We start from the raw sequence: 71,500 nt of genomic DNA, 5'->3' as shown, positions 1-71,500 counted from the left end.
GTGGATATGTGTTCGTTTCTCTTGGGTAAATAACAAGGAGTGAAGCTACCTGGTTATTAGGTAAGTTTGTGTTCAGTTTTAGTAGCTACTGTTCAACACTTTTCAAAGTAATTATACTAATTTAGACTCTTAAATTAGTCAGAATATGAGAGTTTCAGTTATTCCATATCCTCACCAACACTTTGTATTGTTAGTCTTTTAAACTTTAGCCATTCTGGTGGGTGTGAGATTATATCACATTGCAGCTTTAATTTGCATTTCTGGATGAATAATGATGTTAAGCACATTTTTATGCACTTATTGGATATTTGGATCTCCTCTTTTTCTGGGGTTCCTAGTCAAGTTTTGTCCCATTTTTTTAAAACATGGGTTGTTCATCTATCATTGATATATATGAGTCTTTTATTTCATATATCTTCTCCAAGTACATGGATTGTATTTTTGTTCTCTTAATGATTATTTTGATAAACAAAATACTTAATTTTAATGTAGTACAATTTGTCAATTTTCTGTGTAAGGTATATGACAATTGCAAGAATTATTAAAATATTTTTATAAAATGCTTTCTTCTAAAAAAAGATTCATTAGACCCAAAGGGATTTATTATTATTACACAAAACAAGAAATCTGTGGTCCTAGGGTTAGCTCATTAGCAAACTCCTTTGATCCTTCAGTTATATTGTGAGATGTTCCCTCACGGCCACAAGATGGCTGCAACAGCTCCAAGCATCACATCCTCACATGACAATATCCAAAAGCAGGAAGAATGGGGGTCGGGGAGGTAAATCTATAGAGAAGGAAGAAACACTTTCCCAGAAACTCTCAGCTGACTCTTTCTTTTGTCTTGTTGGCCACCAGGTCACATGACCACACTTCATTAAAAGACAGGCTTGGAAAGTATCTGCCATTTTTAGCCTCTAACAAAAGAAGTGGACTCTGCCAGCATGGGAGAAGGAAAATAGGAGAGGGGTAATGTCTGAATACATACAATATCTGCCACAGAGACTCAGTGACAAACAGGACCCAGATCCTTAACTCAAAGTAGGGTGACCACGTGCCCTGGTTTGCCCAGGAAGTGATATTTTATAACTAAAACCGAGAAAGTCCTTGGCAAACCAGAACAAATAAGTCACCCTACACCCAGGAGCTTTCACCTGGTCTGAAGTCAGGGGTAGATTAGACCTTGTTTCAAAACTGGATGGAGAGTCATTCAGATAAGGTTCTGGGAAGGGAGTGTCAATTTGCCTGCTTTCAATTTCCACCAACCTTACTCCAGACCCTGCTATTCCACTATTAGCTATACTCTAGCCTGGTGCTATGACTATAAACAATTATGAGTGCCTACTATGCGCTGGACTCTGTGCGAAGTGCTGGGAATTCTGAAATGAATCAGGTGCAGTTTTTACCCAGAGAAATTCCCAGATCAAGAGGGGAGACTGTCAGGTAAATAGTCATAATTCAGGGTAGTGATGGAGGAGGCATGATGGGAGGGGTAGTGAAGTCTGGCAGGCCTTTCTAGGGGAGATACTGACCCTCAGAGAGGTACAGGAGCCTGCCAGGTGGGGAAGGAGTGGGTAAGTCAGGAATGAGCACTGTCCTGTTTGCCACTTCTTTTAAAGATGCTGGTTAGCTCATTCTTTTTTACTTTTCCTTTAATAAAAGTGTATTTCCCTCTTAATGAGAATGTTTCCCCTGTGTGTGCAGGGTTCCCTGCAAAACCTTTTCATACCCACTCTTATTTGATCTTCACATTGGCATTAAGAGGGTACAGAGGTGATTATCCTCACTTTATTGAAAGGGAAACTCAGGCCCAGAGAGAAAAAAATCACCTGTCCAAGGTCACAGAGCTATGAAGTGCCAGAGTGGACATGTCAACACAGCTCCACTTCCTCCAGGTACCTGTCTGCAGCCAGGACCAAGGCTGCCCTAGTGCTTGGGGAGGGCAGATCTCCTCATGGCAGGTCCCCCCCAGAGCTCTGCAGTGTCCTCGGCAGGAGCATCCCTAGAGGTGACGGGAGATGATGTCCAGATGTGGTCCCAACACCTTCCCTTTAAACACAAGCCAGCCACAAGAAAGGCCTCCCCTGTCCCCATTTTTGGAGCCTGGGTTAGCCTCCTTAGAAACAAAGCACCCCCCTGTCGTCTCAGAGATATGGTGGTTTTTGAGGTTCAGGAGAGAGAGCATTCCAGTCCTGTGGGGTCTGGCAAAGTCACTGATGTGACCAGTCACTTTGCCAGACAGCATCAAAAGAAACACCCCCCTGCCCCAACCCAGGGAAGGATGCAGTGGCTCCAGGCTGTTCACAGTTTCCTGGGAGTGGTTACCTGCACCAGTAGGGTCTGCGAAGTGAGAACAGAGGACAGCCCTTCTCCTTCCAAATCCAAACCCGGAAAGCCTTTTGCAATCACCATGCAAATGAGGTGCCACAGCCCTCAGACCTCACAAGGAACCAGCATGGATTCCCTCATTCATTCATTCTGTCATCTATCCTATAGCTCTTTTTTGATCATCTTACCTCAATAAAGAGCCTCTCAATGTAAATGTAGCCCAATGTACCAATCTCTTCTTTTAAGATAGGGTACTACTCTTGGAGCCAGGGAATGTGCTGGACCAGAATGCCTCACAGGGCTAACGGTTAAAGGGGAGGGAACTTGGTCCCATCACTAACAAGCAATTTGAGGATAATACTAAAGAGATCAGTTTAGAGATAGACAAAAACAGGTGATCCTGATTTATTTGGAAAGGGGGAATGTGTGAGAGGGTGGCTCACTTTGGGCCCCTGGCATTCTTTTCTTAAATAAAAGTATATCAAATATTTTAAAATGTACCCACTCTAAATATATTTTCAGTTCACTTCAGTTCAGTTGTTCAGTCGTGTCCGACTCTTTGCGACCCCATGAACCGCAGTACGCCAGACCTCTCTGTCCATCACCAACTCCCAGAGTCTACCCAAACCCATGTCCATGTCGTCCCCTTCTCCTCCCACCCTCAATCCTTCCCAGCATCAGGGTCTTTTCCAATGAGTCAGTTCTTCTCATCAGGTGGCCAAACTATTGGAGTTTCAGCTTTAGCATCAGTCCTTCCAATGAACACCCAGGACTGATCTCCTTTAGGATGGACTGGTTGGATCTCCTCACAGTTCAAAGGACTCTCAAGAGTCTTCTCCAACACCACAGTTCAAAAACATCAATTCTTTTGCATTCAGCTTTCTTTATAGTCCTTAGCCATAACATAATTTGAAAGAGTTTAAAATTTTTACCTTATAAGAATTGGCTATGAATAATTTATTTCATTAGCGACTGTTAAGACATTATGGCAACTGGCATATACAGCTGGGAATACTTGCAAAGTGAAAAGAGTAGAATGTAGAAACGGTTTTCAACTCCACCCTGAGATGCTTAGTGAGCTGGAGTTTTGACTAGGATTTCATCTGAGCAGAGATCTATGGCTAAAACACTTCAAAAGTTTTCCTCCCCTGGGGCCACTCCATGTACCAGTATGGAAAGGTCGGGAGGGGGGAGGTGGTGTGGGACAGTCTGGAGCAATAAGGGTAGCACTGGATGCCTGAGGCCAGCATGATGCTGGGCGGGTGGTCCTCCTTCTGGAACACTGTTCAACATCCAGACGATGCATTGAATAGAAGGACTGCCCCCAGGTGGGGGATGGAGTATGGTTCAGTTCAGTTCAGTTCAGTTCAGTCGCTCAGTCGTGTCCGACTCTCTGCGACCCCATGAATCACAGCAGGCCATGCCTCCCTGTCCATCACCAACTCCCGGAGTTCACTCAAACTCATGTCCATCGAGTTGGTGATGCCATCCATCCATCTCATTCTTTGTCGTCCCCGTCTCCTCCCACCCCCAATCCCTCCCAGCATCAGAGTCTTTTCCAGTGAGTCAGCTCGTCGTATGAGGTGGCCAAAGTATTGGAGTTTCAGCTTCAGCATCAGTCCTTCCAATGAACACCCAGGATTGATCTCCTTTAGAATGGACTGGTTGGATCTCCTTGCAGTCCAAGGGACTCCCAAGAGTCCTCTCCAGCACCACAGTTCAAAAGCATCAATTCTTCGGCGATCAGCCTTCTGGGGGTAATAATTGTAGGACTTGGGCTGGCTTTCAGGTCTGTCTGGCTGTAATCTCAGCCTGGCCCACTTCCGACTGGCAGCCTATGACAGCAGAAGTCCCCTGGGAACGGGAGGAGGCATGTCTCTGCCCCTTACTGCACCCAAGAATGCCTCTGATTGTTATCCGGGAGGGCAAGGCAAACCAGGCTCATCCCTGGGCCTGAGACCCAGATGAATTCTGAGAAAGCAATCCTACTTGGAGGTACCAGAGAAACGAAAATTTTTTAAAAAAAGAAAAATTATTACCATCATGGTGGATCAAAAGCTATAGGGTTAAGCTCAACCATTTGGGTTGTTTTTTAAATAAAGTAAAATTTAAATTAAAATCTAAATTTAAGAAAATCATTATCAAAATTTAATAAAAAGGCAACCCAATGGTTCCTAAACACAGGAGCAAATGCTTCCCATAATTCCCGATGAAGAAATTTACCCTTGAAATGTGTGTTTGACAAGGACAGCTGTTTAATAAAGATATTAAAGTATATCCCTAAAAGCTAATCACAAAAGAAAAAGTAGTATCTTTAGAGTGGAGAAACAATACCACCTTAACCAAGTCATCAAAGTTAACACAAGCGAAGGGACAAATTGATACCATGTGCCTCCTGATGCAACACAGGAGAAAGGACATAGCATCACTCCTAAATCATTCCACTGAAGAGGCATGACCTGAGTCTAATCAAGAGAAATAGAACAAAAACCCAAGTGAGTGATGTAACACCCATAAAGCAGCATACTTACATTCTTCAAAAATGTCAAAGTCATAAAAGACAAAGAAAGGCCAGAAACTATTCCAGATTAAAGAAGACTAAACAGACACAACAACTACTACAATAGGTGATCCTGGACTGCATCTTGCAACAAAAAAAAATCTATAAAGGACACTATTGGGACAGTTGACAAAATTAGAATACAGATGACAAATTACATGAAAAGTATTGGGCAACTCGCTGGTGGGGAACAGGCTGCTGCACTGATTGGAGGGTCAGGCCATTTGGCAACATTTAACAGGTTACAAGAGGTACCTATTACCTCTGCTGCACTGACTCTACTTCCAAGAGTTTATTCTGCACATGCTCAGAATGTGCAGATGACGTCTGCATAAGGACAGGCGTTACAGCCTGGAGGTTATAGCAAAAGGCAGGAAACAACTTAAGTATCTTAAATATCAACAGTTCAGTTCAGTTCAGTTTAGTTGCTCAGTCGTGTCCGACTCTTTGCGACCCCATGAATCACAGCATCAATTAAATAAGCGAATGGCACATCTGAACCATGGAAGTCATGCAGCTGTGAAAAAGAGAGGCAGCTCTCCAAGTGTTGATAAAAAAATACTGGCCAGGGTGTCTCGCAGCAGGTGAAGTGGGGAACACTGTAAAGCATGGTGCCCTTACCCCGCAGGACTGCACTGCCCTCTCTCCTAGACCTCCAAACCCACTCTGAGAGGGCAGGGGGATGCTCTGATTTTAAGGAGGCTAACCCAGGCTCCAGAAATGGGGACAGGAGAGGCCTTCCTTGTGGCTGGCTGGTGTTTAAAGACTTGGCACCATGTCTGATATCATCTCCCATTGTCACCTCCTTTTCCATTTGGTTACACAAACCATTTCTGAGTGAAAACACAAGAAAGAAGCTAAAAAGAGTTGCTGCTTCCTGGAAGGGTAACTGAGGGGCTAGGGGACAAGTGTACACGTTCCCCAGTAAACCCTTTTGTACTGTCTGTGTTTGTATGTTAATAGCATACGTCTATTAGACATTCAGAAGAGAAGAAGAAAGAGGAGAAAGAAGAAGATAAGGAGGAGAAGAAAGAGGAGGAGGAAGAAGTAGAAGAAGGGCAGGAGGAGAGGGCAAAGGAGAGAAAGAAAAAACGAGAAGAAAAGAAGAGAAAGCGAAGGAAGTAAGAAAAGAGGGGAGGGAGGGGAATAGTTAATAAAAATTCTTAAAGAAAAATTTTTTTTTCAAATATCATCTGCTTATGCCTGCTTTCCCGTTCAATGTTGGAAACGGGTATAAGGAATCACAGATGACAGATGAAACTGTTCAGTGTTTCCCAGTGACCAAAGATGGCGGCTTTGGCTCCTTCACCCGCAAAGAGGTCAAGAAGGTCCCAAAGGAACACACAGCCTCAGAACCCCCTCCATCCACCCGAGCCACCACCACCCTGCCTGGCCTGCAGGCTTTTCTTTTGCATTTTGCACCAGGGTCCCTGAACTCCCATTCTCCCCCATACCATGCCCACCCAGTCTCCCCGGGTGCTGATAACTGTGCAGCCTTGTGCCTCTTGGTTAGCAAGTCTTCATCTTTTTCTTGGCTGCCCGTTTCGCTGCCAAACTATAAAATATTGGTTCAGAATCTAAAGCCAGAAAACCTGGGTTCAGCCCATGCCACACCAAAGTCCATCTCCTCTCTGGGTTGTGCCGGCCTGCGGGAACCTTGCTCAAGCTCAGCGAGGTGGGGCCACCACAGGGAAGCTGTATTATCATGAAAAATGAGCACCATCTGCCAAACCTCTGTGTGTGTGTTAGTCGTTCAGTCAGGCCTGACTCTGCGACCCCATAGACTATAGTCTGCAAGTCTCCTCTGTTCATGGAATTCTCCAGGCAAGAATACTGGAGTGGGAGACCATTCCCTTTTCCAGGGGAATCTTTGCTACCCTGGGATTGAACCCTGGTCTCCTGTATTGCAGGCAGATTCTTTACGTCTGAGCTACCAGGGAAGTCAAACTTCTAACTCTCAGGAAACCCTCAGCCACAGCCAAAAAAAAAGCCTGCAAAACAGATTCCCTGATCCCAGCCACCAGTTCTGGGAGGAGGGGTCCAAAACAGCAGCCTATGACCTCATTCTCTCCTCTTACCTTGGGGAACTCCCTGTTGTATATGCTGAAGGCAAATTGTTGGTGCTCACACACTGTCTGTGTTGATGTATTTTAATTAATAAAATTATAATTATCCAACTCACATATGTAGAATACAGGTGACACATTCTCTTTGAAAACAGTTGACATGTACACAAATATATCAATCAAAAAGTAAAAATAGTGAAACACACAAATAGAATGTTGGGTGCCCAAACACAGAGTTGTATCCATCTTAGGACCACATTTATAGAAAGTTCAAAAGTTGACAAATGAATCTAAGGTGACAAAGTGATAGGAGGATACAGATAACAACCCTTGGGAGGATGGGGAGCAGAGAGGGGCCCTGGGTGCTGGTAATATTCTCTTTCTTTAGCTGAATGCTGGTTAGAAGGATGTAAAGAGTTTGTGAAATGTTATCAACTTTTACCCCTATGTGTGCTCATTTTAAAAGCATTTTATACTTACATAGAATTGTAAGTAAAAATAATCCTTGGCACAACTCTCCCCCACCCCCACCCCGCCCCACCATTTTTTTCTCTTCTCCAGTCACTACCATTATGAACAGTTTGGTCTTTCTTTCCAAGATATTTGTCTGTTTGTATCGATAGATTGACCAAACTGTTCACACTGGTAGATATACAGAATAGACATATAGATACATAGGTAGATGAGAAATAGAGTTTTTGTTTTTCCCAGAATAGACATATAGATACATAGGTAGATGAGAAATAGAGTTTTTGTTTTTCCCATAGATATTACCTACTGTTGCTCTGTGACTGGCTATTTCCTTTGAGTAATGTGTCCTAGAGATCAGATCACATAAGTATCATAAATCTGTTCTTGCTTCTTTAAAGAAGTACATATGGTATTCCATGGGCTTCCCTGGTGGCTCAGCTGGTAAAGAATCCTCCTGCAATGTGGGAGACCTGGGTTTGATCCCTGGGTTGGGAAGCTCCCCTGGAGAAGGGAAAGGCTACCCATTCCAGTATTCTGACCTGGAGAATTCCATGGACCATAGTGAGGATATACCATAACTTAATCAGTGTCTTCTTATTGTGCATTTAGGTTATTTCCAACTTTCGCCATTTAACAATGCCATTTAACAGAACATTCTTCGATCCATTCCTTTGAGAATTTGTGTGTTTCTATGGAGAATCCCAGGGACAGGGGAGCCTGGTGGGCTGCCGTCTATGGGGTCGCACAGAGTCGGACACGACTGAAGTGACTTAGCAGCAGCAGCAACAGCACTGAGAAGATGGCCAAAGCAGGAATTTCTGAATCAGTGAATGAGGCTTTAAAATCGAATGGATGCTGTCAGATCACCTTCCAAAATATGTGACACTAATTTACATGCTGTCCGTTCATTCATGTCACTTGCTCATGCTCTTGCTAAATATTTATTGAACAACTATGACTCTGTTCTGGGATATTGTTCTAGGTGCTGGGGATTTAACAGTGAAAAGGCAATAGTCATTCTCATGGAACTCACAATCTGGTTGGGGAAACTATCCCAAACAGATAAACACATAAATATGTAATATGTCAAATGATGTTGTTGTTGTTCAGTCACTCGGTCGTGTCCAACTCTGTGCAACCCCATGGATTGCAGCACACCACGCTTCCTTGTCCTTCACCGTCTCCTGGAGCTTGCTCAAATTCATATCCATTGAGTCGGTGATGCCATCCAACCATCTTGTTTTCTAAAAGAAAACAGAGGTGTTTCAGGTGCTCGATTGCCTCATACCTTCGACATCATTGGTATTGCCCGTTCTTTTGATGGTTTTTGCTGATTTGATAGGTATTTTATCTGTTGTGAATTCTGCTATGAATTGGTTCTTTAATCCCCTTTGCCCATTTTATGATGATGTGTTTTCTTCTTAAAGACTTGAATGAGGTCTTGATTTATTATGGATCTTAATCCTCTGATTTATATATGTTGCAACTATTAATATTCTCTCCAGCCTGTTACATGTCTTTTCTCTCTGATCATGGTGTTTCACAAAGTCTTTATAATGGGGAAAAACAGGAAATTTAGTCTAAATTTTTATTCCAAGAAAAGTTGGTCTTCTGCTCAGGAACTGGCTTGGGGGGTTTCCCCCCCTATGAAACCATGTAACCATGTTTCTCTTTCTTAGCTTTGACTGTAAGAAAGCTCAGAACAAACTGTGCTAGTCACTTCTGACATCTGCTCAAAACCTCACAGCACTCATTCAGGAACTTGGTCTCATCCTTGAGCTCACATTCTTTTTCCTTCTCTCAATTTCATTACCCGTTTTTCTCACGTTCTGGTTTTATAAAATCTATAGTTCAGTTCAGCCACTCAGTCGTGTCCGACTCTTTGTGACACCACGGACTCCAGCACGCCAGGCTTCCCTGTCCATCACCAATTCCCAGAACTTGCTCAAATTCACGTCCATCGATTCGGTGATGCCATCCAACCATCTCATCCTCTGTCATTCCCTGCTCCTCCCACCTTCAATCTTTCCCATCATCAGGGTCTTTTCCAATGAGTCAGTTCTTCGCATTAGGTGGCCAAAGTATTGGAGATTCAGCTTCAGCATCAGTCCTCCCAATGATTATTCAGGACTGATTTCCTTTAGGATGGACTGGTTGGATCTCCTTGCAGTCCAAGGAACTCTCAAGAGTCTTCTCCAACACCACAGTTCAAAAGCATCAGTTCTTCGGTGCTCAGCTTTCTTTATAGTCCAACTCTCACATCCATACGTGACTACTGGAAAAACCATAGCTTTGACTAGACGGACCTTTGTCGGCAAAGTAATGTCTCTGAATTTTAATATGTTCTCTATGTTGGTCATAGCTTTTCTTCGAAGGAGGAAGTGTCTTTTAATTTCATGGCTCCAGTCACTATCTGAAGAGATTTTGGAGTCCCCCAAAATAAAGTCTGTCACTGTTTCCATTGTTTCCCCATCTATTTGCCATGACGTGATGGGACCAGAGGCGATGATCTCAGTTTTCTGGATGTTGAGTTTTAAGCCAATTTTTTCACTCTCCTCTTTCACTTTCATCAAGAGGCTCTTTAGTTCTTCACTTTCTGCCATAAGGGTGGTGTCATCTGCATATCTGAGGTATTGATATTTCTCCCATCAATCTTGATTCCAGCTTATACTTCATCCAGCCCAGCGTTCCTCATGATGTACTCTGCATATAAGTTAAATAAGCAGGGTGACAATATACAGCCTTGACGTACTCCTTTCCCAATTTGGAACCAGTTTGTTGTTCCATGTCTGGTTCTAACTGTTGCATCTTGACCTGCATACAGATTTCTTAGGAGGCAGGTCAGGTGGTCTGGTATTTCCATCTCTTTAAGAATTTTCCACAGTTTGTTGTGATCCACACAAAGGCTTTGGCGTACTTGGTAAAGCAGAAGTAAATGTTTTTCTGGAACTCTTTTGCTTTTTCTATGATCCAATGGGTGTTGGCAATTTGATCTCTTGTTCCTCTGTCTTTTCTAAATCCAGTTTGAACATCTCCAAGTTCACAGTTCACATACTGTTGAAGCCTGGATTGGAGGATTTTGAGTATTACTTTGCTAGTGTGTGAGATGAGTACAATTGTGTGGTGGTTGAACATTCTTTGGCATTACCTTTCTTTGGGACTGGAATAAAAACTGACCTTTTCCAGTCCTGTGGCCACTGCTGAGTTTTCCAAATTTGCTGGCATATTGAGTGAAGCACTTTCACAGCATCATCTTTTAGGATTTGAAATAGTTCAATTGGAATTCCATCACCTCCACTAGCTTTGTTCTTAGTGATGCTTCCTAAGGCCTAGTTGCCTTTGCATTCCAGGATGTCTGGCTCTAGGTGAGTGATCACATCATCGTGGTTATCTGGGTCATGAAGATCTTTTTTGTATAGTTCTTCTGTGTATTCTTGCCACCTCTTCTTAATATCTTCTGTTTTTGTTAGGTCCATCCATTTCTGTACTTTATTGTGCCCATCTTTGCATGAAATGTTCCCTTGGTATCTTTGATTTTCTTGAAGAGATCTCTAGTCTTTCCCATTCAGTTGTTTTCCTCTATTTCTTTGCACTGATCACTGAGGAAGACTTTCTTATCTCTCCTTGCTAATTTTTGGAACTTTGCATTGAGATGGGTATATCTTTCCTTTTCTCCTCTGCCTTAAGCTTCTCTTCTTTTCTCAGCTATTTGTAAGGCCTCCTCAGACAACCATTTGCCTTTTTGCATTTCTTTTTTGCGGGGATGGTCTTGATCATCACTGCCTCCTGTACAATGTCATGAACCTCCATCCATAGTTCTTCAGGCAGTCTATCAGATCTAATCGCTTGAATCTATTTGTCACTTATATAATCATAAGGGATTTGATTTAGCTCATACCTGAATGGTCTAGTGGTTTTCCCTACTTTCTTCAATTTAGGTCTGAAAATGGCAATAAGGAGTTCATGATCTGAGCCACAGCTCCTGGTCTGTTTTTTTGCTGACTGTATAGAGCTTCTCCATCTTTGGCTGCAAAGAATATAATCAATCTGATTTCAGTATTGACCATCTGCTGATGTCCATTTGTAGCATCTTCTTCTGTGTTATTGGAAAGGGTGTTTGCTATGACCAGTGAGTTCTCTTGGTAAAACTCTGTTAGCCTTTGCCCTGCTTCATTCTGTACTCCAAGGCCCAATTTTCCTGTTACTCCAGGTATCTCTTGACTTCCTACTTTTGGATTCCAGTCCCCTATATTGAAAAGGACATCTTTTTTGGGTGTTAGTTCTAGAAGGTATTGTATGTCTTTATAGAACCATTTAACTTCAGCTTTTTCAGCATTACTGGATGGGGCATAGAGTTGGATTACTGTGATATTGAATGGTTTGCCTTGGAAATGAACAGAAATCATTCTGTCATTTTTGAAATTGCACCCAAGTACTGCATTTCAGACTCTTTTGTTGACTATGAGGGCTATTCCATTTCTTTTTTTTTTTTTTAATTTTTATTGGAGGCTAATTATTTTACAATATTATATTGGTTGGTTTTGCCATACATTGACATGAATCCGCCCCGGGTGTACACGAGTTCCCCCTCCCGAACCCCCCTCCCACCTTCCTCCTCCCCTTATCCTCCCTCTGGGTCATCCCCGCACACCAGCCCCGAGCATCCTGTAACATGCATCGACCCTGAACTGGTGATTCGTTTCACATATGATAATATACATGTTTCAATGCCATTCTCCCAAACCATCCCACCCTCACCCTCTCCCACAGAGTCCCAAAGACTGTTTAATACACCTGTGTCTCTTTTGTTGACTTGTATACAGGGTTATCATTTGCATCTTTCTAAATTCCATATATATGCATTAGTATATTGTATTGGTGTTTTTCTTTCTGGCTTACTTCACTCTGTATAATAGGCTCTAGTTTCATCCACCTTATTAGAACTGGTTCAAATGCATTCTTTTTAATGGCTGAGTAATACTCCATTGTGTATATGTACCAAGGCTTTCTTATCCATTCGCCTGCAAATGGACATCTAGGTTGCTTCCATGTCCTGGCTATTATAAACAGTGCTGCAATGAACATTGGAGTACATGTGTCTCTTTCAATTCTGGTTTCCTTGGTGTGTATGCCCAGGAGTGCGATTGCTGGATCATATGGCAGTTCTATTCCCAGTTTTTTGAGGAATCTCCACACTGTTCTCCATAGTGGCTGTACTAGTTTGCATTCCCACCAACAGTGTAAGAGGGTTCCCTTCTCTCCACACCCTCTCCAGCATTTATTGCATGTAGACTTTTGGATAGCAGCCATTCTAACTGGTATGAAATGGTATCTCATTGTGGTTTTGATTTGCATTTCTCTGATTATGAGGGATGTTGAGCATTTTTTCATGTGTTTGTTAGCCATCTGTATGTCTTCTTTGGAGAAATGTCTGTTTAGTTCTTTGGCCCATTTTTTGATTGGGTCATTTATTTTTCTGGAATTGAGCTGCAGGAGCTGCTTGTATATTTTGGAGATTAATCCTTTATCAGTTGCTTCATTTGCTATTATTTTCTCCCATTCTGAAGGCTGTCTTTTCACCTTGCTTATAGTTTCCTTTGCTGTGCAGAAGCTTCTGATTTTAATTAGGTCCCATTTGTTTATTTTTGCTTTTATTTCCAATATTCTGGGATGTGGGTCTTGGAGGATCCTGCTGTGATTTATGTCAGAGAGTGTTTTGCCTAAGTTCTCTAGGAGTTTTATAGTTTCTGGTCTTACATTTAGCTCTCTAATCCATTTTGAGTTTATTTTGGTGTATGGTGTTAGGAAGTGTTCTAGTTTCATTCTTTTACAAGTGGCTGACCAGTTTTCCCAGCACCACTTGTTAAAGAGACTGTCTTTTCTCCATTTTATATTCTTGCCTCCTTTGTCAAAGATAAGGTGTCCATAGGTGCGTGGATTTATCTCTGGGCTTTCTATTTTGTTCCATTGATCTATATTTCTGTCTTTATGCCAGTACCATACTGTCTTGATGACTGTGGCTTTGTAGTAGAGCCTGAAGTCCGGCAGGTTTGATTCCCCCAGTTCCATTCTTCTTCCTCAAGATTGCTTTGGCTATTCGAGGTATTTTGTATTTCCATACATTCCATTTCTTTTAAGGGACTCTTGCCCACAGTAGTAGATCTAATGATCATCTGAGTTAAATCCACCCATTCCAGTCCATTTTAGTTCACTACTTTCTCAAATGTCGATGTTCACCCTTGTCATCTCCTGTTTGACCACTTCCAATTTACCTTGATTCATGCACCTAACATTCCAGGTTCCTATGCAATGCTGTTCTTTACAGCACCGGACTTTACTTCCATCACCAGTCACATCCACAACTGGGTATCGTTCTTGCTTTTGCTCCATCTCTTAATATCTGTAAGCTGCCTTAAAATATAATCACAACAAGATGAGGCATAAATAAATGATGTTATTTCCTGCTCATTTCACCACCGATGATGAAACTGAGGCCCAGAGAGGGGCAGCGACTTGAGCAAGGGCTGCAGTGAGTCAGCAGAACATCTTAGGCCTTCACTCAGCCTCTCCAGGTCTGCTGCATTCCATCCCCGCTCTGGCTGTTGCGAAAGAGGAGGTCTGTCTTGATTTGCCAACTGTATCAATCAGAAGTATTTCAGTTCGCTATTTCAGAAATCTTATTCAACAAAGGGAATGTATTGATCCACAAAAAGGTCACGTCCAATGGGCTGCAGGTATGGTGAGATGCAGACACATGGACAATATTGGCAGCCCTCCCCCTACACGTTGCTTTGCTTCTCTCTGTGTCTCTATTGGGTAGCATCATTTTTGTCTGCTTCAGACAAGCTTTGCTCCATGTGGTATAAATATGACACAACAGCCCCAAGACTACGTTGCAACAGCCTGAAGGGGAGATCCTCTCTGTAGCCCCAACAGAAAGAAAAGATTCTAACTGGCTCCAGTTTTATTCTAACTAGAAAGTTCTCCTCTTGCAGCCAGAGTGACAAGCATCTTGACTGACACCTCCATCCAGACTCCCAGAATTGGAAAAGAGTTCCCCGGGGACAGAGGAAAGGGGGTAAGAAAGCGCAATGGGCAAACCCTGCACTGATCAATGCCTGTTGTCCCAGAGAAGCAGAGATCTCTCCAACAGGGGAGGAGAGACGCTCACCCCAAAAACGAATCAGCCAGTGAATCCCTTTTCTTTAATGGAAGCTCCTATTTTCCCTTCCAGCTCATATTTTCTAGTGCTTTCTCCCTCTCTTTGACTACAATCTACCACTATCACCTTCAACAACAGCATTGCTCAGCTCAGTCCTGCCTCCATACCTTGGCTTTCGCGATTTGCAACTCCTAGATGCCCTCTTCTTACCCTCTAACCAAATCTTAGCACTTCTTTTCTAGGGCTCCTTCCCAACCCAGGAGATTTTTCCCTCTTGTGAATGAACTTCCCACCCTATCCAAAGACAGTTTTACAGCTATGTGCTTGGCTCTATGTGGAGAGATAAAGACGTGCCAGTGTAAGAAGGTACATCTGACTTGACCTGCCAGTGTAAGAAGGTACATCTGACCTGATCTGAAATGCCATTTCAGAGGAGCGGCTGAATGGTCTCTGGAAGGCTGTAGTTCATGCTGGAGGAAGAAAACAACATTCCTCCCATGGTCCCCAAGACTGATTAGTAGACTAAGTGAGAAGAGGAATGGGAAGAGAAGACAGTGCTGGAAGTTTTTTTCATTTGTGTGATCTAGTTTGTGCTGTGCTTAGTCACTCAGTCGTGTCCAACTCTTTGTGACCCCATGGACAGTAGCCAGGCACCTCTGTCCACAGGGTTTCTCCAGGCAACAGTACTGGAGTGGGTTGCCATGCCCTCCTGTGGTATAAATAAATATATATATTAAAAAAAGATCCCCATAAATCAGGGGATCTTCTCAATCCATGGATTGAACCCAGATCTCCCACACTGCAGGTGGAGTCTTTACCATCTGAGCCACCAGGGAAGCCCATCAAAAGTGGAATGGGTGAGGGTGGGATGATTTGGGAGAATGGCATTGAAACATGTATGTTGTCATATGTGAAACGAATCACTAGTTCAGGGTCGATGCATGTTATAGGATGCTTGGGGCTGGCATGCAGGGATGACCCAGAGGGAGGATAAAGGGAGGAGGGAGGTGGGAGGGGGGTTCAGGAGGGGGAACTTATGTAAACCCGGGGCAAATTCATGTCAATGTATGGCAAAACCAACCAATATAATATTGTAAAATAATTTGCCTCCAATAAAAAATAAATTAATTACCAAAAAAAAGAAAAAGAAAGTGGAATGGGTAGCTTATCCCATCTCCAGGGAATCTTCCCACCCCAGGAATCAAAACGGGGTCTCCTGCTTTTCAGGCGGATGCTTTACCAGCTGAGCTACCAGGGAAGCCTGTATGAGCTAGTTTAGCATTCCCCAAATCTCTGCCACCTAAATCTTAATTTACAGACAAAAGAGCTGGTGCTCAGAGAGTGAAGTAGCTCACCCAAGATCACACACCCAGGGAGCTCAGATTTGAATCGTCCAACTGTCCTGTCCCCTTCCCACCCACTCCCTAATAAACACCCCCCATTATTAAAAGATGACTCACACTACAGAAACATTTCCTAATTAAATTTGAAAATAGGAAAAGCATTTGGAATGTACTCTGAGGAGGCTAGCCTTAGCAGAATTACTTCCATACCAAGAATTTGTTCCCCAGCTATGTAGCAGCTGGATTTTTTTTTTTTATTCCTTGATGAGCAGAATGTAAGAATCACAGATGACCAGTTCCCACCCTTTACTTTCTTCCTAAGCTGCCTCAAACCCTTTGTACAATAGGGACATAGAAATCAATTGATCGATCAGTTAAGAAATCTACTGATGAATAAATTCCTGCTTTTATCAGATGTGCTTATTTGATGGAATTATTACCCCAGAATAGGCACAACTAAGTCCTAGGCTCTATGCCCCCAAACACAATGACAATCGGTAGAGAAAATTGGTTTGTTTTATAGCCAACAGTCTGGGAACACATCTGTTGTCAAGCTCCAAGTCAAGTTACTAAAGTTGTGGAGGAAAATATGGGTTCTTTCCCTTTCTGACTGTTCAGAGGTGTAATAAAATAAGCTATAACTCTCCCAGCCTCCTCCTCTCTAAGCTGTGTGACCTGTAGGATGTACCTTCAGAGGGCCTCTTGTTTCCCATCAAGAGAATGGTGGGTTGTGCCAGGTGACTGTGAAGTTGGCCTTCAAAATTGGCCATAAGGCTACAAGTGTCTCTCATGCTGAGTCCAGCACCCAGTAGGAACTCAAGCTAAGTTTTTGAAAGATTTAATTGAGAAGAGTTGAAAAAGTAGAAATATGGGTGAATTTGGTGCCATCTCCTGGCCATGTGACCTCAAGCAAGCTCATGACCTCTCAGAGCCTCAATTTCCTCTTCCACAAGATGGATTCAATGATACCAGCTTTGAAAAGTGGTGAAGATGAAATAGGTTAAGAGATGTTAATAGTGTTCAGGAATTGTTAGCCCCTCTCCTTCCTCACCCAGTGAAGGACAGGCTCATCTCCTGTGGAAACTGATGCACAGGACTCAGCCTCCTAAGCACCCATCTCCGGCACCAGCTCCAGTGGCAGTTGTGAAAGGCACTGGGCTGGTTGGTTGAAAAGAGAGATCAGGAAGTATTGATGCCCACAGCTCTGTGGCCCCTTCCCTGGCAGATGAGGAATCAATCTATTATTGGAGCGACTCTGTTGGCTAACTCAATGGAAACAGAATTTATTTATAGGTATCCCCCACTTTATAGAAATTCACTTTAGACCACTCTGCTTTTATGAAACATCTACTTTAGTACCTGTTTACACTAACCAAAATGAATCCAAAGAGGATTTTCACTTTTACACACACAAAAAATGTGAAGACAAAATAGCACTCAGCATTTGTTTTGCAGCAAGTCCTTATCAAGGCAGCACAGTGCCTGGGCAGTGAGAGGAGCCGCACCCAGCTCCATCCCCCCAGGACTACACTCAGCATCTCAGTATCAAACCACCACAGCTTTGAACTGCGTCTGTGAGCATCTGTGCTTTATCTCGATTTATACTGTGCACATCCATCAGCAAGACGTTGTTCGTCGTTCAGTCGCTCTCGTGTCCAATTCTTTGTGAGTACACCAGGCTTCCCTGTCCTCCACTATCTCCTGGAGTTTGCTCAAACTCATGTCCATTGAGTCGGTGATACCATCAAACCATCTCATCCTCTGTTGACCCCTTTTCCTCCTGACCTCAATCTTTTCCAGCATCAGGGTCTTTACCAATGAGTCAGCTCTTTGCATGAGGTGGCCAAAGTATTGGAGCTTCAATTTCACCATGAAGATGTATCCTAAGGCAATTGTTTTTTCATTCTACACCATCTTGGCTTACAAAAGTTTTTATAGGAATGCTCTGCTTTCAGATAGTGTGGGAAACTGTTTTCACAGTGAACTCCGGGAGTTGGTGATGGACAGGGAGGCCTGGCGTACTGTGATTCATGGGGTCGCAAAGAGTTGGACACGACTGAGCGACTGAACTGAACTGAACAAGGGTGGAGGTCATGTAGCCTAATCAGTCTCTTCCTCTCCCAGTTCTCTTTCCCTCATTTTGCTTCATCCACACCAGCCTCCCTGCTGATGCTCAGGCCCATTAAGCCCATTTCCACCTCAGGGCCTTTGCACGGCTGTTCCTTCTACCTGGAATACTCTTCTCTGCAGTTGTTACAAGGATTTGTTTCCTCACTTCCTTTGGACTTCCTTTGGACTTCACCTTGTCAGAGAGGACTTCCTTAACCACCAACTTGTCTTAGTTGCTCTCAACATTAACATTGCTTTCCTCTTCACTTTTCTTTGAGGCACTTAAGCCTCACATGCAGAGTGTATTTATTTGTTGTCTGCCTCCCACAACCAAAATGTGAACTCCAAGAGGGCAAGACTTTGTCTAGCTCAAAGTCAACTTCAGTCCTTAGAATAGTGATTGATGGATGGTAGGCTCTCAGTAACTATCAAATAAATGGGTGGATAGGTGGATTGGAGGATGGATGGATAGATGGACAGATGGGTGGATGAGAGAAAGGAAGTGTAAGAAGATGGATGATTATAGGTTTGTAGATGGGAAGATGGGTTGACTGATTGATAGGTGGATGGGTCAATGGATGGATGAGAGGATAGGAGGGTGGGTGTATGCGTTGATGGGTCAGTGGGTAGAGTGGAAAGAGCATAGGGTTTGAAATAAGACAAGCCTGTGTTTTTTGTTCCAGTCCTCTCCCCACTCCTTATGTTACCTTAGCTGATCCTCTATTTCCATATCTGCAAAATACACAAAATGAATTCTGCCTTATGGGCTCATCCTTTGCATCTCTGTCTTCTAAGAGGATGAGCAGAGGAGAGCTGAGGGTGGACTGGGTGGGTAAGATCAAGGAACGTCAGCAGAAAGTATTGCCTCTTCTGACTTTGTCTCCAGGTAGAGGACCAGATGGCCCAAGATAAGACTGAAAGTGTGGGGCTGGAAAAGGGAGGAGGGGGATGGCAAGAATATTGGGAAGGAAGAATGGGTAGCACCAGTGACTCATTGACAAAGGGTCTAAGAAAGGACGGCACCCACAATGGAGTGAGTGGGGCCAGGCTACCAGCAAGAGGAGATCTAAATCAAATCAAATCAAAGTGATTCTGGATCCCCAGCCACAGATTATTTGCTGGAACTTTGTGATGATTCAGAGAGGCAGCCCAGTAGTAAGGAGTAGGACTTTGGAGCCAGAGAGACCTGAAGTTGAATCCTAGCTGTGCCCTTGACTTGGGCAAGTTACTTCTCTCTGAACTCTGGTTTCTTCATCCGAGAAATGTATATAATCATTATTTGGGGCCCTTATGGATGTTGTGAGGATTAAAATAGATTGTGTATAAAGTGCTTAGTATGGAATCCTTCACTGGGGAAATGAGCTGCCATGTAGTGAGGAAACTTAAGCAGCCCTTTGGAGGAGCCCACATGGAGAGGAACCAAGATCCCCAGTCACCAGCCAGCACCAGCTTGCTGGCCATGTGAGTGAGCCACCTTGGGGGCAGACCCTCTGGTTGCAGCGAAACCTTCAGGTGTGGGCAGCCCCAGCTGATATCTGGACAGCAACCTCCTGGGATACTCTGAGCCAGAAGCCCCCAGCCATGCCAGCTGCAGACTCCTAGAAAAAAGTGGATCTCCTGACAAAAAGGGACCAGTTCCGCTGAGTACAGAGGGAGAGTGGAAGCCAAACCTCCAGGGAGGATGGAGAGGGAAGAGTGTGCCACCACACAGATGGGCAGGACTTCTGAGATGTTTCATGATGACAGAGAGAAGTGAAGTGAAGACGGGAGCCAAGTGGGGTGGAGAGGATAGAGACCAGAGACCGGAGGCAGATGGAGGAGGGTGGGGAGGCGGAGCTGGCCAGCTGGACCAAGAGAAGAAGGAAGCTAGCAAAGAGGGTGGGACCCAGGGGTAGGAATTCTGGCTAGTTCAGGACCATGAGCAGCCATCTTTCCCTCCTCCTCACACAAAGAAGAACCAAGAAACAGGGATGCAAAAAACAGCCAAGTGCAGGCTGGTAAACTTCCTGCTGGTCCACCTGAGGCAAAGACCACCAGGCAGTCCCCATATCCAATCTCCCTTTCTCTTAGAGGATATTACCCCTAAGAATCTGCCTGCAATGCAGGAGACCTGGGTTCGATCCCTGAGTCAGGAAGATCCCCTGGAGAAGGAAATGGCAACCCACTCCAGTATTTTTGCCTGGAGAATCCAATGGACAGAAGAGCCTGGGGGGCTACAGTCCATGGGGTCGCAAAGAATCGGACACGACTGAGCGACTAAACCACTACTGCTCCCCCAGCTGGCTACTCTCTCTCCCCTAGTTCTTTTCCTTTGTGGCATTTTCCACAACTGGTGCATCATCTGTCTGCCTCCCCCAACCCCTGTCCAATTAGATTATCAACTCCAAGAGGGCGGGGACATCACCAAACTCACAGCTAGACTCAGAAACCAGCCAAGGGCCTGGGGCAAGAAGCCCATCGTGTACAGACAAGGTCCCTGCTTTGGGAGTACAGTCAGAGTCAGCAAGACAACAAATCCACAAGGCCAGCTCAGATGGTGGGAAAAGGCTTAAAGGAAATGAAGCAGGCTAAAGGGACGGAGCATGGTGACGGAGAATCGGGACTCCTTGATTACGTGGTCAAGGAAGGCCTCCCCGAGGAGGTGATATTCAAGCTGAGAACAGGAGGACCAGAAAGAGCTCAGCATGGGAGATCTGCGGAGTGTTCCAGACAAAGGGAACAGCTAGAGAAAAGGCCCCAAGACCGTTGTGAGTGGGTGTGTTTGAAGAGCAGGAAGGCAACCAGTGTGGCCCGGGGAAGAGGTGAGAAGAGGTCAGCAGGACCACATCCCGCAGGCTGTGATGAGGGGAAAAATGGGGGCCACAGCAAGTGTTAAGCAGGAGAAGGAGATGATCTGGTTTCCTTTATATCAGATCCCTTTGGCTTTTGGGGGGCCAGAGGCAGAGGCCAAACTGGAAGACAACCTGGGAGGCCTTCACATGCATACAGGCAGGAAGTGCTGGGCACTTGGACTAGGTGGGCAGTCACAGAGGTGATGGAGAGAAGGAGCTGGGTTTGTGAGCTATTTCACGGGTTAAACTGACTAGCCATGGTGATTATCTTAGCAGACCAGAAATAAGAGTTCAATTGCAAATGGGTTACTTGGGAGCAGACCCCAGAAAGCAAGTGGGCAACCTGGTTTCCATCCTACTGGGAAGTCTGGAGACAAGAGTCATCCCATCCAAGGGGCAAGGAAGCTGAGGCTTATCTACCATCTCCTGGGGTGCTAACTCACCAGAACTCCCAGCCTGCCTGGTGAGTGGTCAGAGCCCCAAATTCTGGCCAGCAAGTATCTAAATGTTGCTGCTGCTAAGTCGCTTCAGTTGTGTCTGACTCTGTGCGACCCCATAGACCCCATAGATGGCAGCCCACCAGGCTCCCCCATCCCTGGGTTTCTCCAGGCAAGAATAGTGGAGTGGGTTGCCATTTCCTTCTCCAATGCATGAAACTGAAAAATGAAAGTGAAGTCGCTCAGTCGTGTCCGACTCCTAACGACCCCATGGACTGCAGCCTACCAGGCTCCTCTGTTCATGGGATTTTCCAGGCAAGAGTACTAGAGTGGAGTCCCATTGCCTTCTCCGAAGTATCTAAATGGTGGACACCAAATGGTATGGGCAGGGCACCCACTAATGGAGCCGGAGAAATGGCAGGAGGGGGGAGACTTGGGACTGTGGATATCTTTACCAAGAATTCCCAGGAGCTGAACTAGTCCAAAGTTACAAGGAATTGGAGAGAGACTAGGGAGGTCCCCAGGTAGGGACTGGGATTGAGGGGGCTGAAGATAACTGGAGGGTTGATGCCTGTCACTTCTTCCTCAGCCCAATTTTGGCTGAGCTGGCTAGGAAGAAGGTGGCTGAGGACTGTGTGGGCTGCAGGAGGCTGTGGGTTCTGAGGATCCTTAGGGCTGGGAGTCAGATGCCAGAGAAGACAAGGGGGAGATCAGGGAGCCAGGGCTCTAGAGCTAGCGGGAGCCAGGGCTCTAGAGCTAGCGGCAGCCAGATCTGTGTTCCCTCTGTGTGATTCTCTGGGGCCTTCACCTCCCCATCTGTGAAATGGGTTGTTGTGAGAATTAAGGGGAAAGAGTGGAAGGACCCAGAACTTCAGCCTTTCTATGTCAGTGTCTGATCTTGTCCCTCCTCAGTCCTTCTCAAAGGCGGCAGCTCCTGCTTCCTTATCCCCACCACCATCCGCCCCTCCCATCTCCCTGGGAATATACCCAGACAAGGCTGTGTATGTCCCAAGCCCACCACCGGTGCTTCTGCTCTGCCCCTTCCTATATACCACCCCCTACTCCCTCCACCTTGGCCACTCTACCTGCCTTCACTACCTTGAGCCCAAGTTCATTCCTACCTCTGAGCGTTTGCATCTGCTGTTCCCACTGCCTGAAATGCTCGCCCGACTAAACAACAACACATATTCAGTTCAGTTCAGTCACTCAGTCGTGTCTGACTCTTTGGGACCCCATGAATCACAGCCAGGCCTCCCTGTCCATCACCAACTCCCGGAGTTCAGTCAAACTCATGTCCATCGAGTCGGTGCCATCCAGCCATCTCATTCTCTGTCGTCCCCTTCTCTTCTTGCCCCCAATCCCTCCCAGCATCAGAGTCTTTTCCAGTGAGTCAACTCGTCGCATGAGGTGGCCAAAGTATTTGAGTTTCAGCTTCAACATCAGTCCTTCCAATAAACACCCAGGACTGATCTCCTTTAGGATGGACTGGTTGGATCTCCTTGCAGTCCAAGGGACTCTCAAGAGTCTTCTCCAGCACCACAGTTCAAAAGCATCAATTCTTCGGTGCTCAGCTTTCTTCACCTCTCTTCACCATGACAACACATATTAGGCACTTACAATGTGCCAGGCAAGTTCTAAGTGCTTTGCATGTCTTAACTCATTTTAACCCTCACAATAACTTGATCACCATTCCCATTTTACAGATGAGAAAACTAAGGCACAGAAGGGTTCCACAAATTGCCTAAGGTCACGTATCATGCGTGCAAGCTCAGTCATGTCTGACTCTGCAACCCCATGGACTATAGCCCGTCAGGCTCATCTGTCCATAGGATTTCCCAGGCAAGAATACTGGAGTGGGTTGCCATTTCCTACTTCAGGGGATCTTCCTGACCTAGGGGTTGAACTTGTGTCTCCTATGGCTCCTGCATTGCTGGTGGATTCTTTACCTGCTGAGACATCAGAAGGTCAATAAAGAAGTAATAGGACCAGGACTTGAACCCAGGTGGTCTGATGCTGGCCTCCATTCATCACCAAGCTCTACTGCCTCTCAGCTGACAAACAATATATTTTTATATTGTTAGTTAGTTAGTTCAGTCGCTCAGTTGTGTCCGACTCTTTGCGACCCCATGAATCACAGCACACCAGGCCTCCCTGTCCATCACCAACTCCCGGAGTTCACTCAAACTCATGTCCATCGAGTCGGTGATGCCATATTTTTATATATATATATGTATAAATAATAACAATGGCAGCAACTGCTATAATTTGCACCCACCCAGGGTCAGGACTTGAGTTGGATACTCTACAGTTGTCATTTGATCTCCAGAGTCTTCCTTGGGCAGATGTATTGTCTCCATTTCATAGACAAAAAAAGTGAGGCTCACAGTCAAGGGTGCATAGCAAGTAAGAGGCTCAACTCCTTCTAGAGTGGGAAGGTTCAGAGGCGTGAACCTTGACTTTTCCCTCCACCTTTCTGCACTCAGTTCCCCCCCATCTCCCCAGAGCCAAGGCTGGTCCCTGCACCCCTGCCCCAGCCCACCAGAGACCTGCCTCCCCCAACTATGCAAAACTCTTTGTCCTTCCCTTCTCTCCCCCAGCCAATTACTGAGAGACCAACTTGATGGTGAACATGTTTTAGAAATATTTTCACTGTTGTTTTAAAATTTTTCCCTTTGTTTGAAAAAGTGTTACAACTTTAACCGCAAGAGCAAGACAACCCCTATCCCAGTGGACCAGGGCTGTGAGTGTAAAACCATGAACAACTGTATTAAATAATCAGAACTGAAAGCCACCCAAACAATAGAACTCCTCGGAGTTCTGGCATCGGGAGGACTTGGGTCTTCGAGGCTGGTTCTGGGTGGAATTAGGGGGGTTTGCAATCACAGGCAAGGAGATGAGGGTCTTGCCTCCTGTAAGAAGTTGTAAATCCTACTCTAATGCCTGGGTCTTCTCCAAAGGGTGCTGAGAGCAGTTTCCTTTCTCACTGTCTTCCAGGTGATGGACTAAATCCTGGGGAAGATGGGAAATTGGGATTCATAGAGCAGATGCAGGAAGAGGCTAGAAGTAGTGTCCCAGGTTAGAGACCCCACTGAGGGCTCTGTCTGGGGCCAGAGCGGAGGCTCAATATGAAATCAGGATGATATGTCAGTATGTGGCTAGGAGTATGACTCGGGCTATAAGAAGGACCAGGATTCAGTGTGTCACAGGATCAGGGTTCCATCAGAGCCTGAAGTCAGCATCTACTGTGAAACAATATTCGAGGTTCCGACTGATCCCAAGATGACAGCTTAGACTGGGACTCAGTCCAAGATCAAGAATGGGGTCGGAGCCCCATGTGGGACCAGGATTATGATTCAGTCTAAGGTCAGGGTCAAGAATCAGTGTGTGAGGAAGGACCAAGGTTCAGTCTATGACGAGAACCGAGGTAGAGCATTACAACCAGGATCAGGATTCCTCTTGGGTCCTCAAACCACCAAATAGGTGTCTTATCACTTTCTGAGACCCTGGGGGAGTCTGTTCACCTACTAGACCTCAGTTTCCTTTTTTGTAAGCTGGGCTAATCATAACCCGTGCCCTGAATCCTTCTGCAGTTAAATGTCAGGCTGGATGAAAGAGCAGATGTCAGCAAGCTTTGCAAACTGCAGGGCACTGGGCAGATGTTTACATAAACACCCCAGAGGAAACCCCAAACAAGGCTCACTGTGGAAAATCTAAATGTCACTAAGCCTCCTACTCCATCTTCTATCCTACTTTCTCTTCTGCCTGTAAAACTAATAATAGCTAACAGCTACACCGAGTGGCCTTGTGCCAGGCACTGTTCTAAGAGCTTCATATATATTTAATCTAATCCTCAAACAACCCTATGAAGTAGGTACTAACATGATCCCTGTTTTCAGAGGAGGAAACAGAGGCAGAGATAAGTAATTTGCTTAAAAATATTTATGAAATCTCTGATTCAGACCTAGGTAGTTTGGCTTCCAAGTCTATGCTCAGTATGGGAACTAGGGGTGGTGGATGGGTCTGAGAGGTTCTTCACAGAACAGATAGACTTGGATAAGAGATGCACGTTAGCAAAGGGCCTAGGGATGACCCATGGTCCCCAGCACCCTGCCTGTGCCCGGGAGGGGAGACTTTCAGCAGACCCCACTCCCACACGGGGACATAAAAGAGTGGGGGAGGAGCTGGCGGGTGGCATTAAGGCATCTCTTTAAACTTGTTTGTTTATGGAAAGAAATTTCAGGCCAGCTGTTGAAAACCTGTATTTTATGGGTAATTTTTCAATTTATTTCACACTGGTATTAAAAACAATAACCCCAGCCTACCATGCAGGCTGTGATTCCACTGGGATTGGCAAGGGTGGGGGTGGTGGTGCTGGCTTAAAGCAGTGCCTTTGTTTGCCTGAGCGCCCCAGGGCCAAGGCTGCTAGCCTTCCCCTGGGAAAAAATAGCCCAAGTGAAGAAGGAAGACAGGGGTTGTTGCAGAGGTTGTGATTTAAGAGCACAAGATAAAGTTCAGTGGAAGAAGCTGGGGTGCCTCTCTTTTGTGTGTGAGTCGCTCAGTCGTGTCCGACTCTCTGTGACCCCATGGACTGTAGGCCACCAGGCTCCTCCGTCCCTGGAATTCTCCAGGCAAGAATACTGGAGTGGGTTGCCATTTCCTTCTCTAGGGGATCTTCCCAATCCAGGGATCAAACCCATGTCTCCTGCATTGCAGGCATTCTTTATCGTAATGAGCCACCAGGGAAGCCCGACTCTTTTTACAGATGATGAAACTGGTATAGATAATGGAAATTATTAGTGGAGATTTACTCTGAAATAGGCATTGCTTTTACCTGCACACCTCAAGAGTGGTCAGAAGAATCAGTAAGATACTGTATTGGTTTGGGTTGCTGAGGAGACCTTGAGACAGACTGGAGTTCAAGAACTTTACTTGGGAATCGATCTTCGGAAACACAGGGCTGAGAATGAGTGAAACAGGACCTAAAGGCAATCCATGGATCATCAAGACAATTACTGCCAGGCACAACAGGAGCTCAGCCCTGCTGGGAAGTTCTGGGAGACAGCGTAGACCATACCTCAGGTCCCCCACTTGCTGAAGGAGGGAGCTGGGGTATCTGTCCATCATTGGGTATCTCTACTCTGTTACTGACTCTATTAGCAAAGTTTTTGTTTCAAATATTTTTTCAGTTTTATAAATTTCTTTCTGGTTCTTTTTAGTTAACCTCTATTTCTTTGTTGAGATCTTCCATTTTCATTTTTTTTTAAAGAATGTATGATTTCTTCTCAAAGCATTTTTTTTTATGGCTGCTTTAAGATCCTTGTCAGATAATTCCAACATCTGAATCATCAGGTATTAGCATTGGTTAACTGTCTTTTCTCATTCAAATTATGGTTTTCTGGTTTCTGGTATGACAATTAATTTTCTACATATCCTAGAAATCTGGGCTGTTATATCCAGGCCTATTTTTAATCTTTAATTTTAGCAGGCAATTTCACTGTTTAGGTGTACATATAGGTTCTCACCTACTTTGGGGGCTGTAGTTGCAATGGCCATTTGGTTTCCAGAGCCCTTGCAATTCTAGTCTGGTCTGCTTTGCTCTTCTGGTTCTACTAGTGCTAGTGTTATCCTACTATCCAAATCAGACAAACTTAGTACACAAAAGTGCACAGGGATCAGTAGCCTTCATGAATACAGAAGCAATGATCCTTAATGAAACATTCTCAGGTAGATTTTAGCAGTATATAAAAAGAATCATACAGGTTTCCCAGGTGGCTCAGTTGTAAAGAATCTGCCTGCAAATGCAGGAGATACTAGGAGACACAAGTTGGATCCCTGGGTTGGGAAGACCCCTGGAGGAGGAAATGGCAACCCACTCCAGTATTCTTGCCTAGAGAATCCCATGGACAGAGGAGCCTGGCAGGCCACAGTTCACAGGGGTGTAAAGAGTCAAACACGACTGAGCAACTGAGTGTGCATGTGCGCACACACACACACACACACACACACACACACACAAATCATACACCATGGCTAAGCAAAGTTTATTCCAGGGTGGAAAGGCTGATTCGACATCCATGTATATATACACAATGGAATACTACTCAATCACAAAAAAGAATGAAATAATGCTATTTTCAGCAGCATAAATGGAACTACAATCATACTAAGTGAAGTAAGTCAAATAGAAAAAGACAAATATCATATGGTATCACTTACTGTGAAGTCTAAAACATAAAACAAATGAACTTATTTACAAAACAGAAAGAGACTCACAGACATAGAAAACAAATTGTGGTTACCAAAGGGGAAAGGAGGGAATGTGTGGGATAAATTAGGAGTTTTGGATTAGCACATATAAACGATAATATATAAAATATGGGAATTCCCTGGCCTTCCAGTGGTTAGAACTCTTTTCAATACCATATGCCTGGGTTCAATCCCTGGTCGGGGAACTAAGATCCCAAAAGCATTATAGTACAGCAAAAAAAAAAGTCTTAAAAATAAAATAAATAACAGTGTCCTACTGTATAGCACAGGGAACTATATTCAATATCTTATGTGTGTGTGCGTGTGTGCAAAGTCACTTCAGTTGTGTTCGACTCTTTGCGACCCTACAGACTACAGCCTGCCAGGCCCCTCTATCCATGAGGTTCTCCAGGCAAGAATACAGGAGTGGGTTGCCATGCCCTTCTCCACGGCATCTTCTTGACCCAGGGATTGAACCCATGTTTCTTAGGTCTGTTGAACTGGCAGGTGGGTTCTTTACCACTAACGCCACCTGGGAAGTCTGCCGTATAATAACCTATAATAAAAAAAGAACAAGATGAAGAATATATATATAAGAAAACCAAATCACTTTGGCGTACCTCAGAAACAAACACAATATTGCAAATCAGTCAAATTGCAATTTTTTATAAAACAGATGCATTTCTATAGGTTCTGTCCGTTCCGTTCCGTTCAGTCGCTCAGTCGTGTCCGACTCTTTGCGACCCCGTGGACTGTAGCCTACCAGGCTTCTCCGTCCATGGGATTCTCCAGGCAAGAATACTGGAGTGGGTTACCATTTCCTTCTCCAGGGGATCTTCCCGACCCAGGGATCGAACCCGGATCTCCCGTATTGGAGGCAGACGCTTTAACCTCTGAGCCACCAGGGATGAACAAATGGGCATCAAAACTAAAAATACAATTGCTTTTTTAGAAAAGAAAAGAAATATTTAGGTGTAAATCTAATAAAACACACATATATGTGTGTATAAGTATATATATATATATATATATATATACTGAAAATGATCCCAAACACTGATTTTTTAAAAAATCAAAGAAGATCTTAAAAAATGGAGACACATATTCATGAATTGGAAGACTCAACATAGTTAAGATATAAATTTTCCCCAAATAGATCTACTTTTTTAATGTAATTCTGATCAAATTCAACAAGATTTTTTTGTAGACATAGACAAAATTATAATAACATTTATATTGAAAGGCATAGGAACTAGAATAGCTCAAACAACTCTGAGAAAGAATAAAATGGGTAGGATCAGTCTACCCAATTTCAAAATTTCTTATGAAGCTACCATAATCTTGGTATTGGCAGACAAGACAACACATAGTTTGTGGAATAAAATAGACAACCTAGAAATATATCCATATAAATGTACTCAATTTTTGACAGAAGAGCAAAAGCAGTTCAATGGAGGTAATGCAGTCTTTTCAGCATATCATACTGGTGTAATTGGACATCCATAGGCAAAAAATGAACCCTGACTTAAACCTCACCCTTTATACAAAAATTAATTTAAAATGCACCATGGACTTAAATGTAAAACAATATGACATCTAGAAGAAAAATAAGAGGAAATATTTGAGACCTGGGACCAGCAAATGTTCTTAGATTTGACATCAAAAGCATGAGGCTGCAGTCCATGGGGTCCCTAAGAGTCGGACGACTGAGCGACTTCACTTTCACTTTCACACATTGGAGAAGGAAATGGCAACCCACTCCAGTATTCTTGCTTGGAGAATCTCAGGGACGGGGGAGCCTGGTGGGCTGCCATCTCTGGGGTCACACAGAGTCGGACACGACTGAAGTGACTTAGCAGCAGCAGCAGCATGATCCATAAAAAGTAAACCTGGGACTTCCCTGGTGGTAAAGTGCTTAAGAATCCGCCTGCCAATGCAGGGGACACGGGTTTGATTTCTGGTCTGGGAAGATCCCATAGGCCTCAGAGTAGCTTAACCCGTGAGCTGCAACTACTGAGCCCCCGTGCTGCAACTACTGAAGCCCATGCTCCTAGAGCCTGTGCTCTGTAGCAAGAGATGCCACTGCAATGAGGAGCCTGTGCACTGCAATGAAGAATAATCCTGGCTTGCTGCAACTAGAGAAAGCCTGCACACAGCAACAAAGACCCAGCACAACCAAAAATAATAAATAAATAAACAAACCACTACTGTAAGACTTTTAGGGGAAAAAAAGGAAAAACTTATCATGTGAACCTCATCAAAAGTAAAACCTTGGCTCTATGAAAGATGCTGGCAAGAGGATGAAAGGACCAATTGTGGATTAGAAGAAAATGTTAGCAAATAACATATATAGTATAAAGAATTCTTAAAATCCAACAATTAAGAAAATCTAATTAAAATGGGCAAATATGTCTGACATTCACAGACATTTGCCAAAGAAGATAGGCAGAAACTTGTACACAAATGTCCATAGTAGCTTTATACTTATTAACCCCAAACTGGAAATTATTCAAATGTCTTTAGATGGATGAATGGCTAAGCAAAATACATAAAACATCCATATCATGGAATACTGCTCAGGAGTAAAAAGCAGCTATTAACACACGCAATAACCTCGACAAATCTCAAGGAAACTATACTAAGTGAAGAAAGCCAGTCTCAAAAAGACACATACTGCATGATTCCATTATATAGCATAAGTGTAACGACATAATTATAGAAACAGAGAACAGATTAGTGGTTTGTTAAGGATTAGGGTAGAGGGGAGGGAGTGGGTGCAGCCCTAAAGAACAGCATGAGTAAGGGAGTGTTGCAATGGTCCTGTTAGGTATTTAGATGTGGTGATGGTTACAGGAAACTGTACAGGAGATAAAATTGCATCCCAGGAATCTCTTCAATCCCTGGCAAACCAGGACAGTTAGTCACTCAAGCAGGAGCCATCCAGCAGCCCTTGCTGCTCTGAGGAGGAGTTTGGGCTGCACCTGGAAGAAGAGCCAGGTCCTCTGGCTGCTTAGAAGAAGAGCTCATAGGAGCCAGAAGTGACATAAACAGGAGCCACCACATCACCAGGGTGAGCGTGGCCCAATGGGGCAAACTGGCCAGAGGTTCACCAAACGTTTGCTTTTCCTCCTTAGCACATGGCATGGCTAGACTATATGTCCCAGCCACCTTTGCAGGTACATGGGGTACATGACTGAGTTCTGACCAACGAGACACGGAAGGACACGCTCTCTACTTGCTACAGGTGGTCCTCCCCTTCCACAGTGAGCTTTAAGCCATGTAGTGGCTCATGGTAAAGAATCCTCCTGTAATGCACGAGGCACGGGTTATAGTCCACGGGGTCGTAAAAACGTCAGACACAACTTAGCAACTAAACAGCAACAAAAAAGAGAGCACAGCACAAGCTGGAAGGAACTGAGGTCCTGGCTATCCTACAAAGGACTCGCTGATCAGGAATGCACACTGAGCATGATGCAGTGCAGCCATTACACCCAGCTTCATTTACCTGTGACAGCGTCCCGTACACCTTCTATTCTGCCATCAGCTCCACTGACCCTGATGTCCTCCCTGACCCTGATGGGATAGGGCGGCTGGATGGCAGACTGGGATTCCCAGACTTCCTCCCCACTACAGCAATAGAGAACCCAAGACCCTTTGAGCAGCTCTAGGTTAGGTGGAGGCCTGAATTCTGGCTCTTAGAACCTTAGAAATACCAATTCTGAAAGCATCGGAAGAGAACACAAAATCTCATCTGTGCCACTGAATGAATGGGAAAACTAAGGCCAGAGAGAGAATAGGAGGTACTTGAGGTCCCACAATAAATCAAGGGATGAGTGGACGCTCACCCATCCATTTTTCTCATTCTTTTATTCATTTCACAGATATTTATTTAGCAGTTCATGTGTCCAGTGCAAATAGAAGATTCCTGCCCTCATGGAACTCACAAACAAGCAAATTTCAAACATGAACAGGACTGGTGGTGCTTGGTACTACAGGCATTAAAACAGGACCAAGAGATAAAGAGCACAGGCATCCTATTTTGTCTGGAGTAGTCAGAGAGGGCCCCTCAGAGGAGGTAATCTAGAGTGGAGACAGGCCCTGAGGATATCAGGAATTTTCCAGGCAGTGTGTACATGCTCAGTAATTCAGTTGTGTCCGACTCTTAGCAACCCCATGGACTATAGCCCACCAGGCTCCTCTGTCCATGGGATTTTCCAGGCAAGAATACTGGAGTGGTTTGCCATTTCCTTCTCCAGGGGATCTTCCCGACCCAGAGATTGAACCTGGGTCTCCTGCATTGCAGGTGGACTCTATACCACTGAGCAACCTGGATGGGTAGGGGCTGACTCTCCAGTTTCCTAAAGGTTGATCTTCTAGGGTCACCTTATTTCTCTGCATACCCAAATTCCATGTATAAGCTGAGAGACTCTTGCATCTGGAGAACTCATTCATTCACTCATTCTACAAACAAGTTGCATACCTCCTCTGTGTCCAGCATGAGCCACGTTCCGGCATCCGGATATGACCTCATCTCTGGCCTTAAAGAGTTAACAATTCAGAAGAAGGGACAGACACACTTATAGTTACTACCTCATGTGATCCAAGCTGTGACAGAGACATTGTGGAAGCCCAGAGGAGGCCCTGGACTGGCCCGAGAATCAGGGAGATCTTCCTGGATGAAAGGTGTATTCAGGATGGGTCCTAAAATACTCAGTGGGGAAGGGGGATAGAATGTAGGCCAACATTCCATGAAGAGATCACTCATGAAAGGCTCAGAGGTGTGAGAGACTTGGTGACATCTGTGAAATACTGCAAGGAGTTGAGATCTTTGGGACTATAGGGGTGAAAGGGGGTGTAGAGAGGAAGACGGAGATCAAAGAGGTGAGAACAAGAGGACTTGGTAGGCTCTGGTGGATGGGGACCATGCTGGGACACCTTGATGCCATCCCACCTCTGCCCTAGATTTTCTGGGCTTCCTGGCCTAGGCACCACCCATCCCTAGGCCTCAGTGACCCATCTGTAGAATAGCAACATTGGGAGGGATGGCTCTGACATTCTACCCAAACCCCTACTAGGTTGTTTGTTGGTCTTCGTGGAACCCTATGGAAGAAGACCAGCCAGGGCAGAGCAGCCTCACTCTCTGTGTTTCCCTTCCCCTGACATGTCCTCAAATGTTCTCATTGCACTGGGGATCTCGCTAAGGACAAAAATAAGGGGCTGGAGAGGGAGATGCGGGCATTTACCTTTTTTAAAAAATTTAATCAAATTACACACACAGGTAAAAGGAAGAGCAATGGTTCAGCAACAGACTGTCAAGGGTAAGTTCCCCAAGTAGTAGCTAAAAGGGTACAGACACTGAACCCAGACAGACCAGTGACCTACTGTGTGGTCTTAGATAAGTCACTCAGCCTCTCTGAGCTTCCCTTTCCTCCCCTGTAAAGTGGAGTTAATCAGAACAGAATCTCACTGGGTTGTTCTGAAGACTGTATTCTGTATAAAGTGCTTAGAACAACGCCAAGCATATAGGCCTCAAAAGTGACAGGTAGTATTATTAATTACTGTTACAATTTTCAGTGGGCAGGGTGGGTGGGAGGCAGAAGCGTATGGTTTGTTGGGAAGAAGGAGGAATTTGACTCTGAAAGGGTTAAAATTGGGCCAGCTGCTCCCAACCTATAGATAAGGTTGGAGGAAACACAGTCCAGGAGGCGGGCCCCTTCCCTGGCGAATTTATGAGGTGCTGGTCACTTTGAGGCTTAGGAGAAAGAAGAAAAAGAAAAATCGGAGGCAGAGAGTGGGGTGGAGGGACAGGCTGAGAGCAGGACAGGGTCACCTGGCGTCTGAGTGTCTGTACCTGTGTGAGTGGCATGGGGGACCATACCTGTGTCCGCCACGGGGCAGCGCAGGAACGACGCCAGGGCGCTCACAGCTGGACAGACCGACCTCCGGGCCCGGGCCTGGCGACCCCCTCCGCCCCCACCGCGCGCCCGCCCCTAGCGGGTTAGCGCGCCGCCCCCGAAGCGCCAGCTCCTCCCAGCCCGCCGCGTCCGGGCTCTGCCGACGCCCTCACTCGACCTGGAGGCCGGCCCCGGGCGGACGGTGGGTCCCTGGCGGCGGGACTGACCGCGCGCCCGCGGATGCTCCGGGACCAGCCCCCGCGCCCCGCCGCCCCGCCGCCGCAGGGTAGCCGCTGGGTCGTCGGTCCTCCCAGGGCGCCCCGCACGCCCGCCTGGACCAGGCTGCCCAGATGCGGGCGCCACTGTGCCTCTTGCTGCTTGTCGCCCACGCCGTGGACATGCGTCCCCTGAACCGCAGGAAGAAGCAAGGTATGAGGGGCAGCCGGCAGGATGGCCGGGCAGTGCAGCAGGACAGTCGGGGGGTTGGCCCTGGGGGCATCTGCCTGGTGCCCGGCGCCCCAAGCCTTTAGCTCTTCCTGACTGCCGTCAACCCCACTCTACAGATGGGGAGAGTGAGGTCCCAGGATACCGTGGGGCAAGCTGGACCAAGAAGGCTCTCCAGGGAGGGAAAGAGCTAGCAGGGCTGGCTCTTTACCCCCACTCCCTCTAATAATAGTATTGCTGGGGGAAAGGAAAGTGACTTTTGCAGAGACAAGAAGCCTCAGGTGATACAGACTAGGGGTGGAAGGGACTAGGGGACAGAGTTAGTGGCTCAGAAATAATCTCAAGCATCCGTACTGAGCCAGAAGGTGACATAAAGAGCCCTGAGCTGGGAGTCTTGATGCCCCGGTTTCAGCCCCAGTACAGACCCTGAATCTCTGCATGACTTTCCAGAAGGCAGTAGTTTTTGGTAGGTTCTCCCTGTGTGAGGGCCTGAACTGCATGAGCTCAGGGAGACTGGAGTTTGACAGCATTTATTCTGGAATGACCTGGAAGACATCTACACCCTCCAAGAGCCTCAGTTTTTCCGTCTTGACCTCCTAGGGCCACTAAGAGGATGAACCAAGGTTCAGATTATAGATGTACTTGGGGCACAAAGCCGGGGGCCCCTTGCATTCTCACCTTGGGGCTCTGCCATGTTCCCTCCCTGTGGGAGTCAGAATGTCCCAGGAGGTAAGTTTGAGGTTGTCCCTGCAGAGCCAGGGTTGGCAGAGCCTGTGGCGCCGAGAAGGGTGAGCAAGTCCCACACCTGAGCCGGCAGCACTTTGACCTCTGTCCAGTTGGCAGTCTGAGAGTTGAGAGCCAAATGCCAGCCTCTGTGCCCAAGGTTTTCCATGCATGGAGGGAGTCCCCACCACATCCTCATGACATAGGGATCATCCTATTCTTAGAGCCAGGTGCTAAGGCTCAGACAGGCTAAGTAACTTTGCTAAGTTGACCAGCAGATGAGTAAGACCCCGTGTCTTCTTTCTTTCCAGCTCTGGTGTTAGGTTTGAGCAAGGCTACATGGGAAAGAGAGCTAGACTGCACTCTGGGGGCTTCTTAGTAAAAAACCCTGAATAGACAAAATCACTCCTGGAGCGAAACAGGAGGCTGAGAGTGGTTGTGGGAGAATGGAGGGATGGGTTTGAATGGGACAGAGAGACTGAGGCCTGAAGGACTTCAGGACCAGTTGTGACTAGACAGAGGGGTCCAGGGAAGGGAGAGGTGGGTGGGCTTCAGGTGAGCTGGGGGGAGTCTGCGACCTCATGGGGACACTGCTCTGTGAATGGCCCTTTTATGGTAACGCTCATAGGCTCTGGAGTCAGCCTGCCTTTTTCAAATCTCTGCTTCCTCAGTTACCAGCTGAGTGACCTTGGGGATGCCACTTTGCCTCTTTGAACCTCAGTTTACCCATCTGAGGGTCTGTTAGAAGCCCTCTAAGATTTTCTCAGTTCTCAGAAAGACCAAAAAAAATTTTTTTAAATGTTAAAAACCTCTCTCCTTAGTAACTCCTCTTTAAAATAGGAATAATGATCTTCATATTCCAACTCACAGGGCAGATGTGGGTAAGACTCAGTGAGTTAGCGTGTCTGTTGAGTAGCCAAATGCAGTAGTCATTCTCCCTTCCTGCCCGTCATGTCATTGGTCACTCACAACAGCCCAGGGCGGGTTGGGGGATGCTTATTTTCTGCATGAGGAAACTGAGATTCAGAGAGAAAAACTGATTGTCCAAGGTTGCCCAGCAGGTTAGTAGCAAAGCAGGCTTGAATCCCAGCTGGTCTGACATGATGCTGAGAAGCTATCTTCTGAGCTCTGTTGGTCTTCCCTTCTCAGAGCTTCAATTTCCCCATCTGAAGAGGAGCTGGTTTAGAAGAGCTTTAAGGTGCTTCTCAGTTCTAAAACACATGACACACAGAATCAAGAAGAAGAAAACTTCCAGTCCCTCTTCCATTCCCAATTGCTCAGTGAGGAGGTCGGGCATGGCTGCACCTTACACGGCCACTGTTTGGTGAAGGGGCTACTGGCGCCCCTCCTCATGGTTGTTGATCTGTTCCATCTGGAACACATGCATGTCCAGGGCAGCATATTCAGAGAGAGGCTTTGTGACTCCGTTTACCTGTCAGGTGCAATGGAGATAGCCTTGGATTTCAGTCCCACCCCACCCCCACTCCTTTTGGGTGAGTGGATTCCCCCAACCTACCTCCTACCCACAGCCTTGGTTTCCCCATTGGCACTAGGGTGGAGGTAGGGTGGTAGCAGACAACTTCCTGTAAGCTATTCTGCAAGGGTGTCATAGGAGTCTTGGCCAAATAGCTTTGAGCATTGCTGGCTTTAGCAGATTTCTTGATGGTGGGACTTATCAGAGCATTCGTGGTGAAGAGGCGGAGGACAGAGAGTAGGACCTTTCCCAAACCAGTTACAGATTAGCGACCATTTTTCATAAGACAGCTGCTTGGAAACTTCCACACAAGATCCCTGAGTGTCTTCCCAGCTTTGACATTCTAGTCTAACTTTGGCAGGAGAATGTGTCCTGAAGGCACCTAGATATTAGCAATGCTCTTTTCTCCTTTCCTCTCCTTTCTTCTCCCCTCCTTCCCACCCCGACCTTCCTTCTTTAATTCCTTCCTTTCTTCTTTCCTTCCTCTCTGTCTTTCTCTTGCTCATTCAATAAGCATTACAGGGCAGAGCCCGCGCCAGGCTCTGTGTTAGGGAATCTGGGAGTGTCGAGGTAAATGGACCTGGGGCCTTCCCTTGAGGAGTAGCTAGTGTGGAGGGATGCCCTTCCCTGGTCCTCTCCCACCTCCCCTCCAGCGTTTGACCTGCTCTGCAAGGTCAAGAGGAACGTTCTGTGGGTCCAGCAGCCGCCCAGGCTGAGCTGTCACCCTCAGGGCCTGGCTCCCACAGACCCGTGCTTCGTCAAGCTCCAACATCACTGTTTTCTGATGAAACCTAATTTTTCTGTTTCCAAGACAAGAAAGACGAAAAGAAAAGGCTTGAGAATGGTTCTCAGATCTCAAGTGACTCTTACAAAACAACATGTTGATTAATTAAGTATAAATGAATCAGAACCAGATGGGGACGTTTCTCTCGAAACATGCTGGGGTGTCCCCGTAATAGGACAGTCGGGCATGGTGAGGGGTCCTGGTCTGTAACCCTGCCTTGATATGGAGCTTCATGTAGGCAATGAGGAGAAGACAGGCTATGCCCGACTTTCCTCAGTGTCCACGGCCTGTTGGGGAGGGGCCTTGTGGATGCAGTTGTCCCCCGCATTCACATGGTGCCTTTAGATCCTTCTGGACCTGGGGCAGCAAAGGGCAGAGGGAGGAGCTCTGGAATGCAGGGCCCTCTCTTGCCCTGGATGTGTGATTTGGGGCCACATACCGTCTCCAAGTCACGGTTCCACATCTGTGAAATGGGAACAGTTGCGCCTACCTCTTTGGCGTTTGGAACGATTCACCGCAGTCACAGGGAAAGGTGTCCGAAGGCATACAGTAGGTGCTTCATAAGGACTCAACCACTTCCCCCTCCATTTTACAGCAGAGCAGATGCTCTCTGGGCTGGGGGGTTGAATCTCACCTCTGCCCTGCTCCCCTCTCTGAGCATCTAGAAATAGAGATTTCTTTACAAATAAAGAAAATTATCTGTACAAGGACTATGGCAGTGCCCATCCCAGAGGCCTGTTAGGTGGACTGAATAATAATTCTCCAAACTGAGAACCCCTGTGTGGATGTCCAGACAGGCAGCACTGTCCCCTGCCCAAAGATAGAGAAGCTGAGACCCGGGAGGCAGGTGCCCAGGGCAGAGGCCATGATAGAGGAAGACCTGGGTTTCTAGTCTCTAGGTCAGGGCCATGGCTGGGCACAGAGCAAGGTGTATCTCACCTCCCTCTCCCCTGGGTGGAGATAAGCCTACCCCTGTCCAGCCACCAAAGGAGACCCTTAGGGCCAGCACATGACAGGAACTCTGAATGTGGGTTATGAAGTCTGACTGTGGCGCTGCCTGCATTACTCTTATTTCCTAGACAAGGGATCTGAGGCTCCGAAAGAGGCAGAGACCTGCCCAGGAACTCCCAACAGCTGAGTTAGGAGGTGGACCCAGAGTTTTGGAGGCTCTGAAGTCTGTGCATAGAAAAGGAAGTGAATCCCATCAGAGACTTGCCAAGGGCTACAAGGAGGAGTTCAGTTCAGTTCAGTTGCTCAGTCATGTCCGACTCTTTGCCACCCCGTGGACTGCAGCACGCCAGGCCTCCCTGTCCATTACCAACTCCCGGAGTTTACTCTAACTCATGTCCATTGAGTCGGTGATGCCATCCAACCATCTCATCCTCTGTCATCCCCTTCTCCTCCCACCTTCAATCTTTCCCAGCATCAGGGTCTTTTCAGATGAGTTAGTTCTTTGCATCAGGTGGCCAAAGTATTGGAGTTTGGCATCTGAGGCCCTCCATGACTGGATGCTGGCCCTGTCTGCAGTCGGACCTCCACCCCCAATACAAGGAGAAGGGTTGGTAGTAAAACAGGCTCAAATCCCAGTCAGTCTGACATGATTCTGAGAAGATGTCTCCTGAGCTCTGTTGGTCTTCCCTTCTCAGAGCCTCACTTTCCCCATCTGAAGAGGAGCTGGTTTAGGAGATCCTTAAGATGTTTCTCAGTTCTAAAAGACACACTCACACAGAGAAAATAAAGAAAATGAAGACTTCCAATCCCTCCCCTATCCCCAGTTGCACAGTGAGGAGGTTGAGCATGGCTGCACCTACCATGGCCATTGTTTGGTGAGGGAGCTACTGGCGTCCCTTCCCACAGTGGTTGATCTGTTGCATCTGGGACACAAGCATGTCCAGGGTAGTATCTTCAGAGAGAGACTTGTCCAAGGAGGAGGCATCTGAGAGGAGCCCCATTAGAGGACTCGGTCTTGGGAATTTGTCAGCCAGAAGCAGCAGCAGCAGCAGAGGAGCTGGGGACTCTCGCAGGCAGAGCGGAGGGTCTGGCCAGTGGGAAGGGCCAAAGGGGCTGTGTGGCAGAGTGGGTGGAGGTCTGACTGCAGCCAGTTCCAGCATCCTATCATGGAGGGCCTCGGATGCCATTTGCCTGTCACCATCGTCACAAAGAAATGTTTACTGAGCCCCTCCTGGGGATCAGGCCCTAAATTAGGTGTTGACAAGGACAGCAGAGGTGTGCTCCACTGTCCCTGCTGTCAGTGTTCAGTCGTGTCTGGCTCTTTGTGACCCCAGGGACTGTAGCCAGCCAGGCTCCTCTGTCCATGGGATTTTCCACTCAAGAATACTCCAGTAATCAAGAAGTACTGGAGCAGTTTCCTACTCCAGTCCCTGCTGTCAGAGAGCTCAACATCTCCTAGAGGTGTCAGAAATGACTCCATCATGAAAAAATGGCACAGACAGGATCCTGCTGCTTCTCAGTGTAGCCCAGAGAGGCTGGTCGGTGGTGGTCCTCGTCTCAGCTGAGGAAATCTGAGACTCAGAGGTGGGGCGTTGCTCAGCTGAGGTGTCACAGGACAAGGGGACCCTCTTCAGTTTGTTCGGCTGCCTCCTCTCATCCATCTGTTAGTCCGCTGTCTCTTCATCCATCTTTCCATCCTTCCATTTAGTGAAAAAAACTGAAGCTCACGCTGATTCAGAGCTTTTCAAACTGGGGTTTTCAATCATTCAGCAGATCTGGGAAATAAATTTAGTAAATGCAGCTAGCATTTAGAATGCTGAGATGGAGTCGAATAGAATAGAACAGAACAGTATAGAGTAGAATAAAATAGAGTGAAGTCAGCAAACTGTTTTTGCAAAGGGCCAGATAGGTAATATTTTAGGCTTTGTAGGACATATTCTTCCTGTGTGTGTGTGTTTTTTTTAACAAACCTTTAAAAACCATTCTTAGCTCACAGGCCATACATAAAGAAGCCATCGCCCAAAGTTAGCCCATGGGCCATAGTTTACCAACCCCCCTCATGGAAAATATCAGAATGCATTGCAGATGGTAAAATGAGTTATCATTTTGAGAAATGGGTGTTTGCTTACATATGTATGTGAGTGTGTGGGTGCATGTGTGTAGATGTGTGTGCACGTGGATGTGGGTATGTGTGAGTGTGGATGAGGGTGTGTGTACTCTGTGTACTATGTGTACTGACATCAAAATGTAATTTTTACTATTGTCCAAAAAGTGTGGAGGCCACTGTATCAGCTGAGCCCAGTGCAGTCCTCCCGACAGTTCTGAGAGCAGGGTTCCAGAGGATCCTGGGATTGCAGATGGGGAGTTGAGGGCCCCGTGGGTCACACAGCCATAGGCATGTGAACCCCAGAAGTCTGGTTCTGGGGCTCCAAACAGGAGGCTAAATTGACTTTAAAATAGCAATCACCCTCGACGTATTTGTCCTTATACTCGTTTTTGACAGCCCTGAATCTGATGGCCATGTCCTTCCCAAGATGTTTTCTTTTTTCAAGATGGACTTTAGCCCCAGGAAATGGGATGATCCATCGGGGTCTAAATGTCTTCCTGCATCAGACATTCCCAAGCAGCTGGTGAGTGGCAGACATTGGATGTTCCTTTCTCATCGACCCTCCCCCAGCCCTGCTGCGTGGATGTGGTTACCCTTCTTCCTTTACAGAAGAAGCAGGCTGGCTCAGAGAGGGAAACCGACTTATCCAAAGTCACATAGCCAAGGTTCTTGATTCCAGAACAGATCCTGCCTACCATAGAGTGCTCCAGAAAATCCATCTAATGCTGCCAGTTCCCACCCACACATTCATATAGCTCTTCACAGTTTGCAGAACAGTTCAGCTTCCATTTTCTCTCTGGAGTTTTGGGGAAAGGTTATCTACTGATGGAATGCTAGGGCTGAAAAGGCCAGTTGAGACCTTGGAGACCCATGTTTGTGTAAAAAAAAAAATGTAGCTTCAGGCGAGGAAGTGCCTCACCCAAGATCACCTAGCTGGGGTGGAGGTGAGGATGCAGGAAAGGGGACAGGGGCAGTGAGGGTGGCCTTGGATAGACAGAAGAAGGCAGCTAGCTCCAGAGCCTGAAGTGTGGTTTAGAGCTTCTCAGAGCCTCAGTTTCTCGTGTCACTTGGGAATGCTCCGTCTGCTTTGTCTTTCTCCCAGGCCCAGAAGAAATGTTAGATGAGAGGGTGCAACTGAGAGGGTTTGCACAGCTCTGCAGAGGATTCTTAGTAACCAGAGGTCAACCCAGGTCCAAGAGCCTCGTAAGGGCCTCCAGGGTTACCTGAGTGCCACACGGGGTCTGTGGCCTGGCTGTGTGGTTCCATGAGAGGCACCTGGTGGAGGCCTGGGACCCACACAGAACCTCCATGCCCTTGAAGCCAGTCCTTCTGTCAGAGCCCAGACTGTGGACACTGTTAGGACGTAGAACAGCCCCAGGTTCTGTGGACACCCAGGGACACACACCTCGTGTATGTGTCAAAGGGTTCTCATGGGGACACACACCTCAATAAGCCAGAAGGGACAGGTTAAGTATGCTTACTCAGTTGCTTCAACCATGTCTGACTCTTTGCAGTCCCATGGATTGTAGCCCACCAGGCTCCTGTGTCCATGGGATTCTCCAGGCAAGAATACTGGAGTGGGTTGCCATGCCCTCCTCCAGGGGATCTTCCCAACCTAGGGATGGAACCCATGTCTCTTACATCTCCTGCATTATAGGTGGATTCTTTACCGCTGAGCCACCAGGGAAGTCCCCTCATGGTTTTAGTCCCCTAAAAACATTTATTTGTTTCTTTAAAGGTACTTAATTTTCACTGCAACAAAGGTTTAGAAAGTCTCTTTTTTATTTCGTTTTACGGTTATTTCCTCTATGCCAGCTGTTACCTGTATTGTTTTATTTACCAATGTCAGGCACTATGCATATAAACTGACTGCTGCTGCTAAGTCACTTCAGTCGTGTCCGACTCTGTGTGACCCGATAGATGGAAGCCCACCAGGCTCCCCCGTCCCTGGGATTCTCCAGGCAAGAACACTGGAGTGGGTTGCCATTTCCTTCTCCAATGTGTGAAAGTGAAAAGAGAAAGTGAAGTCGCTCAGTCGTGTCCGACCCCTAGCGACCCCACGGACTGCAGCCTACCAGGCTCCTCCATCCATGGGATTTTCTAGGCAAGAGTACTGGAGTGGCTTGCCATTGCCTTCTCCGATAAACTGACTAAATTCTCCTAATAAACCTGTGATGTGGGTACTATTATTGTCCCCATTTTACATGAGAAAAGTTAGGCACAGAGGGGTTGAGTGACTTTACCTAGGTCACACAGCCAAATTAAAATCCTTCCTAGTCCCAGAGCCCAGATTCTAATTACCAAGCTCGGTTGCCTCCCAGCCTTATTTAGTCCTTGCAGCAAGCTGGAAAGGGATGTTATTATCCACACTTCACAGACGAGGAGACTGAATTAAGAGAGAAAGGAGCATTAGTTAAAGAATGTGAAACTGCCATTTTTATAGGCTGAAAAAAGCCAAATATTAGTGATTTCATATGTTCCAGTCTACTAGCTTGGCAAGTAAGTTTGGCAAAGCCAGGATTTAAACCCAGATGATTGTTTCCAAAGTTTGGGTCCATAGCCACCCTGCCTGGCCTTCTCCCAGTACATCCAGATAATAGCCCAAGAGGTGGTTGGATCCTGTTGTTCTACAGTGGCCTTCCAAGCATAGAGAGGGCTATCAACTTGCCAGGGTCACCCAGCCAGAATGGGGAGAGGTTGGAATGTGCCCCCCACTCCAGGTCTCCCTGGCTGGAGCCTCCTTGTCTCAGCTCTGTGCAGCCGTCAGCACCACCCAGGACACACACACACCCTCGGCTCCACCCTGGGGATTCCTCCAGGGTCCCACAGTGCATGGTCTGGTTCCCATTGCATGGTTGAAGCTCCCTTATCTTGGGCACTGCTGCCTTAGGCCAGGCCACCCCTGCCTGCCCTGGGATGATTTCTTATAATGTCGCGTGATTCACAGGGCCCCTGCTCTGTGGCCCTTGGTGGGGGCCTCTCTGGGTCATTGTGGATGGGGGGGTTCTGTTTCGGGGGTTTCTGTTTCACTAGCTCAGAAGAAAGGCATGCCCAAGCCGGGGGGACCCAGACCGCGTAGGGAAACCACTCCCTTTCGCCAGAAGCCTCCACTTTCCCTGCAGACCAACTGCGGTGCCCACATCCGCAGGGTGGGGACACCCAGAAAGGAATGTCACAACTGCTCTTCTGCAGCCTGCTCTGCTGTTGGCAGGCAGGCATGGCTGTCTCCAGCATGTCCCAGATGAGCGGTGGGAGGTCGACTGACGCACGAAGGCCACGGGCTCTGCTGCTCACCAGCTGAGTGATGTTGGGCAGGTCACCTCTCCCTTCTACGCCTCTGGTTACTAATTTGCAAGATGGGGCACAAAAGGCACCCACGGCACGTAGTGAGTGCCCAGTTGGTGACTGTGAAGAGTGTCTAGTGCCAGGCAGGGAGTGCGGGATTTGGGCTCTGACAGGCTGGGCTCAGCTCCCAGCTCTGCTACTGCCATGTTCATGTGAAGATATTTCATAACTGAATCTCAGTGTTGTCTGTCAGTACCATGGTGACAATAGTAGCATCTACATCATAGGATTGTCCTGAAGATCAAAACTGTGCATGTAACCCACCTGGGACACAGTAGGTGCTAATAAATGGTGATACCAGTCATGCGTCATAGGAAACTTGGCTTGCTCTAGTGTCCAGGACGTTCCAGCCTAACGTCAGACATGGCCCTGCCTGGGTTTGAAAGTCCTTGGGCAGACCTAACTCTTCAAAAGAAAGTTATTTGGGGAAGCCCAGATTCAGAGGTTAGGGAGGTCCTGAGTGCTGTGTGTCTGTAGCACGGTGATTCACCCTCTCTGAACCTCTGTTCGCTCCTCTATGAAGGGGGACCTCAGAGAACAGCAGTGAAGATAGAAGTGTATGTGTGTGTGTTGCTTGCACATTATAAATGTATAATTGATGTGATGAGGCCTGACATCCTGCCCTCTGCCCACAGCAGCTGGAAAAACGCAGTCAGATGCTGCCTTTCAGACATACTTTTCCTTCCTCCTCCCCTCTTGCCTGCTTCTGGCAGACATGTGAGTCCAACAGACTTAATTCATAGCACATTATCAGCTTCAGTCAAGCTGATAATGTTCTTATTTTATATTATCTTATTTTTTCCTTATTTTCTAAATGGTGGTGCTTAGTCACTCAAGTCGTGTCCAACTCTTTGTGACTCCATGAACATTAGCCCACCAGGCTCCTCTGTCCATGGGATTCTCCAGGCAAGAATACTGGAGTGGGTTGCCATTTCCTTCTCCATTTTAAATGGTTACAAATTGTCAATGTTTAATTTTGCTCTTAACATTTACTTCACTTATTTTAAAATTTTCATTTTACTTAAGCATCTTGTTTTTATTAATTTTAATATATTTCATTAGTTTATTTTTATTGAAGTATAGTTGATTTACAGTGTGTTGTTAGTTTCAGGTATATAGCAAAGTGATTCAGCTATGTGTATATATATATATATTTTTCAGATTCTTTTCCCTTATGGGCCATTACAAAGTACTAAGTATAGGTCCCTGTGCTATCCAGTAGATCTTTGTTGGTTGTCTGTTTTATATATAGTGCCTTAGCACTTTATAATTTATTGTCTTTGTTCTGGCCATCATCTTGTGGGTAAAAAGCTAATAAACTGTGTTATTTGCATATCTAATTTGCTTATCATATCTCCTTAGATTAGTGAATTTAGGCACTTATAAATAAATACTTCATATGAACTCCTTTTAAGTGTCTTTTGTGGATTTGTTCAGCTTGTCTAAAAAATGATTTTATTAGGGTTGTATCAAATGTTAATCTTTCTCCCAAGAAATGTCAAACTCAGATGAACAAACGTGGTAAGAATTTCATATGATGAACATTTTTGCAGAAACAGTCTGATGCATTCTAAATAGTTGTTACTATCAAATGAAATTGCCCTCAAATTTTCTTGGAAGGGGTTAATGCAATTTATTTAAATTTACAAATGTATTTTTATTCTTACATTTTATTTTTCTAAGCTTTTTGTTTTTGTCTTTTACTTTTAAAATGCCTTTTTATTTTAAATTTTTATTAATTTAAATTATGTTTTATTTTAAATCTTTTAATTTTACTTTTTGGGTTGCTAATTTCTTCTAAAATAATGTTATTGTGTTTTTATTTGCCCACTTTTTTATTGGGTTTCCTGAATGTTCTTCATCAGTTTATAGGTATGTGTGTGCTCAGTCAGTCAGTCGTGTCTGACTCTGTGACCCCATGGACTGTACTCCAACAGGCTCATCTATCCATGGAATTTTCCAGGCAAGAATACTGGAGTGAGTTGCCATTTCCTACTCCAGGGGATCTGCCTGACCTAGGGATCGAACCCATGTCTTCTGCATCTCCTGCATTGGCAAAACAAATTCTTTACCAGTGCGCCATCTGGGAAGCCATCAGTTTATAAAACTTCCTTGTATTACCTACATATTAATTTCCTGTTGGTTTTCACATGGAAGATATTTTCTTTAATTTGTTATCTCAGCTGCTAACTTTGTATATCCTTTGGAGAATAGACGTTGTTACTTATAATACAGTTCAAGAAAAGGTTTGAAGGTTTTTTGGTAGGAGTGGAGTTTTTCTACCTTATGGTATGGGCTGTTTGATCTTACAAAATGTCCTCATAAGAAGGTCTCATGAGAAGGGTGTGAGTTCCCAATTCTCTGTCTTTTGAGCAGATCACCCTTCCTTGACAAGGAAGCAATTCTTCCTTGACAAGTGTTTTCAGTCCTGATGCAGCAGCCCTAGGGCCTTCCCTGAGGATACTCCTGGAACTAGCAAATGCAGGTGACTCTTCTCTGTCCACCTTCATTCCTGGTTGTCCCTGGGTCACTGCATTTCAGCCGGCACATGTCTGTTAAACCGTTGCTGTCAGCCAGACTGTGTCCTTGAGGGCCCCAGATTGATGAAGGTGGCAGGCCAACAGAGTGACTAGGAGAGGTGTCAGCTGGATACACCGGCCCCGGGTCAGGGGGAGTTGGCTTGATGTTTTCCCCACGAGTAAAGCGTCTCACCAATGGCTAACATTCTTCAGGGCTGCTTTCTCTGGATGGTTTCAATTCGTGGACCATCTTATTCTCTTGCATCAATAATCCTCCCTCCAGCCCCCTCCCTGTTAAAGGAAAAAGAAAGAAACTGGCACTCAGGACATTTTTGAGTAATGCAAACTTGAAGATTGAAGGCCCGCTAAGGGCTCCCTCTGCAGTGCCAGTGGTTTCAGGCTTAAGACCACTGAGTCGTTCCTGCAGCCTCTTCTCTCCTCCTCCTGCCTGACCCTGCACCACACAGCTCCGGGCCCCCCTCTGTGGGCCTTGGGCTCTGGGATGTGTGACTTTCAAAGGCATTTTTCTGCCTTTGAAGAGCCACCAGGCGTGAGGTAGCAGGAAGGGGCCAACAGGCCATCAGGGAGGTGCAGCTCCCAGCAGTTAAGAGCTAGGGCTCTGGTTTGCATCCCACTTGACTCTTTGCTGTGAGTACTTGGGTCAACCACTTTACCTTTCTAAGCCTCAGTTTTCAGTCTGTGAAAAATGGGTAAATATAGCCCAGCTTTGCAAGGCTGTGATGGGTTTGCAGTGATTTAACAGAAGGACCTGATGGCACAGGGTCCTGCATGCTGTAGATATTCACCAGGTATCGGCCTGCCTCTGCCCCTCTGCAGGCCTGGTCCTTCAGAGGGTCTATAGGAGCTCGTAGAGATCAGCGTCTCTGGCTGTGGCTGTTTGTCTTGGTTCTAGCTGTTAGTACTGCCTTTAAATGGATAAGAAGGATTACAATCCCCATTTTGCAGATGAGAAAACTGAGACCAGCTATCAGTGGGTGTGGAATTTCCAGGCCCTGCTAGCTTAGGTTCCTCCAACTGACTGGGTTTTGGTGTGGTGGAGACAGTACCCCAGGACCATGAGAGGTTTCCTAGGCAAAGCCCCACGTATACTGTGCCTCTGTCATCTTCTTCCGTTCAGCTCCTCCCTGCTGGCATCATACCATTTTTGAGCACCTACTGTGTGCCAGGTGATTTACGTGCATTAATTACCCATAATCTCAGGAGATAGGACCCGTTTTACAGAAGAGGAAAGTAAGATCCAGATAGGTGAGGCCACATGCCCAGGTTTCCACAGCCCCCATCCGTCTGGGTTGGAAGCCAGGCTGGGGCTCTGAAGCCAGAGCTCTTATTCACCATGCCAGGAATTGCTGAGCTGAACCCAGGGCAGCAATGAGGATAAAGCTGACTCCCATTTGGTGAGTCCTTGGCATATGAACCGGGCACGCCGCCAGGTGCTCTGTAGGTTATTACCTCCCTTCATCCTCCAGACAACCCTTTGATAGCATCATTTTCATTTTGCAGCTGAGATGTGAGGCTCAGAGAAGTGAGAAGTTCCTCCACCAGGGTCAAGGTTGCAGAGCTGGGATTCAAACTCAGATGTATATGGCCTGGACTCCTGCCTGCCTCACGCTGCCTCCATTCATCTCCTTCCTGAGCTGGGCAGTTGGTCTGGGGGCCTGGGCAGGCAGACGCCTGTTCTGTTTTTCTCACCTTCGAGAATGACCTGGGGAGCCATCCAGACAGGGCCTCAGGTTTCAGCCCAGCTTGGAGGTGGCGGGTGTACATCAGGTATAGGGAGCAATTGAAGAGCAAGATGTGAGTGAGACCTTGTCTGTGAAGAGGCCACGGCAGGTCATGGAAGCACTACCCGAGCCAATGATGTGAAGGAGCAGAAGGGATTCAGGCACCTCTGGAGAAGGCTGCAGGCTAGATGCCATCATGGGATTCTCAGATCAGGTCTCTTTAGAGCTGAGGACAGGGAGCTGATGGCAGCTCACACCAGCTACCTGCTGCACCATGAACTAGACTGCTTACCTTTTAATTCTCATAATTACCCTTGAGCAAGACTTGTCCATCTGCTGCTCACAGCCAGTAGCCCGGCCCAGAACCCCCCAGATGACCACAGGCTTCCAGCTGGGGCTCCCAGCTCCCACTGATGCCCCTTCCCATCCATTCTGCTCAGCCCCAAAGGGACCTCTTGAGATGCAGACTCTTGTTGGCCTGCATCCGGCAGGGTCTCCCCATCTTGCTTCCAGGAAAGCCCAGATCTAGCCTCTTCCGAGCCCAGCGCCTCGCTCTGGGCTGATCTGCCTTTCCGACAGTCTCTGTGTTCTGGCCCCACTGCCGTCTTCCATGCTAAGGCCCTGGACCTTTGTACCTCTGGTTCCTCTGCCAGGACACGTTCCTTGTGCGTCTCAGCGCGTCCTGTCTTGTGGCCAGAGCCTCCTCTCCTCTGCTCACTGTTCCCTTTCATTCGCTGTCACTATCTCAGATGACCCCTCCCTCTCCTTTAGGGTGCAGACTCCATGAGGAGGAGGGCTGTCTTGTCCTCTGATGGATGCCCAGTATCTACAACACTTCTTGGCTCGTAGTAGGTCCTTGATATATATTTGTGGGAGGAACAGGCTTTCCAGTGAGTGGATGATTGCCTCTAGCTTATAGTGAACAAACAGGTCCAATAACAGGCCCAAGGAATGAAGTATGGAACTGGGATCTAAAGGCAGGTTTCTTGGCTTCCCTAGTGGCTCAGATGGTAAAGAATCTACCTGCATTGCGGGAGACCTGGGTTTGATCCCTGGGTCAGGAAGATTCCCTGGGGAAGGAAATGGGTACCCACTCCAGTATTCTTGCCTGGAGAATTCCATGGACCGAGGAGCCTTGGCGGACTACAGTCCATGGGGTGGCAAAGAGTCTGACATGACTTGAGCAACTGACACTTTCACTTTTCCTTTCCCATAAAATAAGAAGTGATAACAGCACCTGCCTTCTTGCTTCTTAAAATGAGGTCTGGAATACAGCACCATCAGCATCCCTGGGGAGCTTTGTGGAGAAGCAGACTCTCAGGCCTCACCTCAGACCTTTAACATCAACATCTGCATTTGAACCCAAGAGCCCTGGGCACTTTGTATGCTCATTAGTTTGGGAAGCCCTGGCTGACCTCACAGAGTGGTTTTTTAAAGTCACAGGAGTTCATACACATATGACACCAGGTGAACCACCGTAAAATCGAGGGGTGGAAATGGGTACCACTGTTTTAAATAAGCAGCCCCAGGTGATCCTTTTTTTTTTAATTTTCAATAAGCATAATAAATATCTTCAAAGAGATGGGCTATTTGGTAGTAACTGATGAAATAACTGCTTCCCAGGTAGCTCAAGAGTAAAGAACCCACCTGCAATGCAGGAGACACAAGAGGTGTGGGTTCAATCCCTGGGCCAGGAAGATTCCCCGAAGAAGGAAATGGCAACCCACTCCAGCATTCCTGCCTGGAGAACTCCATGGACAGAGGAACCTGGTGGCTACAGTCCATCAGTTCAGTTCAGTTCAGTCACTCAGTCGTGTCCGACTCTCCGCGACCCCATGAACCACAGCACGCCAGGCCTCTCTGTCCATCACCAACTCCCGGAGTTCACTCAAACTCATGTCCACAGAGTCGGTGATGCCATCCAGCCAGCTCATTCTCCGTCGTCCCCTTCTCCTCCCGCCCCCAACCTTTCCCAGCATCAGAGTCTTTTCCAGTGAGTCAACTCGTCGCATGAGGTGGCCAAAGTATTGCAGTTTCAGCTTTAGCATCAGTCCCTCCAATGAACATCCAGGATTGATCTCCCCAAGAATGGACTGGTTGGATCTCCTTGCAGTATAAGGGACTCTCAAGAGTCTTATCCAACACCACAGTTCAAAAGCATCGATTCTTCGGCAATCAGCTTTCTTCACAGTCCAACTCTCACATCCATACATGACCACGGGAAAAACCATTGCCTTGACTAGACGGACCTTGGTTGGCAAAGTAATGTCTCTGCTTTTTAATATACTATCTAGGTTGGTCATAACTTTCCTTACAAGGAGCAAGCGTCTTTTAATTTCATGGCTGCAATCAGCATCTGCAGTGATTTTGGAGCCCAAAAAAAATAAAGTCTGACACTGTTCCCACTGTTTTTCCATCTATTTCCCATGAAGTGATGGGACCAGATGCCATGATCTTTGTTTTCTGAATGTTGAGCTTCAAGCCAACCTTTTCACTCTCCTCTTTCACTTTCATCAAGAGGCTTTTGAGTTCCTCTTCACTTTCTGCCATAAGGGTGGTGTCATCTGCATATCTGAGGTTATTGATATTTCTCCCAGCAATCTTGATTCCAGCTTGTGCTTCTTCCAGCCCAGCATTCCTCATGATGTACTCTGCATATAAGTTAAATAAGCAAGGTGACAATATACAACCTTGACGTACACCTTTTCCTATTTGGAACCAGTCTGTTGTTCCATGTCCAGTTCTAACTGTTGCTTCCTGACCTGCATACAGGTTTCTCAAGAGGCAGGTCAGGTGGTCTGGGATTCCCATCTCTTTCAGAATGTTCCACAGTTTATTGTGATCGACACAGTCAAAGGCTTTGGCATAGTCAATGAAGCAGAAATAGATGTTTTTCTGAAACTCTCTTGCTGCAGTCCATAGGGGGTCACAAAGAGTCGGACGTGACTGAGCGACTGAGCACACGTGCAGTAAAATGAGCAGTTATTTTTAAAAGACTAATTGGAGATACAGGGTCTAACAGGAAAATGCGTACAGCCCCAGGGGGTTCTGATGTGGATTTGATTCTAAGGCTCACCACTGGCTGGGAAACGGCAGATGTGGGTGTGAGCCCTGGCTCCACTACCACCCTCCGTCTCCCCACCTCCCCAGCCGGTGGAAACCAATGTCTGAGAAGGAGTCAAGCAGGAGCTGGGTCAAGGTACTTCCCCACTCCTCCAAGTCCAGGTGGTGGCAAGAGAATCACTCAGAGAGAGCCTGGAGGGGACCTGAAGGACCGGGAAACGGTCATTGGGTCCCCTGATTGAACACATAGGTACTGATCTGCTCCATGTCATGGAGATAAGGGGAGATGAGCACAGGATGAAGGGAAATTGAAAAAGATGCAGAAGGGCGGGTCAGCCCTGGGACAACCTCTACTGCCATTGTCTGGCTAATTAGGCTTCCCTGGTGGCTCAGAGGTTAACGCGTCTGCTTCCAATGTGGGAGACCCGGGTTCGATCCCTGGGTCGGGAAGGTCCCTTGGAGAAGGAAATGGTAACCCACTCCAGTATTCTTGCCTGGAGAATCCCATGGATGGAGAAGCCTGGTAGGCTACAGTCCACGGGGTCGCAAAGAGTCGGACACGACTGAGCGACTGAACAGATCAAGGTCAAATGAACATTGAAGGAGACTAGCCTTAGCACAGCACAGGAAACCTAGCAAGGCCTTAGCAAGGGGACCTGTTACTCTGTGTGGAGGATTAAAGGAGGCATTGGGATACACTGGCAGTGGGAAGGCAGTGTGGCCTTGAGGTGAAGCCTTCAGGTTCTTCAGTCACACTGCCTGTGTCGGACTATCCAGTCAGATACCTCGTAGTAAGTCACTTACCTCTTAGTAAGTGACCTCGAGCAAGCAGCAGCATTGCCCTGGACCTCAGTTTCCTCTTTGCTGAAGTGGATACGATCATTGTACCTAATGAACCATGTGGCATCTCTACATAGAGGGGGTAGCAGCTATAAAAAAGGATGAGGCAGTGATGTGCAGCATTTGACAGGATACTTTAAGTGAGCAAAGCAAGGTGCTGTAGAGTCTGTGCAAGGCACTGTGGTTAACCCTTGCCCTCTTGGAGCTCACCTTCCAGGGCTGGGAAAGAGATAACAAAAACTCAAACCAACCCCTCACATATCAGATGGAGGTAAGTGACAGAGAAGGACAAAGCAGGGTGAGACAGGGATGTGCGATGGGTGTGACTTCAGGGGAGGTGGTCAGGGAGGTCTCACGGGGAAGGACATTCCAGTAGAGACCCCAAGGGGGTGAGCCCTGTGGATGAATGTGGGGAGGGCATTCCAGGCAGAGGGAAGGCAAGCGAGTGCAAAGGCCCTGAGTTGGGAGTGGTCTTGGCATGTCTGAGGGACAGCAAGGATGAGGCCAGCAGGGCAAGTGGCGATTGGGAGGGAATGTAATTGGTGTTGGTGTAGACTGATTTCTGACAGATTGTATATGGGATAGGACACAAGGAGAAGAGGCAGGATGACTCCAAGATGTTTGACCACAAGTGGAGTAGCCATTGACCCACATGGACAGGAGGGGCAGTTTCGGGGGGCAGAGGGAGGAAAAGTATTACAAGTTTCCATTTTGGATGTGTGCCTATTATTAATATATTCTGAGGGTTCTACCCGTTAAACCTTTGGTGTCATGTATTGACACTGTAGCAAGGATTTGCTCTCTGCTTCTTGCCCAAGCTCCCTCCCTGCCACCAACTTATATACAGTGAGCCCCCTAGATACAAACAAGTTCTGTTCTCAGAGTGCATTCTTAAGTCCAATTTGTCTGTAATTCCAACAAAGTTAGCCAAGGTACCCAACATAATTGGCTATATAATACTGTACTATAATAGGTTTATTATCCCTTTCACACAGATAATACATAAAAACAAACTCATACAAAAAAACCGTTTTTAATCTTCCAGCATAGTACCTTGAACAGCACAATAGTACAGTGCTGCCTCTGGCACACAGGGGCTGCATCAGGTGAAGAGGCAAGAAGGGTTCCTGACTGGAGGAGGGAGAGGAGCTGGGAGACGGTGGAGCTGAAGGGTTGTCAGCCATAGGAGATGGGGGCAAGCTGCACTTTCACTCACGCCTGACGTTGAAGGCACAGGTTCTGGTTCCTTGCTGGATTCAACCCTCTTGAAAAATGGATCCAGTGACATCTGGATAGTAGCTTTTGCTCTCATCACAGATGACACGCCTGAATCGCCTTCTGAACGGCTGCTGCAAACTTCATGGACCTTTCTACGTTAAGGTCCTGTTTCTCAAAAGCGAACAGTCTTCTCAGATAAAGAACACCCCCTTGCCGTCTCCTGCATTGTGAGCCTCCTCGGCTCTTCAGTTACTTCTTCTTCCCCTTGTCTCTCTTCATCCTTTCTCTGAACACACTGGCGTATTTGAAAGTTCACAGCCTGAAGGTTCCTATGTAGGGGATCTCCTGTACTGTCATAAACTCACCTTTCTTAGGAAACCTTTCTTCTGACACAAACCAGTCCTGCTCCAGTTCCCACATCTGCCTCTCCAGAAAACTATCCCTGATGAACTGCAGTCTGAACCCAACTCCTGGCTGCCTGGGTCCCTCATTTAGCTCTGAGCTCTTCTGGGCAGACATCATCAGCTTTCTTGGCAATGTATGAACCAAGTTCCCCCAACTAGACTGCAGGCTCCCTGAGAACAGCTTTTGAGAACTTTTATTAAGCCATCATTCATTCATTCATTTAAGAAATAGCAGGTACCTGCAGTATGCAAGACTGGAAATTTGAAGGAGAATGAACCCCCAGCTCTCAAGGGAGCCCCTTGGGGTGCTTCCCATGCACGTCCCATCAATCAAGAGCTAAAACTGTGCTCATTTATCTGCCATGAGCTGTGCTAAGTACTTGGCATGGATGAGCTCACAAGTGCTGAGAGGTGGTTGCTACGATTGTCCATATTTTGCAAAAGAGGAGACTCAGGTTCAGAATAGTGAAGTCATTTGCCTAAGATCACACAGCCAGAAAATGGGCATTTGTCATGCTGAAAGCTGAGACAGTGTCTCCACATTCCCCCGCCCCCAGCCTCTCTAATCAGGAGTCATCACTAGGGCCCATGCCTTGCTGGGGATGGTGAAATCTGCTCCCAAGGCAGGAATGTGCCCGGGGGTCCTCTGAGCCAGCCTCCAGTGGCAAAGACTGCCTCCCATATGTGGCGATCTGAGCAGGCAGATGGGAGCCCAGATGTTGTTTATTTCCTCTGGTCATCGGTGACATGCATCTTCCACTGCCAGGCGGGGATAGGAGAATGCACCGTCCAGCACTCTCTGTGTGTGGGCCCCCCCACACACACATGGTTCTGGGTCATTCTCAAGGGCCTGGCCCTCCTCAGGTTGCCCTGCCTTGGGATAGGGGATGGTGGTCTTTCTTTCTTCTTCTCCATCCTCCTCTCCCCCAGGGAGTCCTTCAGGACAGCTGTGTTAAATCCTGTAGTCCACCATGACACACACTGTTCTCATGCAAGACACACTTCCCTGGGCACACCCCAAATGTGAAGAAACTCTACCTCAAAAATGTTGACATCAAATTAAAAGTTCTGCGCTGATTGCCAAAGCAAGTCTGAGATCACAAACACCAACGGAGGCATGGCGGTGGTGATAGCAACGTTACTAAGACCCTCATTAACTGGCAGGCCTGCTCAGGTCCTCAGGGTTCTCTCAGGTTGGTCAGTGTGATCCCTATTTTACAGGTGGGACAATTGAAGCACAGGGCAGCTAAGGCACTAGTTCAAGGGGATGTGAACAAGGATAAGGGGTGGAGCTGCTTGAACTCAAGCAGTGTGGCTCTTAACCCTGCTCCTCTTTAAAGTAGGAACCTGTCCTGTTCAGTCGCTCAGTCGTGTCCGACTCTTTGCGACCCCGTGGACTGTAGCCTACCAGGCTTCTCCATCCATGGGATTCTCCAGGCAAGAATACTGGAGTGGGTTACCATTTCCTTCTCCAGGGGATCTTCCCGACCCAGGGATCGAACCCGGGTCTCCCGCATTGGAGGCAGACGCATTAACCTCTGAGCCACCAGGGAACCTGTTAGCAGTGTAGATTCTCAAGCCCTACCCAGACTTCAGTTCAGTTCAGTTCAGTCGCTCAGTCGTGTCCGACTCTCCGCGACCCCATGAACCACAGCACGCCAGGCCTCCCTGTCCATCACCAACTCCCGGAGTACACTCAAACTCATGTCCACAGAGTCGGTGATGCCATCCAGCCATCTCATTCTCTGTCGTCCCCTTCTCCTCCCGCCCCCAACCTTTCCCAGCATCAGAGTCTTTTCCAGTGAGTCAACTCGTCGCATGAGGTGGCCAAAGTATTGCAGTTTCAGCTTTAGCATCAGTCCCTCCAATGAACATCCAGGATTGATCTCCTTTAGAATGGACTGGTTGGATCTCCTTGCAGTACAAGGGACTCTCAAGAGTCTACCCAGACTTACTGTATCAGCAACTGAGGGGAAGGCTCAGCAATCAGTGATTTAACCAGCCCTCCAGGTGAATTTGATGCATGCCCAAGTTTGGGAACCTCTACTCTTCATTGCCTTCTAATATGAATGAATGAAGCAGCTGTAAGATACATGGATGATAATATATGGCGGTTGACCTTTGCCCTCAGCATCAGGGATAATAACAGGGAGTGGTGGGGGACCTTGGCAAACCACAGAGCATAGGCCCCGTCTGTGGAATTCCAGCCAAGCATTGCCCTGCGGGAATGCAGGCCCGGTGTGTGGGCAAGTATTCATAACTTTTCCAGCTTCTTATGTGAAATCTGATTTAACTGTTAGCGAATTAGTTTTTTGTGTGTGTGTTTTTTAAGTATAGCTGAAGTTCTTGGCTTGGGTATTGAGGATTTGTCAATTTCAGGCTCACTGTGGGCTGCCAAGGAGATGGGCCTGCCTGAGAGACCAGGTAATTTTCAGGATCCTAGATGTCGCCCTGTGCCTTTTAAACCCCCAAGGAAAGATGGGCAGGAGGCATGATAATGCAGAAATGACTCTGAATCCACTCAGATCCCTAAATGAAAAAAATATAGTGATCACTTGCAAACACTGAACCATTGACTCCCATCAAAACAAGGGGCTTGCAGTCATTCTCAGGATGTGGGTGACCCTCAGATTGGGAACCCTCGTTTCAAAGAACACAGGTCATTCCCTGATCCCAACAGAAAGAATAAACTGCCCTCCACCCGAGACCAAAGCTGCCTCCTCTGTCTCTGCCCTGAGCCCTTCACCATCCCAAGGGTGAAAGGCTCTATGCTAAGACTTTTCCATGTATTATACCGTCTGCTTTCATCACATCTGCAAGTTAAGTACCACCCCCTTTCACAGCTAGAATGACTGAGGCCCAGAGAGTTGAAGTACTTCTCCCATGATCACTGCCACATTTCATAACCATTGAGTCCCTAGCACTGGACCTCACAGACAGTAGAGGCTCACTAGCTATCTGTTGAATGAATGGTTGGGTGGATGAATGGATTACTGAAACTTGGTCTAATGCACGTGCTCAGAGTTGTTATAAGTCTGCATCCCTTAGTAAACTACCAACCCCGCTGTGATAAAAAGTCTACTGTCATTCTCCATAAGATGGACATCCAAATCTCAACTTATCCCCTGGAGGCTTGAGGAAAAACAAAGTGACTCTGATGTCATTCCAAGTCCCTCTGGATGCTGGAGCAACACGAGATCATCTTTTCGGGGCCATTGGTACTTTGACTGCAGGAGGATGGTCTTGATGAGGGGAAATATTTACTAAGAGAAGTCAAATGGGGTGTCATCCCCTGTGATGCCCCAAGAAAACTCAGGGAGGTTGTAATCAGAGCTCAGATACTGATACTTCAATAAGAAATGTGCCTCAGAGGGGAGAGAGGGCAGCAATGAAGGACAGCATCTAGTCGAGGTACAGAAGGAGCCAGAGGTTTTCAAAGCATGTGCCCTAGAACCCCAGGGCCCCTTAGTGTGCCATGTGGTCAGGCTGAGTGGGCAGAGCTTCAGGCCCTCAGCTTTGCTAAAGCTGAGCTGCTTCACCATGACCTGTTGGGCTCCACTTACCTGGTGACCTACGTCGTTCTGATTGTAATTTGACGTAAGGAGAGCAACCTCACGTTAACTAGTGACTTTCTTTGGGACTATGGAGTGAGCCAAGACTTTGGGGACTAGGAATTGGACTTAGAAGATGCTCAGAAACTCTGACCATCTGGGCCCCATGAAGTTTTATTTCCTCTCTCTCTCTCTCTCTGCGTCTGATTTATTTCTCTCTCTCTCTCTGTGCTTCTGTGTAGTCAGGAGTCTTTGTCTGCAAGACACAGAAAACCATACTCAAAATGGTTTTAGAAGAGAAGGAGACGTTATGGACCCTCCCAGGAGTAGATCAGATGCACAGGCGATCTCTTGTGTGGCCTCCGTTCTTGGGGCCCTCTCCCCTCATGCACTGTCCACCAACTCTGATCTACATCTTCTCAAATCAAAGAGTGTAAATACACACACACACAATCCTAAGACTAGCTTCTGTTGAAACATATGCCTGTGTCTGGACCAGTCACTGCAGTCAAGGGGACCTGATGCTGATTGCTCAAGCCCACGTTAGATGCATCTGGACAAAGATGGTACCACATGAACCTCAAAGTCAGAAATGGGGCCTTTGCTAGAAAAGAGTGCTAGTACCCAGCAAAGCTTCTCACACTTGTATACTGGAATAGGCCACCCTGCCCTCCTGCAAATATCCTTAGGTTAAGGGGCCATCCTAAACCATGGTCTGTCTGCCCACAGTCAAAATTCTCTAGAGAGATGGTCTAATGGTCCCAGCCTGGATGACCTGTCAGGCCTTGGTACAGCCTGTCCGTCACTGGCTAGGGGACAGGGTCAAGCTGTACAAGCATAGTTGCCAGGTCTGGTTCTCAGGGAAAGGAGATTGTGAGCAAGAAAAGACACACACAAAAGGCCAATTATGTCTATTTTGGTTTTGTTTAAATGTACATTCCTGGGCCTAGAGGCTTTACAAGCCTCCCTAGAGATTCTTACGCATAGTCAAGTTGAGGAGCCATCAAGTCTGGTTCTAGAGCAACATTGTACAAACTCTAGTTGTCATCACTTATTATTCATAAAATTAGCACTCAAGTCTCTACATCTGTAACCATGGGGAAATGGGAGGAACAGCATTGCCCTTTCTAATGAGTTCTAGAGATGTGATGAAAGCCGGAGTGAGGCCATCAGATTCAAGTCAGGGGTGTCATTACAACAGCAAGGCACTAGAGGGCACCCTACCAACAGCTGGGATCAAGGATGCAGCAAGAGACAGAGCCAACAGCTCTTCAAAGACCTGGTGATGAACGATGGTAGTTGAGATCCATCACCTGTCCATACACATGCAAGCATGCACACACACTGGCACCCTCCCAGGTCAGGGGCGAGTCCTTGTTGGGTTGTTTTTTCTGCAGCATGTTGAAATCTCACTCTACAAATACTGCAATAGCTCTAATTGGAATTTCTTTGCTATTTGGCTGCCTGACCTTGGGGAAGCCTCCACCTTCTCTGGCCTCTGGGTCCCCAGTGAAGCTGCAGGGGTTGGGCTGCTTGATCCCTAAACCCTTCCGAGAGACAACAGTTAGTAAGATTTTCGCTTTGTCACCATCTGCGTTGCTATTACAGTCACTTTTGTGGGCTGCAACCCTCCCAACCAGGCTGTAAGGTCCCAGAACAGCAGGGCCACATGTTGTTCATGCCTGCAGCCCCAGGCTTTGCCTGACACAGAGGAGGCCCTGAGCAAATGCGCCGAGTGGCAGTGTGGTGCTGACTGACATGGGTCCCTGCACCACTGATTCTGGGGGATGCTGGGTGTGTCATTTCACCTCTTCGAGCCTCTGTTTCTTCAGTTGCAAAATGGGTAGCACCACCACCCATGCCTGTATCAGGCCGAGTCTCCGACCACAAACTCAGTTTTCAGAAAATACCCTTCTGTTTCTCTGTCATTGAACATAATTTCTAATCTGAGTCCTATTCTGCCAGCTGGCAGAGATCACCACAAGCCAATAGAGGGTTTCTTTGCCCTTTGTTGGTGAGGTCACATCTCAGGGCCAGTGGGCTTACATAGTGCCAAGATAGTTTATTAAACAAGCTGAACTTGGTGAGGTATAAACAGGTAAGTTTCGTGTTTCCCTAATCTCTGCCTCTTTGAAGTTGCCTGGCGCTTTCCTGTCCCTTAATGACACCTGGTTACTTTCTGACTCTCCCCAGCTCCCACCTACCCGCAGTGGTCCACCCGACTGCCTCTTGCTGGGGAGCCTGCTAGAAACCAGCCTTCTTAGGTGAGGCTTCTTGAGCCTGACTCCTCCTGGGGAGACTTGCCACTGAGAACCCCTCACGCTGGCCATAAAGGATGTGCAGTTTCTTCTGTTGCCTCCCCCATCAGCCTGGCCCTTCCCTCTCTGGTCTCTTTTCTGTGCTCAAAGTGGTACTGGAAGGAGCAGACCTGTGGGGCTGCCACACAAGCTAACATCCAACCGGGGTGTGAGGTGCTGGTCACCCCCTTTATGCAGGCAACAGTCTCTGTGAGGGGTACCCTTGCATCTCCTCTCACTTGGTTTGGGGGTTTGGGAAGTGAGGGGAAGCCACAGCAACCCCTTCTTCCCCAAGTTGACAGCTCCTAACTCTCCTGAGTCCTCCTGTCTTGGTGTCAGCATGATCAGAGGTGGTCGGATGGCAGAGACTCCCTGTAAGCCCAGGAGGAGCTTTCTTTGTAGGGTATTTCTCACTTTTTTCTCTCCAGCTTTGGTTGCCACTTCTGGAACAAAAAGTTCCTTCCCTTTACTTGCTGTACTTGAGGATGCTGGGAGCCCTTGATAATGGCATCAGTGAGGAATGAAGTATTGTTCAGAAAGGCAGCAGGGAAACGAGGGTCTTCTCCCACCCCCTCATGCATGTGCACCACAAACACACTCAAAAATACACACTATATTAGTGAAGATTAAATATGTCAGCGAGTGACCGAACTTTTAATCTTATTTCTCCAACATCTTTAACACATGGTCTATACCTCATGATCCAAAATAGATGCTTGTGCTCCAGCCCTCGTGTTCACATTCCACCCAACAGGAAGGATCAGGGGATGACAAAGGGCATGCCCTGCCCTTTAAGCTTTCTAGAAGTTGCATACACACTGCTTTACCTTATAACCTACTAGCCAGGTTTTGGTCACATGACCAAAGTCACATGATCTAGTTGCATTGGAAGTGCAGTCATTTGGATGGCCACATGCTCAATTACTGTTCTATCCCAATGAGACAGTCTGAGCTGCTGACACATGTGGTTTCACTCTCTCTCTCTCCCTTTCCCCACCCTCCACTCTGGTCTGGCTGGCAGTGGGCACTGGTCTGGGGGGCAACTGCACAGGCTGTGTTATCTGCTCAGAGGAGAATGGCTGCTCGACCTGCCAGCAGAGGCTCTTCCTGTTCATCCGCCGGGAAGGTATCCGCCAGTACGGCAAGTGTGTGCACGACTGTCCCGCTGGCTACTTCGGCGTCCGCGGCCAGGAAGTCAACAGGTGCAAAAGTATGTGGCCCCTCCCTTATCCTATGCTAGCACTGCGCTCCTGCGCACTCCTGGTCGACATCCCACCTCTCACCTAACACAGCTGCCCCTGGGGAAGTCGTGTATGCCTGAGCCCAGACTCAGATATATGCTTGCTTTCAGGCTGGCTCTGAAGCCCTAAGCAAGCCAGTGTCCTCTCTGAGCTCAACACTAACAGGGCAGGGAACTTCCACCTCTACACTGGTTTGGTCTGTGGCCTTTGGCGTGCTACTCACTCTCCCTGGGCCTAGCTCAATGCGAAAAGGAGTCCTAACTCCTAACTTTGGTTTTCACTGTGAGCTGGGCAAATCATGACCATCTTTGAGCTTTGGTGGAAGTGGAGTAGGGAGTCTTCGCTCCCAGCCCAGATTCACTGTGTGACTTCAGGCAAGGTATTTGCTCTCTCTGAGCCTCAGCCCAAATGATAAAGAGAATCAAAATAACCATGTTACCTTGGACATGACACCTGCCCCCACTGAGCCTCAGTTCAAATGGGAAAAGGAGTTCTGGAATGCAGCCCTGTCTGTGGACAAGTCTGGGCTTCGAATGAAATGTTAGTCACTCAATCGTGTCCGACTCTTTGTGACTCCATGGGCTGTAGTCCACCAGGTTCCTCTGTCCACAGAATTTTCCAGGCAAGAAAACTGGAGTGGGTTGCCATTCCCTTCTCCAGAGACACACTGAATCCGGACCCCAGTACTACAGAGCTTGGGTCACTCAGAGACCCTCCCCAGTCCTGGGCAGTCCCAGAGGGTCCCCTCCCCAGGCAGCTCCCCTCACCAGGGCTGGTCCTGGCTGTATTACAGAATGCGGAGCCACCTGTGAAAGCTGCTTCAGCCAGGACTTCTGCATCCAGTGCAAGAGGCGGTTTTACCTGTACAAGGGAAAGTGTCTGCCCACCTGCCCGCCAGGCACCACGGCCCAGCAGAGCACACGGGAGTGCCAGGGTGAGTGGGGGCATCCTCGCCCTGCCCTGTCCCCTCCCTCCTTGGAGCAGGGGCTGGTGAGGGGTGTCAGGAGACCTGGAAGAAACCGTAGCAGAATGTCACGTGATGATGGGAAACCCAACGCCATGTCAGGGACACACAGGAACCCTTCAATACACCAGACCCATCATAGGCACCATTGTGATGATTACTATTACTGCCAACATCTACATCATTATTATTGCCAAAGGCGGCTGCAGAGCACAGAAGAAGAGCATTGGTTTTGGAGTAAGACCTGGGTTCAAGTGCTATCTCAAAAATCACCCATTAGTGACCTTGAGCAAGTCAGTTAAGCTCTCTGTCCTTCAGTTTCTCCCAATGTTAAAAAAAATTACAATAGAACATAAAACCTACTTCATGGGAGAGGGTTGTTGTAAGGGGTAAATTAATTAATACACTTTAAAGTACTTAATACAGTAGCTGGCCCAGTAAGTGCTCAATATATGTCATCATTATTACCTGTTATATTAGTTGTCATGACTGCTCTGTTTCCCCCCTACTCCTTTTCAGATTCCTGTGTGAGCACCGCTTCTGTGATCTGTCCTTTTATGAGGCTCTTCTCCAGCGTTCTCACCTGAGTCACATCTCTCTGCCCACACAGTCTCTCTGGGCTCATGTTCACGGTCATTCCAAACACCAATGGCTCCTAACTCGCTCTCCTCAGCTTCATTTTCTCACGGGCGGCAGACTCACACCCTCACCTGCCCTGTGGGTGCCTTCTTCCCTCCCTGCCCACCCCCTGCCTGGTGCTTCCTCTGGGCTTCCTCCATCAATGGCCTCCTCCACCCCTCACAGGATGGCCATCCTGGAAGCATGGGCATCACTGTGGACTCCTGCCTGTCATCCTACATCCAATCCAATCTCGTTCACCCACTCTGGAAATATTTGCTAGAGCATCTTCTATGCTCTAGGCACTTTCCAAGTTGCTGAGGACATATTAGTGAACAAAACAGACACAGTTTCTGCCCTTGTAGACATGATATTTTACAGGGGAGACAGAAGACACACAAGAATAAATACAGATGTTAGGTGGTAAAAAAACTTTGGGGGAAATGAAGCAGAATAAAGCTCCCGAACTTGCCCCAGCCTTCCTTTCCCTTTTTCCCCATCCTACACCCATACATCCCTTTCTCTCCCCACCCTCTGCCCATTGCTAGGATCTTGGCCACAGCCTCTTGTCCATATGCCTGCCTCCAGTCTCTCTGTCTGCAGCCCACGCTGTCTCTCATTCCAGAAGCCAGAGCGATGATCTGAGAATGACAATCCGATCAGGTTTCTCTTCTGCTCAAGGCCCCTCAGTGGCTCCCATTGTTCCCCAGGCTGTGGGCAGTGTGGTCCCCATCTGCCACCTCTCCCACCCTATCAGGTTTTTCCTCCCCCATTTGAGTCTCTGCTCCAGCTTCCCCATGGAGGGCAGAGTCATCCGGGGATTTCGCTTGGGGTATTTCAACTATGGGCTTTTCTGGTGGCTCGTTATGATAAAGAATCTGCCTGCAATGCAGGAGACCTGGGTTCGATCCCAGGGTCAAGAAGATCCCCTGGAGCAGGGAACGGCAAACCACTCCAGTATCCTTGCCTGGAGAATCCCATGGACAGAGGAGCCTGGTGGGCTACAGTCATGGGGTCAACAAAGAGACACAACTGAGCGATTTAACACTTTTACTTCTTTCAACTGGAGCACTTGTCCTTTCTGCGCCTCCCTGAATCTGGCTGACCTCCCCGTGCCCACTTCAAGACTCAAATCAGGAGTCTCCTCCTCCAGGAAGCCCACCAGGTGGCTCAGGATGGGGCCATCTCCTGCTGCTGCCGGTGCTTCCCCATGTCTGTACAAGCGCCCTGCCCTGCCAGCCCCACTGCTGTAGACGGTGAGCTCTGGGAGGCAGACCCGGGGCTGTCCCTTCCCCGCCTCAGCTCGGCACCCCACACAGCAGGTGGCACATGGCAGGTGCTCAGTCTGCTTGCCAGCTGAGTGCATCTGTGAAGGACCGTGGTTCCTGGAGACCGGGTCACTGGGCCCCACTGGGCCGTCAGCACTCGCTGCTCTGCTGTGCACACGCCTCTTTCCCCAGCTGCTGTTCAGGCGCTCAGTCGTGTCCGACTCTTCTGACCCCGTGGACTGCAGCACGCCAGGCTCCCCTGTCCTTCACCATCTCCTGGAGCCTGCTCAAAGTCTGTCCATTGAGTCAGCGAGGCCATCCAGCCATCTCTTCTGTCGCCCCCTTCTCCTCCTGCCCTCCCTCTTTCCCAGCAGCCAGGTCTTTTCCAATGAGTCGGCTCTTTGCATAAGATGGCCAAAGAATTGGAGCTTCAGCTTACCCTTTACCTGCTCTAGGCCTCCGTGTCCTAATCTGCGAAGTGGAGGTATTAAGGGCTGCCCTGTTCTCTGACTACCTTTCCAGGACTCTTAAAAGAACCAAATGTGAAAGAATACTATATATTATATATTCATATATTTTTAAAAAAATCACTCCCTACCTTTTCTGTCCGTGACCTCGTCTTTCCCCACAACAGCACAGCATAACTCCCACCTCCTAAAGCTTATCAGAGGCACAGGATCAGGTTCAGAAACCAGGTCTTCCAGCCAGCCTTACAGCCTGCCTCCTGTCCCTCCCATCGTGAACCTTCACTCTGCCCCTCACTACAGCATCCTCGTGCCCCACACAGGATGGCCAGGCCTCCAGGACTGTGCCGACCTACCTGGGATGCACTTCTTACCGCTGCCACCTGATAAGTCTGGTCTTCCTCTGGCTCCTGTGTCACCTCCTCAGGGAAGCCTTCCCCTTTAAAGCCACCCAGTCGGTCACTCAGGCTTCTGGCCCGCAGTGGGCTGTGTTTACATTAGTACCGCTGTCATCCCAGGATCTCCTAAGTAGCTGTTTAAACGTTCCCCCTTGGCCTCTTAATGATAGCCTGGGACTCTAACACATGGAGATGATGTCTTCAGGGAGCTGAACCCATCAGACCCTGCACTTGATCTGAGGGACACTTACTGTCAACTGACCCCATCTGTCTGTCTGTCTCCCCCTCCCCTCCCAGAGGAGTGTGAGCTGAGCCCCTGGGGCAGCTGGAGCCCTTGTACACACAACGGGAAGACCTGTGGCTCGGCCTGGGGCCTGGAGACCCGCGTGCGGGAGGCTGGCCAGCCCGGGCGGGAGGAGGCAGCCACCTGCCAGGTGCTGTCTGAGTCAAGGAAATGCCCCATCCGGAGGCCCTGCCCAGGAGGTGAGCACCAGGGTGGGCATGGTGGGCAATAGGCAGGGCGTAGTGACCACGGGACCCAGACCCCACAAAGTGTCCCTGTAGGGCTGCCTGAGGGCTTCGCTAATGGCTCAAATGGTAAAGAACCGCCTGGGATGCAGGAGACCTGGGTTCAATCCCTGGGTTGGGAAGACCACCTGAAGGAAGGCATGGCAGCCCATTCTAGTATTCTTGCCTGGAGAATCCCCATGGACAGAGGAGCCTGGTGAGCTACAGTCCATGGGGTCACAAAGAGTCGAAGGCAACTGAGTGACTCAGGACAGCACAGCACAGCACAAGGCTGCCCGAAGGCCCCCACTAGCCACACCGTCCTGTGCGTTGAGCATTGCCCTCCCCAGTGTCCACCTGCCAGGGGCAGCCTCAGACCCCTTGGGAAGATCAAGCTTGTCTAGCAGGGGTTTGAGACCCCTTCAGACTGATACCTCCTATAATAAAGGAGTTGGGACACCCCCTTGACACTCTGAAAACAAAGTCATGGATAACGTGGCCCATATGGACTGGACATTAAAAAAATATATATCAGTATAGTACCTAACTGGGCTTCCCAGGTGGCACTAGTGGTAAAGAACATGCCTGCCAATGCAGGAAATATTAGAGATGAGAGTTTGATCCCTGGATCAGGAAGATCCCCTGGAGAGGGCTTGGCAACCCACTCCAGTATTCTTGCCTGGAGAATCCCACGGACAGAGGAGCCTGGTGGGCTATGATCCATAGGGTCACAAAGAGTCGGGCATGACTGAAGGGACTTAGCAGGCACCTACACATAGTGCCTAATTAAGGAGAAGCAAATTTCATTATGGCCGTGCTCGGGTCCAGTACACCAGAGAGTACTGACTGAAGGAACATCACACTGAAGGTGGTAGCCGTCCACAGTCAGGGCCTCAGGCACCACCACGTTGCCATCAGAGACCCAGTTTCCCAAATGGCGACCAGTTCTCTGTAAAGTCCAACAGAGCCGTCTCACCTCCTCACTGACAGCACACTGGTGGCCCTAGAATAGTCAGCAACGGGACAAGTGTTCCACAGCACTTGGCATTCATTCACACACGAGACAGAGTTTGGCTCTGAGCGAGCGGATTCCTCACTACATGAAGCTAGCTAGGGCAGCCGTTAGGGAACTGGATGGGATGAGCCTTCTTCCGGGGGGACTGTCCCACACATGGTGGGCAGCTGGGGACAGGGAATGAGTTTGAGATGGGACCAGAGAAACGAAGAGACCCCCAGACCTGAGGAAGCACCCAGAAGCTCCTGTAGAAGAGTGTGGGGCCAGTGATGCAAGAAGATGGCCTGGATGTGCAGACACTTTTAAACCAGAAATTTAGGGCTGTCCTTGGTCCCACCAGACTCCCTGATAGCTCAGTTGGTAAAGAATCAGCCTGCAATGTAGGAGACCCCAGTTCAATTCCTGGGTCGGGAAGATCCGCAGGAGAAGGGATAGTATTCTTGGGCTTCCCTGGTGGCTCAGCTGGTAAAGAAACCACCTGCAATGCAGGAGAGCTGGGTTCAATCCCTCAGTTGGGAAGATCCCCTGGAGAAGGGAAAGGCTACCCACTCCAGTATTCTGGCCTGGAGAATTCCATGGACTGTATAGTCCATGGGGTCACAAAGAGGTGGACACAATTGAGCAGCTTTCACTTTTTTGCTCCCACCCATGCCTCTGTCTTCTTGCTTATTGATAATCGCTCACAACAGGAAGAGTATTCCAGGCAGAGGGCACAGCCAGTGTGAAGGTGTAGCAGTGGCATGAACCTGCCAGTGACCAGGATGATGTGAGCAAGGGCGGGGGTTGGGGGACAGGCCACGGAGGTGACGTGGTCTTTTGCTCCAGGTGAGCTGGGAGTCACTCAAAAGTAACGCCCACAACTCCAGCTTAGGCTGTGCCTCTGAGTAAGCGAGGGCCCTCCTGGGCCTCAGTTGCCTCACCTGAGAAATGGGACTTGATTGTGTATTTGTGTTAGACCCTCACCCCAACTCCGTGGGGAGCTGGGGGCACAGCGGGGTCAGGATTCCCCGGCAGGTCTAGGGTTTGCATCCACTCCCCACAGTGGGAGAGCCAGTGGGTACAGACCCCAATGACAGCATCATATGGGGCATCCGGGCTGCCCTTGCCTCCTGGATATCCTGGAGATGAGATACACTGGGCACCTGGAGCCATAGCTGGCAACAGCGGGAGCATCAGCCAAGTGCTGCTGTCACTGCTGTTTGAGGGCAGAGCTGGGCCAGGAGCTAAGTGGGGAGGTTGGTGCTCAGACCCCGGTGAAAGGTGTTGAGTCTCCAGCAAAGAGCCGGGTAAACCTCGCAGTGAGGGCACTTGGGCCCCTGTTCCCCCACCCCCTGGCCCCTGTTCCCCCACCCCCCGGCCCCTCCTCCGGCCCTGGAAGCCACCTTGCTGCTGCTGCTAAGTCGCTTCAGTCGTGTCCGACTCTGTGCGACCCCATAGACAGCAGCCCACCAGGCTCCCCCGTCCCTGGGATTCTCCAGGCAAGAACACTGGAGTGGGTTGCCATTTCCTTCTTCATAGCTCTGGACAAAGGGGGCCCCACATGGACCTCGAGGCCTAATGAGGCAGATGCCCAGCATGGGTGGTGCCCCGCAAGTCAGTGCCCTCTTCAGCCCCTAAGAAACTGAGAGTGTCCGGTTTAGGGGACGTGATGCTGCCGTCCTAACTCCCAAAAGGGTTGGCTGTCAGGTCAGCACCCCCGTGTCATTCTGAGCCTGCTGCAGGGTGGGGTGGGGGGCTCGTCTGTCCGGATGGCCTCAGCAACGCCACTCTGTGCTCTTGTTGCAGAGAGAAACCCCAGTCGGAAGAAGGGCCAGAGAGAGCGGCGCCTGCGCAAGGACCGGAAGCTGGACGGCAGGCGTGCCGGGAGGCCCCGGCCAGCGCCCACCTAGGCGCCCAGCCCGCAGCCAGGGCGGCGGCGCTGCAAGAGTTCCCTCTCGCCCCTTCACTCGAGCTGTTCCGCGTCCTCTCCCTTCCCTGTTCTTTCCTCACTCACATCTCCTTTTTCTCCTCCATTTCCTACATTTCTGCCACCTCGCTTTTCCCCTCCTTCTGACCTTCCTTTCTCCTTTTTCTTCCTTTCCTTTCATCTTTTCCTTTCCTCCTGTTTTTCTTCACTGTGTCCCCCGCACCACACACACACTAAGACAGAAACCAGCTCCTGTGCACCCCACCCCCCAACTCCTCACTCTCCATTCCTCCTTGAAGAAAGCGCACCTCTTTTTCTAGGTCTTTCCCTGACCCTCCTCAGCCCCATTGCAGAGAAGGTGTTTCTAAGAGCGGGGCCCAGGCCACAGCCCAGGCAGGCTTGTTGAGTCCTGAGAGCCGCACTTCCACTCCAGAGGAGACTCTGGAACCCAGGGCTGTGGGTGCCTCCAGCTCTAGCCAATCCCAAGAGGCATCTCCACAGCCCGCAGCTTCCCTGGGAAGCCCCTGGAAGAGGCTCCGCAGGCTTCCGGATACCCCTGCTGGCCATGGAGGAGCCGTGACGGGGCCTCTGGCTGGACAGCCAGCCTTGTGCCGAGTCCACCCTTCTGGAAGCTGCCTGCTGCTTCCATCAGCGCTCCCTCAGCACCCTCCCTCTCAAGGTGCCCTGGACCTTGCTTCCGAGCCCCTGGTCACCTATGTCCTGCATCCCAGCTCATCCCAGAAGAGGCCATGCAGGCTGAAAGGAACTTCGAGATTCTCCAGGCCACTCCGTCCTCACAGCTCCTCCAGCGTGTTGTACCTCTGGGGAGACTGAGGCCGAGAAGGGACTTGTCCAAGGTCACCTAGGGATCCCATGGGCTGTGGCTTCCACTTGCTCACCTGCTCAGCACACCCACAGCTGTGAGAAGCAGCCTTAGGAGCCCTGGGGAGGTGGGGAGGAAGTTGTCGGGTCAGGAGTAAGGGAGGATTCCCCTCCTCACCCACCTCACCCCTGACACCCCAGCCTGTGGCACCCCCCCAACCACCAGCCGAGGCCATACACCAGCAGGAAGAGGCATCTCCTCACTGCCTGTCGTTCCACCATCAAGTGCCTCCCTTTTCCTTTGCTCTCCTAACTCCCCAGAAAGTGGTGCTTCCTGCATTAGCATTGCCAGCAGCTAAGAACAAGGAGAGCATGAGACCCCAGGGCCCCAGGGTGGCCTGGGAATGGGGGTGTCAGCGGGCCAGAGGAGAGGCTGAAGGTGATAAAGAAGGACAACCCTTCCCAGAGACAGTGCCCACCCTCGGGCTCCCCTCCACCTGGCACAGGCAGATCCCCTGTCACTGCCTCCAACAGACTCTGGGGGCCCTGTCCCCCAAGGCCTCACTCTTTGTCTCCCTGAGGTCAGCGAGAGCCCCTCGCCTGGCCAGACCACTAGCTTCTCTTCTGCAAAAGTCTGTGCCTCTGAAATGCTCTGTTGTTGTTTTAAGTTCCTACTTTTTTTTTTTTAATAAAGGGAAAAGAAACTCACAGATGCTTCTTGGGCATCAAGAGGTGTTGCAAAATCATGATCCTGATGAGTGTGGAGTAATCAAACCTAAACCATGTGGGGTGGTTTTCTCTGGAATGCCCGGGGACCAGAGGACCAGGGTGTGCAAGGGACTGGGTGGGGAATGGGCCCTCAGCCCCTCCGGGCCTCTCACAAGAAGGGGGCTCAGCCAGAAGCAGACGAGAGCTATGCTCCCCTACTCCTGTACCTCTCAGCCCCAAGATCACAGGAGAGGCCCCAGGAACCTATCTGTGCCCTGTATGACATGTCTAGAGGGTCAGGGACACCTAGGAGGTGTGGCAGTTCCACAGAGCCGTCTAAACTCCCTGGGCTGCTATTGGCAGTGGGGCAATTAGCACTGGGAGGCACAGGTCCAAGTCTCAGCTTGTCACCAGCAATCAGTGGGGTCAAGGCCAAATCATTTCCTCATTCTGGGCCTCAATGCCCCCTTTTGATGGATGAAGAGGAGGCATAACTGGGTTAAATCCATTGCCTAACGTTGGGGAGGGGTCTTCCCAGGTGGCTCAGTGGTAAAGAATCCACCTGCCAAGCCGGAGACGCAGCTCCCATACCTGGGTGGAGAAGACTCCCTGGGGTTGGGTATGGCAACCCACTCCAGTATTCTTGCCTGGAAAATCCCAGGGACAGAGGAACCTGGTGGGCTACATCCATGGGGTCGCAAAGAGTTGGGTATGACTGAAGTGACTAAAGAGCAACAACAAAAACCTAGGTGGCCCAACAGCATTTTCTGGTGCTTCCTAAAAATTCAGATTTCAGGGCCCTGTCCCAGACTCAGCTAATTGTGAACAAATTTCGGAGCAGACAGTGAGATCAAATTGACTCCACCAAAGCCTTTGACTGTGTGGATCACAACAAACGGTGGAAAACTCTTAAAGAAATGGGAATACCAGACCACCTGACCTGCCTCCTGAGAAATCTATATGCAGGTCAAGAAGCAACAGTCAGAACTGGACATGAAACAACAGACTGTGTTCCAAATCGGGAAAGGAGTATGTCAATGCTGTATACTGTCACCCTGATTATTTAACCTCTATGCAGAGTACATCATGCAAAATACTGGGCTGGTTGAAGCACAAGCTGGAATCAAGATTGCCAGGAGAAATATCAATAACCTCAGATATGCAGATGACACCACTCTTATGGCAGAAAGTGAAGCACTAAAGAGCCTCTTGATGAAAGTGAAAGACGAGAGTGAAACAGTTGGCTTAAAACTCAACATTCAGAAAACTAAGATCATGGCATCCGGTCCCATCACTTCATGGCAAATAGATGGGAAACAATGAAAACAGTGAGAGATTTTATTTTCTTGGGCTCCTAAATCACTACAGATGGTGACTGCAGCCATGAAATTAAAAGATGTTTGCTCCTTGGAAGAAAAGCTATGACCAACCTAGACAGCATATTAAAAAGCACAGACATTACTTTGCCAACAAAGATCTGTCTAGTCAAAGCTATGGTTTTTCCAGTGGTCATGGATGGATGTGAGAGTTGGATTATAAAGAAAGCTGAGCGCCAAAGAACTGATACTTTTGAACTGTGGTACTGGAGAAAACTCTTGAGAGTCCCTTGGACTGCAAGGAGATTCAACCAGTCCATCCTAAAGGAAATCAGTCCTGACTATCCATTGGAAGGACTGATGCTGAAGCTCCAATACTTTGGCCACCTGATGGGAAGAGCTGACTCATTTGAAAAGATCCTGATGCTGGGAAAGATTGAAGGCAGGAGGAGAAGGGGATGACAGAGGATGAGATGGTTGGATGGCATCATCGACTCACATGAGTTTGAGTTAGCTCCGGGAGTTGGTGATGGACAGGGAAGCCTGGCATGCTGCAGTCCATGGTGTCACAAAGAGTTGAACATGACTGAGCAACTGAACTGAACTAAAGTGAGAGCACACATTCATTCCAAGAGCAGATTGGGAGCGAGGGACGCTCTCAGATGACTTCCAGTCCCATTACTAGGTCCAAAGTTGAGTTGGCTGCACTTCTGATTCTGATCTCAAGGCATAATCTGATTCTACAGAGTTGATATTCTACATGGAGTTTTCTGATAAGTGTCAAATTCTAGGATTTTGAATGTTCTAAATTCCAAAATTCCAAGACACAAAGACAGGAATGGAAAGTTCCAGTCCTGCTGTCCCCTGACTATATTCTTTGCCTCAGAGGACCTGGTTCTCTGTCCCACCCAGCCGGGGGCTGTAGACAAGGTTTTTTCTAAACGTTTTCAAGTTAGGAGATGAAGTTTCTTCAGGGCCTAAACCCCTCCTACAACCTTTGGATCTCAGGTGGTTCATTGCCATTCCATCCCAGCTCCTGTTGTTCAGTTGCTGTCATCTCCAACTCTTTGCGACACCATGGACTGCAGCATGCCAGGCTTCCCTGTCCATCACTATCCCCCAGAGTTTGCTCAAACTCATGTCCATTTGTCCCTGATGTCATCCAACCATCTCATCTTCTGTCACCCCTTCTCCTCCTGCCCTCAATCTTTCCCAGCATCAGGGTCGTTTCCAGTGAGTCGGCTCTTCACATCAGGTGGCTCAAGTATTGGAGCTTCAACTTCAGCATCAGTCCTCTCAGTGTATATTCAGGGTTGATTTCTTTTAGGATTGACTGATTTGGTCTCCTTGCAATTCAAGGGACT

The 71,500-nt window shown here is 48.0% G+C and overlaps 1 protein-coding gene across 1 annotated transcript; it reads left to right on the top strand.

Annotated features, from left to right (window-relative positions):
- The first annotated feature begins 33,746 nt into the window (after positions 1 to 33,746).
- On the top strand, positions 33,747 to 68,803 carry RSPO4 (R-spondin 4). The gene is made up of 5 exons (XM_055425318.2): positions 33,747 to 33,876; positions 59,931 to 60,119; positions 60,944 to 61,084; positions 64,160 to 64,345; positions 67,170 to 68,803. Exons 1-5 carry the CDS (start codon positions 33,798 to 33,800, stop codon positions 67,271 to 67,273), a joined length of 699 nt encoding a protein of 232 aa, XP_055281293.2. The 5' UTR covers positions 33,747 to 33,797; the 3' UTR covers positions 67,274 to 68,803.
- Positions 68,804 to 71,500: the final 2,697 nt, after the last annotated feature.

Source organism: Moschus berezovskii, chromosome 15 (genome assembly GCF_049115385.1).
Source record: "Moschus berezovskii isolate FMDL1 chromosome 15, NW_MosBer_1.0, whole genome shotgun sequence".
Classification (NCBI taxonomy): domain Eukaryota; kingdom Metazoa; phylum Chordata; class Mammalia; order Artiodactyla; family Moschidae; genus Moschus; species Moschus berezovskii.
Note: the sequence above shows the minus strand (reverse complement) of the source record. Positions and strands in the feature narration are given on the sequence as shown.

What these genes read in the sequence shown, in the direction of transcription:
- RSPO4 (XM_055425318.2), top strand. Translation starts at nt 33,798, where the DNA reads ATGCGGGCGCCACTGTGCCTCTTGCTGCTTGTCGCCCACGCCGTGGAC. An exon ending in GAACCGCAGGAAGAAGCAAG is followed by an intron (nt 33,877 to 59,930) that starts GTATGAGGGGCA and finishes TCTGGCTGGCAG; the next exon opens with TGGGCACTGGTCTGGGGGGC. An exon ending in GAGCACACGGGAGTGCCAGG is followed by an intron (nt 61,085 to 64,159) that starts GTGAGTGGGGGC and finishes CTCCCCTCCCAG; the next exon opens with AGGAGTGTGAGCTGAGCCCC.